At 45.5% G+C, this 72,089-nt stretch overlaps 3 protein-coding genes across 3 annotated transcripts; 1 reads left to right on the top strand and 2 right to left on the bottom strand.

Moving 5' to 3' along the window:
• Window positions 1-29,587: 29,587 nt before the first annotated feature.
• On the top strand, window positions 29,588-33,038 carry LOC109757892 (dolichol-phosphate mannose synthase subunit 2). The gene is made up of 3 exons (XM_020316739.4): window positions 29,588-29,748; window positions 32,432-32,575; window positions 32,666-33,038. The coding sequence occupies exons 2-3, from the start codon at window positions 32,486-32,488 to the stop codon at window positions 32,819-32,821; spliced, it is 246 nt and encodes an 81-aa protein (XP_020172328.1). The 5' UTR covers window positions 29,588-29,748; window positions 32,432-32,485; the 3' UTR covers window positions 32,822-33,038.
• Window positions 33,039-33,569: 531 nt separating this feature from the next.
• LOC109757901 (uncharacterized) lies at window positions 33,570-37,571 on the bottom strand. The gene is made up of 7 exons (XM_020316749.4): window positions 36,993-37,571; window positions 36,825-36,894; window positions 36,638-36,743; window positions 36,073-36,139; window positions 35,378-35,453; window positions 34,211-34,500; window positions 33,570-34,009 (listed from the first exon to the last, which is right to left on the bottom strand). Exons 1-7 carry the CDS (start codon window positions 37,209-37,211, stop codon window positions 33,917-33,919), a joined length of 921 nt encoding a protein of 306 aa, XP_020172338.1. The 5' UTR covers window positions 37,212-37,571; the 3' UTR covers window positions 33,570-33,916.
• A 949-nt stretch (window positions 37,572-38,520) lies between these two features.
• On the bottom strand, window positions 38,521-52,269 carry LOC109757866 (probable pre-mRNA-splicing factor ATP-dependent RNA helicase DEAH4). The gene is made up of 16 exons (XM_040387832.3): window positions 51,932-52,269; window positions 51,498-51,590; window positions 51,308-51,412; window positions 49,618-49,835; window positions 47,990-48,042; window positions 47,111-47,227; window positions 45,900-45,991; window positions 45,090-45,176; window positions 44,726-44,940; window positions 44,113-44,205; window positions 42,897-43,020; window positions 42,671-42,812; window positions 41,345-41,414; window positions 39,964-40,121; window positions 39,092-39,267; window positions 38,521-39,002 (listed from the first exon to the last, which is right to left on the bottom strand). Exons 1-16 carry the CDS (start codon window positions 52,153-52,155, stop codon window positions 38,852-38,854), a joined length of 2,118 nt encoding a protein of 705 aa, XP_040243766.2. The 5' UTR covers window positions 52,156-52,269; the 3' UTR covers window positions 38,521-38,851.
• Between the last annotated feature and the right edge of the window lie 19,820 nt (window positions 52,270-72,089).

Raw genomic sequence — 72,089 nt, 5'->3', positions numbered from 1 at the left:
ACTAGGATTATGGTACCCCAAGGGCTCGGCTTTTGATCTCGTTGGATATTCTGACTCTGACTATGCTGGTGATCGTGTGGATCGCAAGTCAACATCTGGTACATGTCATTTCCTCGGACGATTTTTGGTCTGTTGGTCCTCGAAGAAACAGAATTGCGTATCACTGTCTACTGCTGAAGCTGAGTACATTGCTGCTGGTTCTTGCTGTGCTCAATTGCTATGGATGAAGCAAACTCTCAAGGACTACGGCATCAACGTGAAGAATGTGCCTCTCTACTGTGACAATGAGAGTGCCATCAAGATTGCCCACAACCCAGTTCAGCACTCAAAGACAAAGCACATTCAGATTCGTCATCATTTTCTTCGCGATCATGTGTTGAAGAGCGACATTTCCATTGAGCATGTGAAGACTGAAGAACAGCTAGCCGATATCTTCACAAAGCCCTTGGATGAGAAGAGATTTAGCAAGTTGCGGTGTGAGCTAAATATCTTAGAATCTTCGAATGTTCTTTGAAAAGCACACTCATCCTAACACTTATGCAAAATTGATGACTTAGATGTGCAACACATGAAGAAACGTTTTTCTTCAATCAATGAAGAATAACACTCTAAGTGTGAAGAAATTAATGAAGAATTTGATTCTCAGAACCCTACGACAATTGTACGCGGTGTCTGAAATCATCATTCTTATACGGTGGGTCACGCCACCACAAAAGTTGAAAATCTTCAATTTGAGTTTTTCCTCAGTTTTGAAATTCCTCAGTTGTTCATATTCTTCAACTTTGCAAAATCTTCACTGTTTCCGTCATTTCTCTTCATTGGCTAATATATATATATATATATATATATATATATATATATATATATATATATATATATATATATATGAGTTTATGTCCTCTACAGCATTCACTTATGGCTAATTCTTCAAGTTGGTTTTTCTGCTAAGTGAATGTGATCGGACCCTTCCCCCTCTATGCTATACTCAACCCAATCTATTCACAAATTCTTCATGTGCGTTCTATTTGAAACTCATTCAAAATCTTCACTGCGTCCTTGTCAGCTGAAGAATTTGCGAACGGAACTTTTAACTTATCTTATCCAAATTTTCAGCTTTGCCGCTCAAACCATTCCGCTTCGCACGATATACTTATCTATTCACCCACGATCTAACACGATCTCCACTTCTCAGTACGTGGGTGACACATGTCATGCGAATGAGAAGGGTCAGGGGCACGTTCGTCCAATTTCTTCGGGCGAACCGTTTTTCACCGTGGCTATAAATACCCCCTCTCCCCTGCCTCACTTCTTTTACTCCGCTCGACCTCTCTCCAAGCTCGAGCTTCTCAAACCCTAGCGCCGCCACTACATCATCGTCAACGGTGAGGAAGAGCTTCACTGCCTCGACCTCGTCGCCGCCGTACTCACGCCGGCCGCGGAAATCTTCACTCCGCCGCCGCCGTAGCCGTCTTCCTCTGCCAAGTTAGGGCGTGGAAGATCTGCACAGACGAGCTTCACTTCTCCACATCCCAGTTCGTCGTATTCTTCGTTCAGGGTAATTAAAAGTTAGTTTTACTGCCCACTTTGATTCAAATGTTAACTACAAAATCTTCAAAGGTGTTTTTTTTCTTCAAATCCTCACACACTAAATACATCACATGTCATCTGCTCTTGATTCGTTTCTCTAAGCATCACTTTACTTCAAGATTCCTCAATTGTGTGGATCTTCGATCTATACAACTCTGGAACCTAAGACAAAGAACGCTTAGTGAAATTACTCAAGACTCATCTGGTCAAATTTCTCAAACTTGTTCTTATTGAAAAACCTTCTGAGAACGCATATGACCTCTCCAAATTCCTCGCAGCTATACTCTGTTCACAGGTACTCATGTCCGCTGCTGAATCACTAGGTTCTCATCAACTTAACTCATTTGCAGCATTCCCTGAAGAAAAGTTGCATACTTCTTCAGAGAGTTCAATTGTTCAAATTCCTCAACTAAAGAAAATGGCTAATGAAAAGAGGCCACAGAAAGGAGGAAAGAAGCCTGAGGTCAATACTGCCTTTGAAATCCTTGAGGACATTTATGCTGGGTACTGCACACCCCCTGAGGAAGATAAAAATCAGCGCAAGGTGCACATTCAGAGGATAGAAAGGAGATGGGCAAAAGAGTGGAGGGAGTACAGGTATGTGACTCCAAAATACATGAAGAAATTCGCTGTTACTCCTCCATGCTCAAGACCTTCATTGGCACCTGGCCAAGAGGCAGATCCCACTAGCATCAAGCGCGGTGAGGATTTTCCTGAAGAATGGGCCAAGCGCTAGGCCAAGTTGGCCAAACAGGCAAAAGATGCAGTGAGGAAATTCAACGAAGATTCCACGCTGCTGCTGCTGAGGCCTCTGTAAGGCCGAAGAAATCCATGGCAAAGAAGCCTGCGCACAAGCCAAGTGCCTCTTCTTCAATGCCCCCATGGCCAATTTCCTTAGCTAAGCCCTCACGGCCAATTCCTCAAGCCGCTCCTGCTCCTCCAAAGTCCTCAGCTGCTCCGACAAAATCCTCAGCACCTGTGCATCTTGCCACATGCCAAAGGACTACAGGCATCTCCATTGCCTCAGGAGCTTCAGCTAGTTCCTCAGTTGCACCATATTCTTCAACAGGACCCTCTCTGCTGAAGACTAAGACCACTGCAGGACGAGGCTCTCGCCCAAGTCCTCAGAAGAAGCAGGTCGCCTTCCAAGTACCGTCTAAAGATGATGAAGCAGATGATGAAGAACTTGCTAATATCATCAGACACAGGCAAGTCAGGGCCGCTAGAGCCAAGGGCACAGAAGTGCCACTGCTTTTGGATCCAAAGCTGATCCTCGACTATATTGATCTCTGGCACAAGGACCCAAACACTCCTATGCCTGATTTCAAGTTGAAACCTGGCCAAAGTCACATGCTGACCCATCAGTAAAGAAAAATGGAAATATGAGAAGGCCAGGCAACTCAAGAAAGCACAGTACAGGAAGGAGAAGTTTCTGAAGAACAACGTTGTCTCTATGACAACTGATGAACTCGTAAAGCTTCAGTCTGAAATCAAAGTCCTCGGCGATGATTTCAATGCTTAGTATGCTGATTGGAAAGGAGCCAAGGTCAGGTTCGTCAATCTGATGAAGACACTCACTTCAAGTGTCGCTGCCCCTGTGCATATTGAAGTCACTCCGGCTGAAGCATCAGCTCAACAAACTGAAGAACATGCCAGCACCGCTGATGACAATCAGGCTGCTGAAGATAATGTGAGTTCCAGGGCTGATGACTGCATTCCAGCCACTGATGAAATTCCCGGGGCACCCACTTGTGGTGCGCCTGAAGAAAATGAAGAGGTCAGGGCAACTGCATCAGTTGTGCCTGAAGAAATTGCACCAAATTCCTCTGCTCCACCTGCGCTTACTCCAACTCCAATCCTTCCATGTGCATCAGATGTGAAGAAGACCAAGGCTGCAGAGCGTGCAGCAATGAAGAAAAGGAAAGCATCAGCTTCTTCAGATTCTTCTGCTCCGAAGAAAATGAAGCCTATGACCAGCTCTTTTGCAAACCCGATTGATGTTGTTCCAATCTCAACCATGCCATCAAAGGACCTTGTTCCTTTTGGTGAAGAATATGTGATCCCTAGCGGATCTGATGAAGAAACTCCTTCTGCTGTTACGTCAGAGCAGATGGATGTGAAGTGGATGAAATCCCTTCAACCCCAGTTGTTTCCTCGCCTGTGCCTCAGTTTACTGCTGAAGAGGCCGGCATTGAAGAAATTGAAGATGAAGATGTGGACATTGGCTGTACCACACCTGTGATGAATGATGACTTTTGGGAAAGTCAGCACCCCAATTCTCCACTCTTCACTCCACTGCAGCAAATTCCTCAGTCCCCAGTCACTACAGTTCAAATAGGATCTAATGAAGCTCATGAAGACATTCCAGCCGCTAGTGCTGAAGAAACTGAAAATGAAGAATTCAAGAACCAGGCTGCCACTAAAGAGGAACCAGAAATTCCTCAGCCTGAAGAACCTGAGATTGTGATTCCTGAGGTTGTGATGCAACTCACTGACACTCCTCTGCCCAAACCAAAGGATCCATTCTCCAGGAAGCAAAAATTCAAGACTGATGCCTTCTTTGGCGAGCATGTATTCTTCACTGATTACAACCCTTATGACTCTGCTCGCATAAGGAAGAGGCGTTTCTGGACTGCCAGGCAGGCAAATTTCTATTCCTCAGTGCTGTTCGACAAGGACAAAGTCTTCGATCATGAGCACATTCCTCACGTGGACATGGAATCTCTGTCGTGCTTCGTGCCAGTCCTCAGTGTTCTTCACGATGCTGGACTGTTAAATTTTTGCACTGACATCTGTGATTGGAATGAAGAACTTATTCTTCAATTCTATGCAACGCTGCACATCACCGGAAATTCTGAAGATGTGAATTCATGGGTGCTGGACTGGATGTCTGAAAACACACACTACAAGGCACCAGCTACTGAATTGCTTCGTGCCTTACCTCTCAGTCCGCCCCTTGAAGGTGCTTGTTGCGTCTACAATGAACCTGAGCTTACTGATCACTATATGCAAGTGCTGATGAAGCCTTTGAAGTCAGATCAGACCTCAAGAACAAAATTCCTTGTGAAGGAATTGCTATATGTGCCTCGGACTGTCTATCGCATTCTGACGAAGACATTGAGTCCAATCAAGGGCCATGACTCCAATGAAGAAGAAGCCGTTGGCATCATGAAGAATCTGCTTTTCAAAATCATTCATGGCATTCCCATCAACTTCCATGATTTCTTCATGAGGACTCTGGCTAATGTCGCCATGTCACCATTTGAGTTGAAGCCTTATGCACCTTGGATTATGAGATTCATCAGGACAGGGTCTTCACTCAACTATAAAGCTGATACACTGAACCATTGCAGCTACTTGCCCCAATTGAAGTCCTCAAACGGACATTTTCCTCAGCTGATGAAAAGGGCAAGGCTACTGCTGTAATTGATGAAGGCATTCGTCCATTGGATGGACAATTTCGCAAGGCTGCATCCTACTCCACCAATGATGACTCTGCCACCCATGACTCTGCCGCCAACGCACCCAAGCAAAATCCTCAAGGCACAGCACCCAGGGTGATGACTGACCGTGAGCTTCTCCTCAGTCTTCACCAGAAGGTTGATCGCAATCATAAATGGGTCAAGCGTCAGTTTGGTTCAATTCTTCACAACATGACTGCTACCCACAATGCAGTGAAGAAAAACCACTACTACCTTCATGAAATCCTCAACCGCACCTGGGTTGTTCTGTCTCAAGTCTATAGTGAAGAAGATCTGAAGACAATGGGTCTCAAGGATGATCTTGACTGGGTTGCACCTCCTCCGAAGAAGTACAAGAAGGTCAAGGTTCCTTCCTTGGTGGCCAGCTCCTATTCTTCATCACGTGACACTGATGAACATGAAGATTTGGACGACACTGCGACAGGCCCTACTCCAACAACCGACCCCAACAACACTGACGCTCCTTCATCACCTTGATATTCTTCAGGGGCGTTAGTCCTCATTTTCGACCCTTTTGGTCATTTGATGACAAAGGGGGAGAAATTTGAGTTAGTCTTCAAGTGGGTCTATCTTAAATGGGCGTTTTTTTAAGTTGCAACTCTCGTTCTTTTGAAGACTTTGCTGGATCGAGTTGTAAACTTAAACTCTATGGTGACCTGATACTTTTGCTGTTTCTTCTGCATTCCTCGTTAATGTTATTGCACGCATGCTGAATTACATCAGTCACCATATTTCATCATGCATTTCAAATTCTTCATATATTATGTCAAATGCGTGTATGAATTACAAGATATAGGGGGAGATCTCCATGATTCAACTCTTCAAGTGTGCATTTCTTCAAAAGCAAATTCCTCACTATGCACATCTTCAGGGGGAGTTCCTCTATATCTTTCAATCAAATTCCTCAATATCAGTATTTACACTTCATATGTTTATCCCCGTTGAAAACTTAACCTATATTGTCATCAATCACCAAAAAGGGGGAGATTGTAAGTGCATCTAGTGCCCCTTAGTGATTTTGCTGTATTGAAGACTTATAGGTTAAGGGACTAATGCGTTTGTGAGTGTACACATATCTATAAGTCTATGAGGAGTTTGATAATTACAGAGAAAGTCGACCCCTAAAAATGAAGTTCTTCGACTGAAGACTTTGGATTTCTGAAGACTTTCTGAAGACTTTGAAGGTGAAGAAATTTGTGTGACCTTGAAGATTTGGTATTCATTTGAGGAATATGAAGCGTGAAGACTTTTGTTTTCGTAGTTTCATTTTCTCTTTCTTGAGTCATAGGAAACACCGTACTGTTAAAGGGGTCGAGGAAATACTAAGGAAAAATTTCCATGTGATGCTCAACTCAAAATCCTACACCTACCAATCCCTTCGAGTGAAGCCATTGGAAATCTCATACAGTTCAGTCATATTCTTCAGTGACAGAGACGAAGTTCTTCTGGTCTCTGAGGAATTTGTTCTGACTGAGGAGTTAGGAATTCGCTAGTGCGGATTGCCTACACAGTGAGGAACATGATAGCCCTGAGGAATTTGAACCTTAAATTTCCGACCGTTGCTGTGCTATGCGCCAGCTGTCCCAAAATATCTACCCACCTAACGGTCATATCATTGAAGGGCATTTATGTCTTATCATGCGGGCTGCTCCCTAGGCTATAAATAGCCGCCCCCTACAACCACTAGCTGGTTGGCTGCTCCGAGAGAAACTGACACTTGTCATTTGAGAGCATCCCATCCTCCGAGGACTTTGAGCGAAAATCATCAAGTGAGCAAAAAACCCAAACCCAAACACCTACAAACCCAAAGTGATTGAGCATCACTGAAGAGATTGATCCTGCGTGGATCCGACGCTTGTTACCTTTGAAGGCTGTGCTTCTTCCAGACGGTTACGCGTCATGGTCTAGAGCATCCAAGAGGAAATTGTGGATCGCCGAGTGACCGAGTTTGTGAAGGTTCGGAAGTCACCTGAAGACTTACCACGAGTGATTGGACGAGATTTGTGTGACCTTAGTTCAACGAGAATACGGTGAGGACTGTGTGTCCGAGACTGGGTGTCCTCAGGTTTAAATACCTAGCCGCTCCAACCAGACGTACAACTGAGACAGCAGTTGGAACTGGTCTCCCAAATCATTGTCTTCACCGAGCTTACTGGTTCTATTTCCTCAACTCTTTCATTTCCTCATAACTGTGTTGTGCACTTGTTCATATCTGTGTTTGAAGACTTTGACTGAAGACTTCCTCAATTTCCTCAGTTCAATTTCCTCAGTCTGTTTGTCTTCATCCTGTGTTATCCTGTGTTTACGCTTTCTGTACTCTGTGCTTGTTTTCATTTCATCATGATGACAATGCTTGTGTTCTGCTATGCATACTTTTGAGTACTTATTCCGCTGCAAGTAGTTCTTCGCTAAGGAATTTCCTCACCCACAAATTCCTCAGTGAAGAATTTATAAATATCGCCTATTCACCCCCCCTCTAGTCGATATAACGCACTTTCAACGACGACCACCACCAGGACGAGGGGGCTGGGGGCTTTCAGGAGCCGCGTGCGATCGCCTGCATCTTGGGCGGTGCCCAGGCCCCAGCCTCTCAGCGCATCTTCAAACAGTTCGCTCGCTAGGTGAACGCGGTGCTCCCCAAGCTCGAGGCCACGCGCCCGCTCAGGTGGTCCCAATGTGCCATCACCTTCAACTCGGCAGACCAGCTCAAGTGTGCAGCCACCGCTGGCGCCCTCCCTATGCTGTGCTCCCCAGTCATCAGCAATGTGCAAGTCACCAAGACTCTCATCAACGGTGGCGCAGGGCTCAACGTCCTATCCATCGACACGTTCGACAACCTCCAAGTGCCATATGAGCATCTCCAGCCAACCAAGCCTTTCTCAGGAGTGACCGACGGCTCCACCACACCGATAGGGCGGGTCCGCCTGCCTGTCACCTTCGGGGAGCGCAAGAACTATCGCACCGAGCTCATCGACTTCGACGTCGCGCACATCCGCCTGCCGTATAATGCCATCCTTGGGTATCCAGCCCTGGCCAAGTTCATGGCAGTCACTCATCACGGCTACAACGTTCTCAAGATGCCAGGAAGCGGAGGAATCATCACGGTCCCGTGTGAGGAGAGGGATGCGGTATGCTCCCTTGAGCGCGCCTTTCAAGCCGCAGCAATCGACGACCCCGACAGCAGAAGTGAAGGCCCTCCGGAGACCATCCCCAAGAAGAAGTTGCTGCACCGCACAGGACCCCAAGAAGATGGCGTCGCGGCAGGAGCCTCGTCAGGATCAGCGCCCGCTCCAGGGGCGCCTCCCTCCACCGCATAGGAAAGCGCGCCCGCGCCCTCCTCAGGCAGGGCTTGGGGGCTCTCTTCTGGAGGGCCTCAGACCTTGCCAACCTCACGAGGGAGGCGCTTGGGCACCACTTGGAAGCGTGCCTCACGGCACACCTTCCTCAGGAGAGCACAGGGCAAGGAGTGCCCACCACCCAGGAGTTCATCACCAAGACCACCCAGGAACTGCAAGAAGCAAGAGCCATGTGTGGCCACAGCCGCTCACAAGGCGCAGCTCCCCATCCAGGCGAGGATGCCGGGCTGCGTGTCTGTGTCGACGTCCCAGGGCTCAACAGGGCCGCATCTCAGGAGCGCTTCTGGCCATCGCGTGTGGGCCGCTGCGAGGGCCCACCACACAGCTACGTTCGCATGCCCTTCGGCTTGCCGAGTGTGGCGTCGGCCTATCAGCGCAACATGCGGCAAGTCCTAGCGGCTCAGGAGGCCAGGTTCCACGCCGTCCTGGAGGAGATGGAGACGGTCTTCAGGGAACCTCCTGAACCCCCAGAGCCTCCCAAGGCTCAGGGTCCCGGTGGCTCATGAGGAGCCATTCCTTCAGCGCGCGACTTCAGCTGCACCAACTCTACTTTGTCTACAGAACCAGGTGACATCTTCCAAGTTCGTTTAAGCTGGGAGCGCCCCTCGGGCTGCATTATTCCCAGGCCACATGGGTCCGTCCCTGTGGCATGTATCTCTTTTGCTTAAGTCTTTAGCTTGCCTTTCTAGGGGCGCCCCTCAGGCTGCATCATCCCCAAGCCGCTCGGGCCAGACCCAGTGGCATGTATCGTCCTGCATTTATCCAAGTTGATCTGCTTAACCTGCCAACGGCTATCGCCTGCTCGATTGCCGCCCGCCGCGGGTCTGTTTACCCCATGCAATCCGCTTGCACGTTAAAAGGGGGGCTCCTGAGCATCGCGACTCAGGAGCTCTTACTGGCTCTCCAGCCCTCACCCCCTGGCCTTGACCACGGCATCGCGACCTGGCATACCAGCGGCGGCTGAGCTCGCTCGAGGGCCGGGACCTGAGGACGTAGAGTGCTTGCATCTAACTGCCTCGCAGGAACACACAGTCACCAAGACTCAAGACCAGGCGCAACCCGCCTTGAGGTAGGGCCTCGTGAGTCCCGCGCTGGCTCACGAGTGCCCAGATACACCTCGCAGCCCTATCGTGCAAGCCACGTGTCAGGGCGGGGCTGTACACGCCCCGGGGGCTCCTCCCGGAGGGGGGCCCCCATCCCACGCCCAAGTGGAAGCACCATGCTTCGCGCTGGCTGACGACACTGCCGAGGAGCGGCTATGCCCGTGCACAAGCGGAAGCACTATGCTTCGCGCTGGTGATAAACAACTGAGGGCGACCCCACGGTCATGCCAACCTCAGGGAGCCCGGAGCTCAGCGCCCAGCCTTACCGCAACGCCTCCCCTCGGGAGAGCCGCGCATGGGGGCTAGGCATGGGGGCTGCGTTCGGGTCACGCCCAAGCGCACGCCACCCAACCAGGTCCCGCGGACCTGGGCATCGCGCGCCCCTCCCGAGGCCTCGGCGAGGGCAGGTATGGAAATTGTTTGCACGTCAAGGGGGACTCCTGAGCATCGCAACTCAGGAGCCTAACTGGTCACGTAGCCCCTCACTCCTTGGTCCGTCCTGGTCTCCGGTCGGCCCAATGGCAGTTGAGGTATGCGCGGGGCCGGGCTCTGCCGACGTAGAACATTAATCTATCCCCACGAACTCTCCCTATATGCTGTTTGCGCGTCAAGGGGGACTCCTGAGCATCGCGACTAAGGAGCCTAACTGGTCACGTAGCCCCTCACTCCTTGGTCCGTCCTGGTCTCCGGTCGGCCCAATGGCGGTTGAGGTATGCGCGGGGCCGGGCTCTGCCGACGCAGAACGCAAAGCAAATAGGAAGGAAGTCACGAAATCTCGAAGCAAATATTACAAGCATATTGTCCTCACAATACCAAATAAAAGTCTAAACGCCTCCACGAGGCATGTCGCATGTCGCAAGAACGGAACGGGAAGAATGGCCGCGGGTCACCTCTAGACGTCGCCGTCGTCTGCGGAAGGCGCTCCCTCGTGAGCGGTTTTGTCTTCACCACCAGCCACAAGGTCGACGACGCCGGACAGAGGAGCGGAGACAAAGCCACGGAACCTCCGCAGCAAGGCCCCCACCTGATCCTGCACGGCCGCGGCAGCCGCCTCGTACTGATCTTCAGCTACAGGCTCCAGCAGCTCGTCAAGGCAAGCGTTGGGGTCGCGAAGGTGCAGGTGGCTAAAGACGCGAGTCAGCGCGGCTGAAGACAGGACGCGAGCTTCTGCCTCCGCCATGGGACCGAGACCATCAACAACCTCCTCAAGCGCCTTCACCACGAGAGGAAGTAGCTGGGCAGGGCCGTCCTCGTCGGTGTCCAGAGGCTTCTCCAGGCCATGCTCGTAGAGCGTCTTCAGCGCCTTGCGAGACCTCTCCTCGAGGTCGGCAAAGGCCACGCGGTCTTCTGCCAGGACTCGCGCCTTGGCGTCAAGATCGGCCTCCCTCGACCTCATCTTCCGCTCCAACTCTTCCAACCGGTTGCGCTCGGCGGCCTGCTTCTTCCCCAGCTCCGCCAAATCTGCATCACGGTTCTTGACGACTTCCTCCCGGGCCTTCATCTCCTCCTCCTTCGCTTGGCGGCAGCACACCTCTTCGGCGTGCTTGTCGCGCAGGCTCTGCAGCTCGCCCTCCAGCACTTGGCAGTGGTCGCGGGCGGCCTTAGCGTCCTTTAGCGCCACCTCGCGATCGCCTGAAGTGTTGGCGGCTTGTTGCTTCTCCTTCTCGGAAGCCGCAGCAGCCTGGCCCAGCGCCGCGCGAACCGCCAGGTCGGAGTGAAGCCAGCCAGAGGCCAGCTCCAGACGCCCGGCCACCAGGCGCGGGTCCGCTCTCGGGACATCCGCCTGCAGCTGGGTCATCTCCGCAAGGGCACGCTCCAAGACGGCAGCCGGGGCAGAAGGACCAGGGAGAGGAGATGCAGCAGTGGGAGGAAGCGACATCATCACCAGGGCTTGGGAGACCACGGGTTCCGGAGCAGCTGGGACCACGTCAGCCGCGCCAAGTACCGGCACCTCCGGAGCGAGCGGGGCCATGGGGGATGACTCCACGCGGCGATGCTCCTCTTGGCCTCGCGAGGACGATCGGGCCGGGGAGATGCGGGCGTTGTTGCCTCCTTTCCCCGCGGAGGGCACGGCCGCTGCGTCTTCTTTCCTCTTCTTCGCTGAAGATGTCGTCCTGATCAACCAAGGGAGAATATCAGGAAACGACGAGTACAAGCAAGGGCAAGGCGAAGCTTAAGACACTTACCGATCCACTGCGACATATTCCACTGACCCCTTGAGAGGCTTGAAGCCTGACAGCTTCAGGACCTGAGGAGCAGGCGTTCGGGCTCCGGCGGCACCAGGCGGAGCAGAGGCAGAGCCGGAGCCAGCCCCAGGAGGTGCCAGGGCGGAGGCGGCACCACGGGCCACCAGCGACGACCTACCCTTTGTCGGGATGAGGGGTTGCTCTCCCTCCCCTTGGAAGGCTTCGGCCTCGGCATCATCAGGAAGGGCGCGGAGAATCTCGGCCTTGCTCACGGGGGGAGTCTCCCCCACCTCTTCCAGGGTCTTCTCCGAGTCCTCCTCCTCTTCTCCCTCTCCGCGGGACTCACCAGAAGACACCTCCACCGGGCTCTGCGCCATAGGAGCTTCCGGAAGCGCCGGCGGCACCAGCCCGCGCGCATCAAAAGTCGGCCTGGAGGCGACAAATTCCTCCTGGTCCCTGCGTTTGAACAGGGGAAGGAAGGCGCTAGGCTGGTACTCCTGGTTGTCCCCGACTATAAGGCGCAGGACGGCGTCCAATTCATCGCCAGGCAGGTCCCCCGGCCTCAGGCGGGTCTTGTTCTCCTCTTCGTCAAGCTCCCAGAGGGGGGCGCGCGCCTGGAGTGGGGCAACCCGCAGCATCAAGAACTCCCTAAGGAGCATCGCCCCTGTTATCTTGGCCGCCCTCGCGTTGCCCGGCCTCAGGTCGGTCATCATCTGCCCCAACACCAGCGATGCCCGCTCGTCGACAAGCTCCGCCTTGGGCCACCCCTCGTTAGGAGGGGGCGCCGCTGTTGGCAACGCCAGACGCGGGTCGGCGCGTTGAGCATCCATCATGACCCATTTGGATCGGATGTTGTCGGCCCTCTTCCCGGTGCTCGAGATCGAGTTGGCCTTGCCGCACGCAATGAAATTAGCACACCCGGAGGTGTGCTCGCCGCTGACGCGGAGGAAGAAGAAATGACGCCCAGGTACGCCTCACAGTAGTAGGCGAAGATGGACAGGAGGAGGACAGAGTTGGGATGGAGATGCAACGCCTGCAGCCCGTAGTGGTCGAGGACTTCATAAAAGAAATCAGAGAAGGGAGGAACCAACCCGACGGCGATGCTGCTCGAGAAGAAGGGGAAGAAGGTGCTCCCCTCGGGCTCTGGCTCGTCGGACGCGAGCCGGAGCTCCGTCTTCCCCCACTCATTGCCCTCGCCCGCTGTCAGCAGGCGCACGGAGGCGAGGCTCTTCTCCGTGACGGTGGGCGCCTCGAGGGCCGGCTCATACCAAGCCGTTGTTGAGGAAGTCTTGACCTTGCGCGGCTCCATGGGCGGCAGATGCAGAGCGAGGATGGAGCAGATGTGGAGCAGCGGCGGCAAAGAGTGAGAAAGGGGATCTGGAGCGAGGCAAAGAAGAAGCAATGAAGGAAAGACCTGCCCGCGCCAGCCTTTGTCAGGGCAAGCAGTTGCCGAGGCAGCGTGGGGAAGCGGAGACGCCCACGTCCAATCAACCGCCACGCGTCGACCGAGGCCGCAGGCTTTTGGGGCTTGCGGTGCTCCGAACTTGACCCTTGGCTTCGCCGCGAAGACAAGCCCGAGTGCACCTTGGGCCCGGGGGGTACTGTCGGCGTTCTGGGAACGGGGGTCCCCAGACTTGCCTGCCTGCGGCCCACAGCGTGGCTAAGCAGCAGGCCGTACGGCCCATCTTCGTCAACAAGGCACCCAAGACCCTCGCGAGGGTCCAAGCCTCGCGAGGAGGACGACGCAAGACCTCCTCTGGAGTGGCCTAGCCAGGCAGGCTCACGAGGAGCGGAGATATCAAGGCGAGGCAAACCTCACGAGGCTCTCGTGACGTGAGCCATGACGAACGGCACCAGGCGGGTGCCAGGCGGGCGCCAGTGCGCGCAGCGTCTCTATTTCCTCTTTGGTGCTAAGGTGGCCAGCGCAGGCGAAGAGTACCGAGGCATCAGGCAAAGGTTGCCATATTGGTGCAACGAGACCAAGACCGGAGGACGGCAAGGCGGAGGTCATCGTGGAGCCCAAGACGGCGTCACCCCAGAGCTTTTCGCAAGCGAAGACCGCTTTTGTCAGGATAGCTTGTACTAGCTGTCCCCCTTCAAATTTGCCCGCTGTTGTTGGCTCCCTTCCCGCTCGATATTTGGGAAGAGGACCAGGGCCTATATAAGTAGAGCTAGCCACCACAGTAGAGGCAGGGAATTCCCACGCCACAAGTTCACAAGCACAAGAACACCTCAACCTCAGGAGGTTGTTCTTCCCTTGTATTGTTCATCATCAGCCCAAGAGGCAATCCACCACCACCGCACTGGAGTAGGGTATTACACCACAACGGTGGCCCGAACCAGTATAAACCTCGTGTCTTTCTGTGTTGCGAGTTCGTCGAGTTTGTCCGGAAGATCTTAGCAAGCTAGAGCGTAGATCGGTAGGAGGGAAAGACTTCACGCGCACCCAAGTGTCCGAACCTTAAGGGTTTGCCGGAGCCCCACATCCGACACTCTCCTCTCCTACTCCTACTTGGAAGGGGAGAGTCCTACTCCCGGTGGGAGTAGGACTCCTCATGGGGCGCGCCATAGGGGGCCGGCCTCTCCCCCTCCTCCACTCCTTTATATACGGGGAGGGAGGCACCCCTTGGAGACACAACAGTTGATCATTGGTCTTTTAGCCATGTGCGGTGCCCCCCTCCACCATAATCCACCTCGGTAATATCATAGAGGTGCTTAGGCGAAGCCCTGCGTCGGTAGCATCATCATCACCGTCATCACGCCGTCGTGCTGATGGAACTCTCCCGCGAGGCTCTGCTGGATCGGAGTTCGTGGGACGTCATCGAGATGAATGTGTGCTGAACTCGGAGGTGCCGTGCGTTCGGTACTTAGATCGGTCGTATCGAGAAGACGCACGACTACATCAACCGCGTTGTTCTAACGCTTCCGCTTTCGGTCTACGAGGGTACGTGGACAACACTCTCCCCTCTCATTGCTATACATCACCATGATCTTGCATGTGCGTAGGAAATATTTTGAAATTACTACGTTCCCCAACAGTGGCATCCGAGCCAGGTTTATGCGTAGATGTTATATGCACGAGTAGAACACAAGTGAGTTGTGGGCGATACAAGTCATACTGCTTACCAGCATGTCACACTTTGGTCCGGCGGTATTGTTGGATGAAGCGGCCCGGACCGACATTACGCGTACGCTTACGCGAGACTGGTTCTACCGACGTGCTTTGCACACAGGTGGCTGGCGGGTGTCAGTTTCTCCAACTTTAGTTGAACCGAGTGTGACTACGCCCGGTCCTTGAGAAGGTTAAAACAGCACTAACTTGACGAAATATCATTGTGGTTTTGATGCGTAGGTAAGAACGGTTCTTGCTCAGCCCGTAGCAGCCACGTAAAACTTGCAACAACAAAGTAGAGGACGTCTAACTTGTTTTTGCAGGGCATGTTGTGATGTGATATGGTCAAGACATGATGCTAAATTTTACTGTATGAGATGATCATGTTTTGTAACTGAGTTATCGGCAACTGGCAGGAGCCATATGGTTGTCGCTTTATTATAGGAAATGCAATCGCCATGTAATTGCTTTACTTTATCACTAAGCGGTAGCGATAGTCGTAGAAGCAATAGTTGGCGAGATGACAACGATGCTACGATAGAGATCAAGGTGTCGCGCCGGTGACGATGGTGATCATGATGGTGCTTTGGAGATGGAGATCAAAGGCACAAGATGATGATGGCCATATCATATCACTTATATTGATTGCATGTGATGTTTATCTTTTATGCATCTTATTTTGCTTAGTTCGACGGTAGCATTATAAGATGATCTCTCACTAAATTTCAATGTATAAGTGTTCTCCCTGAGTATGCACCGTTGTGAAAGTTCGTCGTGCCGAGACACCACGTGATGATCGGGTGTGATAAGCTCTACATTCACATACAACGGGTGCAAGTCAGTTTTGCACACGCAGAATACTCAGGTTAAACTTGACGAACCTAGCATATGCAGATATGGCCTCGGAACACTGGAGACCGAAAGGTCGAGTGTGAATCATATAGTAGATATGATCAACATAGTGATGTTCACCATTGAAAACTACTCCATCTCACGTGATGATCGGACATGGTTTAGTTGATTTGGATCACGTGATCATTCAGATGACTAGAGAGATGTCTATCTAAGTGGGAGTTCTTAAGTAATTTGATTAATTGAACTTTAATTTATCATGAACTTAGTACATGATAGTATTTTGCATGTCTATGTTGTTGTAGATAGATGGCCCGTGTTGTTGTTCTGTTGAATTTTAATGCGTTCCTTGAGAAAGCAAAGTTGAAAGATGATGGTAGCAATTACACGGACTGGGTCCGTAACTTGAGGATTATCCTCATTGCTGCACAGAAGAATTACGTCCTGGAAGCACCGCTAGGTGCCAGACCTGCTGCAGGAGCAACGCCAAATGTTATGAACGTCTGGCAGAGCAAAGCTGATGACTACTCGATAGTTCAGTGTGCCATGCTTTACGGCATAGAACCGGGACTTCAACGACGTTTTGAACGTCATGGAGCATATGAGATGTTCCAGGAGTTGAAGTTAATATTTCAAGCAAATGCCCGGATTGAGAGATATGAAGTCTCCAATAAGTTCTACAGCTGCAAGATGGAGGAGAATAGTTCTGTCAATGAGCATATACTCAAAATTTCTGGGTATAACAATCACTTGATTCAACTGGGAGTTAATCTTCCGGATGATAGTGTCATTGACAGAATTCTTCAATCACTGCCACCAAGCTACAAGAGCTTCGTGATGAACTATAATATGCAAGGGATGGATAAGACAATTCCCGAGCTCTTCGCAATGCTAAAGGCTGCGGAGGTAGAAATCAAGAAGGAGCATCAAGTGTTGATGGTCAACAAGACAACCAGTTTCAAGAAAAAGGGTAAAGGGAAGAAGAAGGGGAACTTCAAGAAGAACGGCAAACAAGTTGCTGCTCAAGAGAAGAAACCCAAGTCTGGACCTAAGCCTGAGACTGAGTGCTTCTACTGCAAAAGAACTGGTCACTGGAAGCGGAACTGCCCCAAGTATTTGGGGGAAAAGAAGGATGGCAAGGTGAACAAAGGTATATGTGATATACATGTTATTGATGTGTACCTTACTAATTATCGCAGTAGTGGGGTATTTGATACTGGTTCTGTTGCTAATATTTGCAACTCGAAACAGGGACTACGGATTAAGCAAAGATTGGCTAAGGACGAGGTGACGATGCGTGTGGGAAATGGTTCCAAAGTCGATATGATCGCGGTCGACACGCTACCTCTACATCTACCTTCGGGATTAGTTTTAGACCTGAATAATTGTTATTTGGTGCCAGCGTTGAGCATGAACATTATATCTGGATCTTGTTTGATGCGAGACGGTTATTCATTTAAATCAGAGAATAATGGTTGTTCTATTTATATGAGTAATATCTTTTATGGTCATGCACCCTTGAAGACTGGTCTATCTATATTGAATCTCGATAGTAGTGATACACATATTCATAATATTGAAGCCAAAAGATGCAGAGTTGATAATGATAGTGCAAATTATTTGTGGCACTGCCGTTTAGGTCATATTGGTGTAAAGCGCATGAAGAAACTCCATTCTGATGGACTTTTGGAATCACTTGATTATGAATCACTTGGTACTTGTGAACCATGCCTCATGGGCAAGATGACTAAAACGCCGTTCTCCGGAACAATGGAGCGAGCAACAGATTTGTTGGAAATCATACATACTGATGTATGTGGTCCAATGAATGTTGAGGCTCGCAACGGATATCGTTATTTTCTCACCTTCACAGATGATTTGAGCAGATATGGGTATATCTACTTAATGAAACATAAGTCTGAAACATTTGAAAAGTTCAAAGAATTTCAGAGTGAAGTGGAAAATCATCGTAACAAGAAAATAAAGTTTCTACGATCTGATCGTGGAGGAGAATATTTGAGTTACGAGTTTGGTCTTCATTTGAAAAAATGTGGAATAGTTTCGCAACTCACGCCACCCGGAACACCACAGCGTAATGGTGTGTCCGAACGTCGTAATCGTACTTTACTAGATATGGTGCGATCTATGATGTCTCTTACTGATTTACCGCTATCGTTTTGGGGTTATGCTTTAGAGACGGCTGCATTCACGTTAAATAGGGCACCATCTAAATCCGTTGAGACGACGCCTTATGAACTATGGTTTGGCAAGAAACCAAAGTTGTCGTTTCTTAAAATTTGGGGCTGCGATGCTTATGTGAAAAATATTCAACCTGATAAGCTCGAATACAAATCGGAGAAATGTGTCTTCATAGGATACCCAAAGGAGACTGTTGAGTACACCTTCTATCACAGATCTGAAGGCAAGACATTCGTTGCTAAGAATGGATCCTTTCTAGAGAAGGAGTTTCTCTCGAAAGTAGTGAGTGGGAGGAAAGTAGAACTTGATGAGGTAACTGTACCTACTCCCTTATTGGAAAGTAGTTCATCACAGAAATCTGTTCCTGTGACTTCTACACCAATTAGTGAGGAAGCTAATGATGATGGTCATGTAACTTCGGATCAAGTTACTACCGAACCTCGTAGGTTAACCAGAGTAAGATCCGCACCAGAGTGGTACGGCAATCCTGTTCTGGAGGTTATGTTACTTGACCATGACGAACCTACGAACTATGAGGAAGCGATGATGAGCCCAGATTCCGCAAAATGGCTTGAGGCCATGAAATCTGAGATGGGATCCATGTATGAGAACAAAGTGTGGACTTTGGATGACTTGCCCGATGATCGGCAAGCCATCGAGAATAAATGGATCTTCAAGAAGAAGACTGACGCTGACGGTAATGTTACTGTCTACAAAGCTCGACTTGTTGCAAAAGGTTTTTGACAAGTTCAAGGAGTTGACTACGATGAGACTTTCTCACCCATAGTGATGCTTAAGTCCGTCCGAACCATGTTAGCAATTGCCGCATTTTATGATTATGAAATTTGGCAAATGGATGTAAAGACTGCATTCCTGAATGGATTTCTGGAAGAGGAGTTGTATATGATGCAACCTGAAGGTTTTGTCGATCCAAAGGATGCTAAAAAGTGTGTAAGCTCCAGCGATCCATCTATGGACTGGTGCAAGCATCTCGGAGTTGGAATAAACGTTTTGATAGTGTGATCAAAGCATATGGTTTTATACAGACTTTTGGAGAAGCCTGTATTTACAAGAAAGTGAGTGGGAGCTCTGTAGCATTTCTAATATTATATGTGGATGACATATTGTTGATTGGAAATGATATAGAATTTCTGGATAGCATAAAAGGATACTTGAATAAGAGTTTTTCAATGAAAGACCTCGGTGAAGCTGCTTATATATTAGGCATCAAGATCAATAGAGATAGATCAAGACGCTTAATTGGACTTTCACAAAGCACATACCTTGGTAAAGCTTTGAAGAAGTTCAAAATGGATCAAGCAAAGAAAGGGTTCTTGCCTATGTTACAAGGTGTGAAGTTGAGTCAGACTCAATGCTCGACCACTGCAGAAGATAGAGAGAAGATGAAAGATGTTCCCTATGCTTCGGCCATAGGCTCTATCATGTATGCAATGCTGTGTACCAGACCTGATGTGTGCCTTGCTATTAGCTTAGCAGGGAGGTACCAAAGTAATCCAGGAGTGGATCACTGGATAGCGGTCAAGAACATCCTGAAATACCTGAAAAGGACTAAGGATGTGTTTCTCGTTTATGGAGGTGACAAAGAGCTCGTCATAAATGGTTATGTCGATGCAAGCTTTGACACTGATCCAGATGACTCTAAGTCACAAACCGGATACGTATTTATATTGAACGGTGGAGCTGTCGGTTGGTGCAGTTCTAAGCAAAGCGTCGTGGCGGGATCTACATGTGAAGTGGAGTACATAGCTGCTTCGGAAGCAGCAAATGAAGGAGTCTGGATAAAGGAGTTCATATCCGGTCTAGGTGTCATACCTAGTGCATCGGGTCCAATGAAAATCTTTTGTGACAATACTGGTGCAATTGCCTTGGCAAAGGAATCCAGATTTCACAAGAGAACCAAGCACATCAAGAGACGCTTCAATTCCATCCGCGACCAAGTCAAGGAGGGAGACATAGAGATTTGCAAGATACATACTGATCTGAATGTTGCAGACCCATTGACTAAGCCTCTCTCCCGAGCAAAACATGATCAGCACCAACACTCCATGGGTGTTAGAACCATTACTGTGTAATCTAGATTATTGACTTTAGTGCAAGTGGGAGACTGAAGGAAATATGCCCTAGAGGCAATAATAAAGTTGTTATTTATATTTCCTTATATCATGATAAATGTTTATTATTCAGGCTAGAATTGTATTAACCGGAAACTTAGTACATGTGTGAATACATAGACAAACAGAGTGTCACTAGTATGCCTCTACTTAACTAGCTCGTTGAATCAAAGATGGTTAAGTTTCCTAGCCATAGACATGAGTTGTCATTTGATTAATGGGATCACATCATTAGAGAATGATGTGATTGACTTGATCCATTCCGTTGGCTTAGCATTCGATCGTTTAGTACATTGCTATTGCTTTCTTCATGACTTATACATGTTCCTATGACTATGAGATTATGCAACTCCCGAATACTGGAAGAACACTTTGTGTGCTACCAAACGTCACAAGTAACTGGGTGATTATAAAGGTGCTCTGCAGGTGTCTCCGATGGTACTTTTTGAGTTGGCATAGATCAAGATTAGGATTTGTCACTCCGATTGTCGGAGAGGTATCTCTGGGCCCTCTCGGTAATGCACATCACTGTAAGCCTTGCAAGCAATGCAACTAATGAGTTAGTTGCGGGATGATGTATTACGGGACGAGTAAAGAGACTTGCCGGTAACGAGATTGAACTAGGTATTGAGATACCGACGATCGAATCTCGGGCAAGTAACATTCCGATGAAAAAGGGAACAACGGATGTTGTTATGCGGTTTGACCGATAAAGATCTTCATAGAATATGTAGGAACCAATATGAGCATCCAGGTTCCGCTATTGGTTATTGACCGGAGACGTGTCTCGGTCATGTCTACATAGTTCTCGAACCCGTAGGGTTCGCACGCTTAACGTTCGGTGACGATCAGTATTATGAGTTTATGTGTTTTGATGTACCGAAGGTAGTTCGGAGTCCCGGATGTGATCACGGACATGACAAGGAGTCTCGAAATGGTTGAGACGTAAAGATCGATATATTGGATGACTATGTTCGGCACCGGAAGCTGGAGTACCGGAGGGTTACCGGAACCCCCCGGGGAGTTTATTGGGCCTATTGGGCCCTAGTGGGAGAAGAGGAGGGGCGGCCAGGGCAGCCGCGCGCCTCCTCCCCCTCTAGTCCAAATTGGACAAGGAGGGGGGCGGCGCCCCCCTTTCCTTCTCTTCCTCTCTCCCTTCCCTCTCCTCTCCTACTCCTACTTGGAAGGGGGGAGTCCTACTCCCGGTGGAGTAGGACTCCTCATGGGGCGCGCCATAGGGGGCCGGCCTCTCCCATCCTCCACTCCTTTATATACGGGGAGGGAGGCACCCCTTGGAGACACAACAAGTGATCATTGATCTTTTAGCCGTGTGCGGTGCCCCCCTCCACCATAATCCACCTTGGTAATATCGTAGCGGTGCTTAGGCGAAGCCCTGCGTCGGTAGCATCATCATCACCGTCATCACGCCGTCGTGCTGACAGAACTCTCCCGCGAGGCTCTGCTGGATCGGAGTTCGTGGGACATCATCGAGCTGAACGTGTGTTGAACTCGGAGGTGTCGTGTGTTCGGTACTTGGATCGGTCGGATCGTGAAGACGTACTACTACATCAACCGCGTTGTTCTAATGCTTCCACTTTCGGTCTACGAGGGTACGTGGACAACACTCTCCCCTCTCGTTGCTATACATCACCATGATCTTGCGTGTGCGTAGGAAAGTTTTTTAAATTACTACGTTCCCCAACACAAGACCCATCCGTTAGCTTAGCATAATGATCCTTTAGTTTTATTGCTATTGCTTTCTTCATGACTTATACATGTTCCTCTGACTATGATATTATGCAACTCCCGAATACCAGAGGAACACCTTGTGTGCTATCAAATGTCACAACGTAACTGGGTGATTATACAGATGCTCTACAGGTGTCTCCGAAGGTGTTTGTTGAGTTGGCATAGATCGAGATTAGGATTTGTCACTCAGTGTATCGGAGAGGTATCTCTGGGCCCTCTCGGTAATGCACATCACTATAAGCCTTGCAAGCAATGTGACTAATGAGTTAGTTGCGGGATGATGCATTATGGAACGAGTAAAGAGACTTGCGGGTAACGAGATTGAACTAGGTATGATGATACTGACGATCGAATCTCGGGCAAGTAACATACCGATGACAAAGGGAACAACGTATGTTGTTATGCGGTTTGACCGATAAAGATCTTCGTAGAATATGTAGGAGCCAATATGAGCATCCAGGTTCCGTTATTGGTTATTGACCGGAGATGTGTCTCGGTCATGCCTACATAGTTCTCGAACCCGTAGGGTCCGCACGGTTAACGTTCGATGACGATTTGTATTATGAGTTATGTGTTTTGGTGACCGAAGTTTGTTCGGAGTCCCGGATGAGATCATGGACATGATGAGGAGTCTCGAAATGGTCGAGAGGTAAAGAATTATATATTGGACGAAGGTATTCGGACACCGGAAAGGTTTCGGGACGTTTTGGATATTTATCAGGGAACCGAGGGGTTACCGAAACCCCCCAGGGAAGTTATGGGCCTTAATGGGCCATAAGGGAGTAGGAGAGGGTAGGCCACAGGGTGGCGCGTGCCCCCCCACCCCCAAGGGCAGTCCGAATTGGACTAGGGGGAGGGGGCGCGGCCCCCTCTTTCCTCTCCCTCTCCCTCTCCTTCCCTCCTTTCCCCTCTTGGAATAGAAAGGGAGTCCAACTAGGATTAGGAATCCTAGTTGGGCACCCCCTTGGCGCACCCCCTCATGGCCGCCGGCCTCCTCCCTCTCCTTTATATACCTGGCCAGGGGCACCGCAAAGAGACAACAGTTGTTTCTTAGCCTTGTGCGGTGCCCCCCTCCACAGTTTACCACCTCAGTCATATTGTCGTAGTGCTTAGGCGAAGCCCTGCGCGGATCACATCACCAACACCGTCGCCACGCCGTCGTGCTGACGAAACTATCCCTCGACCCTCTACTGGATCAAGAGCTCAAGGGACTTCATCGTGCTGAACGTGTGCTAAACACGGAGGTGTCGTACGTTCGGTACTTGGATCGGTTGTATCATGAAGACGTTCGACTACATCAACCGCGTTAACTAACGCTTCCTCTTTCGGTCTACGAGGGTACGTGGACACACTCTCCCCGCTCGTTGCTATGCTTCTCCTAGATAGATCTTGCGTGATCGTAGGAAATTTTTTGAATTACTACGTTCCCCAACAATGTTGCCTAAAGGGGGGCTGAATAGGCGCTTTAAAACAATTACGGTTTAGGCTAGAACAAATGTGGAATAAAACTAGAGTTTAGTTATCAAGCACAAAACCTAAATCAACTAGGCTCAACTATGTGCACCAACAACTTATGCTAAGCAATATAAACAACTAAGTGATAGCAAGATATATAACATGAACACTTTGGCTATCACAAAGTAAGGTGCATAAGTAAGGGGCTCGGGTAAGATATAACCGAGGCACGCGGAGACGGCGATGTATCCCAAAGTTCACACCCTTGAGGATGTTAATCTCCGATAGAGAGGTGTGGAGGCACAATGATCCCCAAAATGCCACTAGGGCCACCGTAATCTCCTCACGCCCTCACACAATGCAAGGTGTTGTGATTCCACTAAGGGACCCTTGAGGGCGGTCACCGAACCCGTATAGTTGGCAACCCTTGGGGGCGGTCACCGAACCCGTACAAATTGCCCGGGGCAATCTATACAACTTAATTGGAGGCTCTCGAAGCTTGTCCGAAGCTTTATAGCACAATGATTGAGCTTCAACAACACCAGCCGCCTAGGGCACCAAAGCACCCAAGAGAAACAAGCTCTAGGGTGCCCAAACACCCAAGAGTAATAAGCTTCTCAACTTTTACTTCCACGAATAACCATGGAGAACTCAAACCTATGCATCAAATGCAATGGCAAGAGCACACGAAGTGCTTAAGTCCTTCTCTCTCAAATCCCACCATAAGAACTAATGCTATGGAGGAATATGAGAGGAAGAACAAAGGAGGAGAACACTAAAGAACTCCAAGATCTAGATCCAAAGTGTTCCCCTCACTTAGAGGAGAGATGGATTGGTGGAAATGTAGATCTAGATCTCCTCTCTCTTTTCCCTCAAATAGAAGCAAGAATCATGGAGGGAATAGAGAGAAAGCAAGCTCCGAGAGGTTAACAATGATGGAGGAAAACTTGCTCAAGAACCTTGGGGTGTTGGGGAAGAAGACCCCCTTTTATAGGCCCCATGAATCTGCCCATTATGCTACGGAAATACATAGGACCGATACAACTGGTCCAAGGAGCGGTGCAACTGCTTTTTTGCAGGTTTCCCCATTTTAGGGCACTAGGCGGTACAACCAGAGGTGACACTGATAGTAATGCCAAGTCGAGCTCAGCGGGAACAACCGGACAAAAATCGCCAGTTACCGCTCCAATAACCTAAGCAGAATCACCCGCAAGCGGTACTAGAACTGGTACATGGTCTGGTACAATTACCACCAGACCAACGCACTCGTGCTGGCTAAGTCTGGAGCGGTACAACCGCTCCAAGACCACTAGTAATACCGATTTGCCAAAGCCATATGGGAACTATCGGGCCACCACCGCCTACTACCACCCATAGCACCAAGAGGAATCACCCTCGAGCGGTACTAAAGCCAGTAGCAGGTCCGGTACCACCACCTCGTAGTGCTCCTGTAGTGGCTAAGTTCCAAGTGGTACAACTGCTCGTGGAACGGCGGTAGAACCGCCTTGCCACTACTTGGAGCCCTACTACCCGAGGGAATCACCCCTCAGGCGGTGGTTTCACAGGAAGCACCGGCCCGGCTCGTACAACCGCCTACACCAGCGGTACAACCGCTGGAGCAGGTAAAACCAGAGTTATCATAAATTCTGCAAATGAACTCTGATAAATCACGACTGGAAATCTTCATAAGTGGCAAGAGAAATATGCCAATGATATAGAGGTGTAAAACCTCCATGAGTGAAGAACAAACAAAAACTTCAACATCGAAAACACAAAGGAAGATGCAAAGGAAATATGTTTTCGATGAACCTGAGCTTATCATGAAGATAAGTACAAGCTTTAAAACTCACATAGAGAAAAGGACAAACAAGAACCAAGAAAGATGATGCCAAGGATGCAAAGGTTTGAGCTCTCTACGCACAATACGAACAAGCTACTCACTCGAGAGCCCCCCCCCCCCGATAGTACGGCTATCGATCCTATAACCTGGATGATGATGATATTGTCCACCTCAAGTTGGACCACCTTTCTTGATTGCGCTGGCTCGATGAATACTAGTAGATTGCTCCCCCATACTCAACTATGGGCGAGCCACTCTTTAGCAAATATTCATGAGTCCATTGTCACCACAATAGACGGCAAGCTTCAAGCATGTGATCTCTTCGTGATGCTCCACTTAAACTTGCGCAACACAACCTTGATGTCAATCACCACTTGATGTCAACCTCCATGGGTTATATGAGATCTTCATCTTGATGCAAGCCCATGGAAAAATACTTAACCCCACAAAGAACCCTCACATAGATCATGGGTTAGTACTAAAAGCCTAATGAAGAATGCTTACCATACCATGAGATCATTTGATCCCACTCGGTACATCTTATACACTTTGTGTATTGATCAACTTGAATCACTCTTTGACTTAGTCGATCAACCTTGTAACTTATCTTCTCTTTATATAGATGATGTCTTGAAGGTAAACATGAATGTTCACACAATCTTCTTCAAGACATGCTTGCAATAGGCTCAACTCTCACATGACCAATCTTTGGGTAATTCCTTGAATAACACCTCGGTCAACACATAATCTTCTTCTTATACCCTTGAAACCAAGAAATGGTCTTCAAGCAATGCCTATGGACAAACCATTAGTCCATAGGGATTGTCATCAATTACCAAAACCAAACATGGAGGCACCATGCTCTTTCACCATTAGTCCATAGGGATTGTCATCAATTACCAAAACCAAACACGTCCAAAAAAATCTTTGCGTCATCCCCTCCCATTTCACGCGGGTGATGATATCCACAGAGACTCAGTTCGATCTGCGCACACTCTCCATCAAGGAGCTCACGGGGCAGCTGTGTGAGTGATCGAGGACCGGCTAGATGATGGTCGGGAGAGCGCTAGCGACGGACGTCTGCTTCTGACATAAGGGGACTATGAGGCCAGAAATAAACAACAACAACGGGGAATCAATGCCTCGGGTAATGCTGGCAGTTGTGGACGCAGAGGCGGTGGCAACCGCGGGTGCAAATCGAGGCAATCTTCACAGCCGGGAGTGCCGACACGTGGTCCTGACAACAAAGACGACTGGGAAAATGCTGGTATTGTGATAAGGCCTCTTCCAATGCATTGGTGCTAAGGTGGGGTGCTAAATGCATTAAAAGCTTAGCAACTACTCTCCCCAATGCATGGGTGCTTAACTTTTGTAGCTAAGCCTCACTCATTTAATGTTTTAACACCAAAACACCTTCATGCATTGGTTGATAGTCATTTTGCATAGGTCCACGCACTTAGCATCGTTTCCTCCTGGGGTCACCATTATGCTCTCTCTCCTCTTTAATTGATCTGCCACATCACTTTTTTGCCTATGTGGCACCCTTAGCACCGGTACACCTTGGAGCACTGGAAAGGGCCTAAGAAAGCGGCATAACGAGTTTGTGGCCTTGGCAGCAATCCTCGTCTTGGCTGAGAAGGGCGAGGGTTACGGCTCACGATGGCGCAGATCGAGGATGTGCATGAGAGCATGGTGCCTCTAGACGCTCGTGCTTCGGCCATGGCATTGGCGGAGATTGACCCGCCAACACGCACGCGGGGGCACACATTCCTTAACGAGGAGAGGTCGGTGATCACGCTAACGCACGATGATGACAAGTGTGGTAAGGTCTGGTTCCTTGACATGGGCACAAGAACTACATGGCTGGATCAGCCGAGGCGTTCGACGAGCTGGACTGCTCCATCTTCGGCAAGGTACGATTCGTGGACATCTCGATCATCGACATCCACGGCCACGGGTGACGGGACCGTCGTCTTTGCCATTGACCACCTCTCTCTCTCTCTAGAAAAATTCCCTCTGACGTGAGGCTACTTCACATCTAGTACTCCGGTAGGCTTTCATTCTGGAAGGTGAAGCCCAGATGGATCAGTGATCTCGTACGCATGACAGAGAGATCATTTCTTTGATCCTAGATTAGGAGGAGAAAAATTCACGTGGTTGGGAGGTTTGACTCGTGCGAGGAATAAGATGACCTAGCCCCTAGTGGGCTGAGTCTGCTATAGTGTTTGGCCTCCAGGTAAAAACCTTTCTATTTTTTTCATTTTCTATTAGTTGCCACATATTTGAATTTAAAAGGGGACTCAAATCAATGCCAAATCTCTCTCTCTCTAAGGGAAAAATTACCTCCACCGTAAGGCTGCTCCACCATACATCTAATACTCCGATAGGCTTTGGTTATGGATGGCGAAGCCCAGTTGGATCTGTGATCTCGTACGCGTGGATACCGACAAAGGATCATCTCTTTGATCCTATATCAAAAGGAGAAAAATTATCACGGTTGGGAGGTTTAATCCTAGCTGCAGGAATCAGCATCAACAGGTTCTAGGGGGGATGGCGCACAGCGAGCACGCTCCTCGTCCGACTGGTACGAGGAAGAAGACAACCTAGCCTCTGGTAGGCTATGCTTGCTACAGTGTTGGGCCGCCAGGTAAAAACCTTTCTACTTTTCTTTTATGTTTTCTTTTAATTGACACTGATTTGAATTTAAAAGGGGACCCAAATCAATGCCAAATCTCTCTCTCTCTGGAAAAACTCCCTCCGCCGTAAGGCTGCTCCACCATAGGCTTTCGTTCTGGATGTCGAAGTCCAGCCGGATCTGATCTCATACGCGTGGATACCGAAAAAGGAATCATCTCTTTGATCCTAGATCAAGAGGAGAAAAATTATCGCGGTTGGGAGGTTAAATCCTAGCTACAGGAACCGTCATCAACTTCGCCACCAACCTCTAATCTTCGTTGCGTTCATTGGTAAAGATTAGATCAACCTATTTGTGTCTTCATAGTGATCCTTTGGCAGATTTTTTTTCTTTTATACTACGTTTCCCAACAGGTTCGAGGGGATGTGGCGCGCGGCGAACACGCTACTCGTCTGACTAGTGCGAGGAAGAAGAAGACCTAGCCCCTGATGGGGTGGGCCTGCTACAGTGCTGGGCCATGGGGTAAAAACCTTTCTATTTTTATTTTTTGTTTTCTATTAATGGCCACTGATTTGAATTTAAAAGGGGACCAAATTAATGCCAAATCTTCTGAAATTTTAAGTGTAGTTTCGCTGGACCTTTCCGACGCTATGCAAAAAGGTTCAGAATTTTTGGGGTTTATCTTTCTTTTATAGCTGAATGTAAGCCCAAAATCAAATACAATATCTATTTAATTCAAAGTCCACAATAAACCCTTGTATTCATTAAAAAATTTGGGATAGGTTCAAATAATTAAGATGAGCTCTTGCCAAAATCCCTAGGGTTTATAAGCGCATTTTGGGTTCGTTGAAGAAATTTTGGGGTTTTAACCCTTTTAATTAAATTAGGAGGCTTTGAAAATCCCTCGGTTTCAAATTCATTTGAATTTAAACATGATGCATGCTATGCTTAGCTACTCTAGAACATTACCAACAACTAGGGTTGTGACACTGGCCTTTTTCTTCTTCCAATTATACACTATCCACCGAAGATTGAAATTGCACTAAACCAACGGTAAGGAAAAGGGACACCTGCAAACTCTCTCATTATCCTAGGCTTTAAACACCGCAATAGTCAATCATCTCTTGCATCGGCTAAAGCATCATCCAACGCAATACGGGCTTGCAATCCATCACCACCGGTTCAGAGAGCTGGAGAAACGAAACAATGCTGCGGAACAACATGGAAAGAGATATCCAAGTCGTCGTATTAACAGCCAATCAATTGAGAGCAAACAAATCTGGTGACACAAACTCTTAAAGGCCCTTCGTCGACACTAGATCCGTCTGTTGCGCATCGGGAAGATGAAGTTGGCTGGAATTTTTATTTTTATTTTACACTGAATTTTTTAGGGGCTTATTTTACGATGGGTTGATAGTATAGGTGGCCAAACAGGCCGGGATAGCTGGGCCGGCCCGGTAGCACGGCCGGCACGGCACGACACGTGCTAAACGGGCCAGGCCCGACACGCGGCACGCCAGGGGCCGTGCCTGGGCCTGAAGGCCGAGCACGCGGGCCGGCACGGCACGGCCCGATTTTTTTTTATTTTTTTAGTATCCTAATGTGGCCCAACAGGTAAAAATAGGCTAAAAGACGTCCAGTGCGCAAAATAGGAGGCAGATTAGCGGGCCTAGCGTGCCGGTGGGCTGGCCCGATTAGCATATGGGTCGTGCCTAGGCTGCAGGCTGCAGCATGCAGGCTGGCACGGCACGGCCGGTATAATAATCGTGCCTCGGCGGGCCGGGCAGTGCCAGGCACGATTAAGATGGGCCGGGCCGGGCCGGCCCGTTTGGCCAGCTATAGTTGATAGACGGAGGACTTGTATGGTTGACAAGTTGGCCAAACAGATGCAGGATCCGGCTCCGTCGGATTATCTACGGACGTTCGTGATCGGACTCCAGGCAAAGTTTGCCTGTTTGGTTTCTCTCCATCCCTCGTTCTTCCCTGTCCCGTGCGGCGTCGGCTAGATCGTGGCGCTCCGGCGACGGCGGTTGAAGGGCGACGGCTGCGGCAGGGCGTAGGTGCGTGTCCCCTCTGTCCCTTTTCCCCTCTCTCCTCACCTCTCTCGCCTCTGCTGGAACGGCGCTGCGGGGGCGGCGTAAGGGCGATTCGGGCGGGCTAGGTGAGGCTCGGGGCGGCGTCCCGATGCGCGCGACCGGGCGGCGTTTTGATGTGCGTGGCTTGGCCCTGAGCACGAGGCAGAGCATGAGCTGGCTGTGTGCGCTCGCGGCGGCGGTGGCTTGAGCCAGAGCACGAGGCTCTTCTCTGATTGCAGGGGCCAATTGGGAGCAAGGCGAGTACCTGATCTGCTTGGGATTAGTTAATTTCTGTGACAACGGACATAAGGCTGTTCATCCGACTTCGTGATTGAAAAAATCAATTCCAATCGTCTTTGCTTTTTACAAAATGTAGAAACTAGCAACTCAGATAGCGAACACTCTCCTATCAAAGAAATAGTAGAATTCAGTTTGTTGCCAGTTAATTTCTGTTCTGCTTTATTTACCACATATTGTTTCTCTTGTCTTGAACTTGGTGCATATACTGAGGTGTGTTCAGACTTAAAAGTCAAGAGACACAGAAAGATTGAAATGTCTCCTTCCTCCGTAGTATTTGAATGCAAGAAAAAAAGTAATGCCATCTTGTATGTAAGATGTTGCTCAGGATGCATGACTGGGATATAATGCATACTTGCACATGACATACCACAAGCTTGATTATTGTGTCCATATCAAATTTGTAACATGTTCCAAAGCGTTCAGTTTGACGCGAATTTGTTTACTGGATGGTCGAGAATGAACCCATTCTCCATTCCCGTGTTAGGCCCTCTGTCTTTTTTCCAGTCTTTGGTAGCTTTTGTATGAGGACCATGAACCAAGTGTGTAGCGCATACATGACTGAAGCATTCTTAGATCTGATTAACTCTATTCCTATAATATGTGATGCGTAATTTAGACAAATTATTTGCATGTCCTCCTTGACCCCATTCACTGAGAGAGCACTTGCTTCAGTGTGTTATCTTTAGCAGGACCACTAGGTGCTTGCGGTTATGCTTGGGTTGTTAGAACAAATCAGATAAACAAGTAACTAGAATGGTGGGGTTTTTTTATATCCTCTATTTCATGCTGATGCTCTTGTTCGGTTATTATACAAGCATCCAGACAAAATATCTATCTATCATTTTATCTTGTATTTACACATACAGCCGTAGAGTACAATGTATATGATATTGAAAGAAACGTGCATCTATTTCATTTCTGATCACCTATGTTGCCAATTTGGTCACCTGTTGCCTCTGGCAGTCCATGCTTTAATCTTATTTTAAAAGACACAAAGGTAGAAACAGAAGGTCTAAATAGGAAATGATGGAAGAGATTATTCCCTTTTACCCATTAAATAGCTCGAATTTTCTCCTAAAGGTTTGACATTTATGGACGCAAGAGTTAAGTTCACTACGTAATAATACATATCACTTTTGAGTTCGCTGCTTCATTGTGGAGCCATTGGTTGATTTCACCTGCCTGCTTTTGAATTTGTTGGGGATCTCTGTATACTGTGTTCTTGCTCAGCGGTGCTTGTGTAGCTACTACTTCAGAAACGATTAGACCAAAATACAAATCGATGACAGGACGTTATTTGAACTGTAGTAACTCCATATAATTTGCGCTAATCAAAATCAAGAACCATACTTGTGGATCTACGGGTCTACCTCTTGTAATGAAGCGGAAGAACTGCAGAACCTTGTGTGTTACCATCAACAGTGAAATCTCGCATATCATTGAAATTCAACAAAGGATGAATTACCTTTTGCAGTATCTCCTAGATGCATCATGTGTAATGTGACTCCATGTCGTTAGAAAATTCTTATATTCTTGAAAAAGGGACAGCAAAATCTTAGTTATTGTAGTAGCACCACTGCCCATAACAAAGCATGATCTAGCCGATGAAAGGTGTTCTGTTAATCCATTTCAAAAGAAAGGTGTTCTGTTGGCAGCTATTTTTTGGTATACTGAATATATGTAAGCATCAAACAAGTTTCATTGTACAAGGTTTTTGTGTTCTTCATGTAAGAAGTTTGCAGGACTAGCAGTGGTCGGTGGAGATGATTTATCTGCGTACTTGTTGACTTCATGACTTTGTTGCTTCTTCACCGCCCTGAAAATAATAGCTCTGTATTTCGGTTGTCCCAAATGACATGTGACACCTTGAACTCTATTTGGTTGGTGCTTAGGAATTCAGTGAGCAAGTTTTACTTGCTGCAACATTGAAATGCAATGCTTGTTGGTTGGTTGCTTACTGAATTCAGGCTGAGTTCCCCAGTTGTCGTATTTGCAATATGAGATTTACCTAGTATTGCGTCCATTAGTCGTCAAAAGTTCAGCAAAATATGATAATGCAGAAATATTTCGCCTAAATTTAGGCCGAAAGTATAATATGGCATTGGTCATGGCACAATCGAGTTAATGCTTACACTAGATATCTGGTTGATGATTTTGCATCTAGTGTAGTTTATTGCTCTATCGGTGGAGTGGTTGCTCAGGTTTATTACATACCATGTTGCACCTCAGAGTACACCAGGACTTTTGGTATTATTATGGAGTATTTATTTATTTTGATGTAGTTTCACTATCTTGACACTCCATTTTATGAACCTTACCGTGTGAAGTTATTTGGATACTCACCATGTTTGCATTTACCTGTATGCAGGAAACCCATTTGTGTATCTCAAATCAAGAGTAGGTTCCTACAAATTCTGAAGAAATGGAAATGGGAGACAAGGCGGTCGGCCTTGTGTTGACCATGACGAGTTTATCCATCTTTACCTACTACACTTTCTGGGTCATAATCTTGGTTAGTAACTTCTGGGCATTACATGCTTCATTTCTATATGTTTCTGTGTTAATGTATCGATGGTGATTTTGTTTCTCTTTTCCCAACTAGCCATTTGTTGACGATGACCATTTTGTCCACCAATACTTTCTACCTCAAGAATACGCCATCTTCATCCCTGTGTTTGCCGGTGTGGTGCTACTTTCGTTCTTAAGTATATTCATCGGTCTTGTGATGCTGAAATCGAAGAAAAAGAAGGATGCTTGATGGATTTGGCGACTCCCCCGCTGTTCCAGTGGAATTTCTGGTTTACTTGTAGAACCTAGTAGACAGGTTTCGTGGATGATTGTATTTCATTGAGTCGCCTTCACTTGTGATCCAAGGCTTTCTCGTGACTGCGTGTTCTTGGTAGTTATCGATCGCAAGGTGTATGCCATTCCAAGAATAAACATGGATCAAATATCAAGTGTTGTTACATCGATAATTCTCGGATGATGTGTTTGATCAATGTAGTCGGCACTCAACATGTATCATGCTTCTGCTTCTGTGTAGTTCTCTTTTGGTGCGGGTACAAAAGTTTGACATAAAGCTACAGCACTGCCCGGGTACATGTATCCATCTTTTACGGCTAGGACTATTGGGGTCTCTAAACTCATTTTCGTCTCTCGGTGTCAATGTCAGCCAAAGTGCTTTCGTCAGTGAACCCGGAAGCACATGATCGCTCCAAATGGTCGAAAATGTAGAACCTAGCAGACTCTTTTCAGAACCAACCATAAATAGGGTGAACAAGGGAATAGTTATATTCTCTTAGTTATTCATGTGACATAGGAAAAACAATTACTCCCTCGATCCATATTACTTGTCGCTCAAATGAATATATATAGCACTGAAATAGATACATCTGTTTAAGCGACAAAGTAATATGAATCGGATACAGTACTAGTATTTCTGAAGCCTCGGGAGTTCTACAACAAAAGGCTAAAGTACTTTCTGACTCTAAAACATTTTCCCCATGTTTTCACTGAAATGAAGTAGATTGACATTCCTTGAGCAAAATTATTAGACTACCAATAAATCAAAACGAAAAATACAAAACCATAGATAACCACCACTGAACAATGGGTGCACACAAATACAGAAACGACGTCTAGACTCTCTAGAGGAGCTACTGGGAAAATAAATATCAAGAACGTTCTCAAACAAAAATTACGGCGCCACTAACGAAAAGTCATATGCAGGGTACAGAATGTTATATCTTCGCGTTCATCACTAGAAAAATAGCACCCACAGTTAAAAGCAACAAAATTTCTATGTCACTACCAGTGGCAGTACAACCACTGAATTAGAACTATTTGCACAGACTTATTCAGCTTGGTCGACTTCCATTGCTTCAACGGAGTCCGTGAGTATTTCCTTCAACTTTTGTCCTCTTTCTTTTGCCAAGCCAATGCACGCCTGCGCAAATAAAAGGTCATTAGCTCTTCCATTACATCCACTGTGAACCTTCCATCCATTAAGTTATCGTGATAAAATAAAACCAATACCAATCAGCTAAAATTGTTGTCATACTTGGATGGATACTAAATTACTAATACATCAGGAAATAAACCATATTTTCATTTTTATATATATGGGGAAAGGGATTGGAAATCAAACCTTAATTGTTGCCATGGACGTCACTCCACCTCCAGGTTTCTGTATTGACACTAAGCGTCCGGAAGAATCTAGAACAACTGTCACAGAGGTCTCTATTATTGATTCCTCTTCAGCAGTTGGGTCCGCTAGAATACTATCCTTGTGAAGTGCACATGTGAGAGGAAATGGGATGTCACCAAGAGTAAGCTTCCTCTTTTCTCTGTTTACCAATTCATATTTGGTTTTGCCTTCATTGCCTCCAACAGTAAACACTCTACCATCATCACCAACAGATACTAGGGGAATTTCCACTGTGAATGCAACATAGTATTAATAATGAGAAGTAACAAAAATTAAGCAAGATTTTCATGTAGTGAGAATAAAAATCAAATATCGTCAGTTAACAACAAGTCCTTTGAAGGAAAGTAACTAAGTAATACAGTATTGTTTCCTCTGACAGGTTCATTTGTATCGTAGAATTGTGTACACAACTTCAGGCCGGTGCTCTCAAGAAATGAAATGTATTCTCATATTCAAAACCCAGCATAAGCTTAATGCAGTAGAAACAAATTATCATAATTCACCCAGATCCTCAATTCAAAACTGAACTACCAAGATCGAGAAAATCAAGTTACGAGATTATTCACATTCATTTGAAAATTCCACATAAAAATATACCAAACCAAGGAGCAAAAAGATACTTATTCCAAACATAAAATAAAATCACCTCACTATTCCGTATGAGGAGGTTATTTAGACTCAGTGTCAGTTTAGTTTAAAAAACAAAGTCAATCATGAGTCATGCCATTGTAACTTACTCGCATTAGAACATAAACTCGGCACACACAATATGATGGACACACTGTTTTTTATATGGTTCTTGTTGTTTGACATTTCAAAAGGTTACATAAATTCCGTAACTCATAAACCAAACCATATGAAGTACAAACAACCAACAATATGATGGTCAGGTATGATTAAAATCTGAGCATGTATACAAACTTCCTCAGTTAACTACAAGAGGCGATTGCAATATACAAAATATGGGAAGAGAAGACTGAATCATTACAGTTCATACGTTATTAAGTGAACACCAGCAGAATACCAATACTAATGTTTCCAATTATAGGTCAAACAAATATTTGAAGGATATCAAATCAATTAAGAGTGAAAGTAAATTAAACATACAATGTGTAAATGCAGCCACCACTGAGATCAGTGCAGCATCAAACAGAGATCCATCAGCATTCAAACAATAGACATCCTGCAAAATAGAGGTGTCAAGAAACGAAAGAAGCACATATCTCTTTGGCGAACTTATTAACAGACGGCTATCTCAAACTTGTGTTTCATCATTGGGTTTGTACAATGAATAAGCACACATCACACATGCTTGCCCAGTGCAGCAATCTAGAGAAACAACATATATGGTGCTACCATATGAATATGCGAGGCATGAACACAAAATTACACAAGCAATTCTCGTAATGTAGAGGTAGGTGCTAAAATTAACCACCATCATCAAATTCTAACTACATCAGCACAGTAACAAAGAGACAGAGGTATTACGCATAAGCTCTTTCTTTCTTTACTTTGTGCTGTGTTTTGTTTATCATTTTTAACTGTTGTGCAGAGTTCTGTTTATCTTGTTTGTTGCTGCGCAGAGCTGATCATACTCCACTGAGGAGCGCTACTGTAAGCGTCAATCCTCAGTGAAACTTGGAAGTTTGGATAGGCACTAAGGGTGGAGGCCTTTCTCATTCTTATTCAACTCACTATCACATGAATTTTGTCCTGATGACTTCTAAAGATGACTGGTCAGGGATATACTTTGATTCTATGAATAATTGAATACCGGCGATCACAACATCAAAATCTATTACCAGATATGCTACCCACGAAGCCTTCCCACTGATCAAACAGAGCTCCTTCAAATTTAACATCCCAGAGCTACAAAATAGGATACAATAAATTAATTTCAGTGCCATATATGAGAAAAGACAGGTTACAGCACCGTAGGTAGAAAATTTGTGTGATCATCTATCAACCAAACTTAAATCTCCCAGAGCAGCAAGCACACTAATACCTATCCTATAACTTCCATTTGAAACAATCAAATAATCAATTGAATTTAATGCAGTGAAAGAAATGTAAAATCACACCCCTGAGATTTCAATTCACAGAAATAATCTGTGGTACTGGTAAATATATCTGAAACGACCCATTTACATCTGTGGTAAAAGAGAATCATATGAATATTTCAAACAGTGCTCTTGTAGGTGTGACATCCTTATTTCATGTGAAAGAATGAACCAACATAAGTAGTCATATCCCACTATCTAAAAGTACACCATAACAATTTGCTGAAAGCAGAATATACAGTAAAACATTCATCCCTTGTATCAGCGAGGTGAAGATACGCAAAAAATGGCAAGCCACAACAAAAACCTCATGAGGACATCCTCCAGGGCCTTGGAGATGACCGGCGCAGCCTCTGCTGGCCGTCCTGGTCTTACAAGCGGGGAGCAGATAGGCGGCATGTGAAACTCCACAGCTGTGGAAACACAGTGAAGTTAGCCAAACTGTAAAACTAGAGCACCAGCAGCGACTAAAGGAAGAGCAAGGCCACACGAACCGACTGATCCTTGGTCCGGGGTCTCGGCAGGGGGCGACATCACCTCGAGCTTGATCGACGCGAGCATGGCCTGCGGCAACGGAAGGCATTTCGTCAAACAGGTGGCGCGCAACGCCAATATGGCAATGGGACCCGGAGATAGGTTGTGAGAGAGAAAGGGAAGCTTACGGTGTCACCGAGGCGGACGAGGGCAGAGCCGTGCGCGGAGGAGACGGCGCCGAGCGCGACGGTGGTGGGGCGGGCTTCGGCGAGGCGGCGGGCATCAGGCCGGACGGACTCGCGGAGGTGACGCTCGAGGAACGCGAGGGGGAAGAGGCGGCGGTACGCCTCGACCTCCATCTCCCCCGCGAGCCCGCCGGCCGCCGTCTCGTCGGTCTCCGCGCTCATTCTCGTGGTCGGCGGGTCGCGGCGTGCTCTGTCGGGTGAGAGAGGGAAGAGCCGCGGGCTTCCTAGGGTTTATGCCTCTCCCGGCCTCCTGGGTATCTTTGGCGGTCTTGTTGGGCTGTACAGTCGGACACCGGCTAATCAGCGCCGGCTGCTTCGCGTGGCCACCCTCGCCGGCGGCGGTGCGTGGGGTCGGGGAGGTCCTGGTGGTGGAGGGAGTACGATTTGAGGAGGGGTGGGGCGGGAGGTCGCCGGGGAGATGAGCTTGGTGGGGTTCCCTCGGCGGCGGCGCTGGGGAGATGAGCTCGGTGGGTTTAGGGTTCCTGCCAAATGAGAGCGTCGGGGGCGAGCGAATTTGGAATTGTAATTGCAAAAGGAAAAAAGACTTATGAAATGTGTTGGTGTCGGGATTCGCAATTGAATTCCGCGAATTCCGATCCAAATATGGGTGCCAAATGAGCAGCTTAAGAAAACTGCATTTTGAAGTTTTTCAAATAAAATAAAATATATATCATGGAAATTTACTCTTACAGAAAATAAGTACAAGACTATATTACTTGTACCTAAATTACGTATAGGCCAGTCTGTCTTAGTTATATGTGAAGTATGCATTTCATCAGTCGAAAATTAATTTCTAATGTTCTCCATTTTTAACCAAGTTAAGGCACCTTGTTTTCTTATTTTCAGGGTTGTGATAGGTTTTAGCTTGCTAGTTATTATTCATGTGTGTAGCGACGGCGTTGTGGCAAGGCAAGCACGTTCTGAAAGGGTCAAAACTATGATAAATTGCACTGATACGGTCAAGCGAAAGAGGTAGAAACCATGATAAACTAACCTCCTAGTTAAGCGGGAGTGGTCCAAATAATGTAGAATCGTCTCCCTAATGGATTGGATCTCAGAGGACAAGCATAATAAACAAAGACAACGATAACATGTATGTGGTAATACCAGTTGTATTTCTTTAGTGATTTTTTCAACTGAGCCCTGGCTTGTTGTATCGTCTGAATTTCTTATATCCGGATGTGAAAAGAGCCTACAATTTCAGGGTGAGCCCGCTTCTCCCTAATTTTCAATAAAAACAAAAATGATAATTGGTGAATGCGGTGAACGTTTGCTCAAAGGGGATGGCAAGCAAACGTTTTTAATGGCAACTTCATGCAGTAGGAGATGGCAAATCCTGCCTTTTTTGCCGCATATTTTTCCTTCTTTCCAAAAATTGCCACCCCAATACAACTAAAATTGCCATGTAAAATATTCACAATTGCCACCATCCCCAGCGAACTCGTTCGCTAGCTACTGGGGTCCATAAAAATAGCCCACATCAGCTTGTAAGTTGGTACTTTCTGTAAAGAAAATCTAGGAGTCTTAGATGCACATTTCGGCGACCTAGTGCACCAGTACATCGACAAGTGTTAGTGCACTCTAATGTTCACAATAGCAGGTGCTGCAGATATGGAATTATAAACATCTGGAATAACCGGAGGTAATTTTGGGGCTTTAAGCTCCATATCTAGAGCAAACTGAGCAAGGTACATCACTCTACGAGCTCAGTTCCGAATGTGTTTACTCTTTTCGTGTTCATGCGCTCTATGCATCCTTCGCTCTCTTCAAAATAATCATACTACTGGAAGATCACTAATATGTCACTTCTTGCCTTTCCGCGCAAGGTAGCGCTCTCGGGCCGCCTGGATTTTACTATCCACGTCAGATTGCTTAGCAGCTGCAGCTTTTGTCGGCGAGCCTGGTTGCTTCTCCTCTAGAGGTCCGGAATCTGTCAACGCACTTGAACCGCCGCTGCAACAAGACACTCAAGGTTACTTGTCTAGCTAGCATTGTATTATGACACCAGAATGATCACCATTTCAGATACATGGCTTTCATACCTTAATTTGTTTATGTTCAGTTTCTCAAGCTTCTTCAAAATTGGTTTAACCCAAGTCTGCTCGACCCCACAAACATTTCTCATGAAAGGGCGGGTAGTATTTATTAGTTCGTGGTAGACGACATACACAGGCAGCTTCCCGTATTCATCACCTTCCAGTACAGAAGATGGATGCACCTGCAAAAATGGTGTACTTAGAAAGGTGCCAGTGGAGTTGCACAATTAAAGTAGCAGACTACACGATGTGATAAAACAACACAAAGGCACAGTTCCACAAGAGGAGGTTAAATATGTCAATGAATTAGAATTCTTGTGGCATGACACAACTGTTCTTCACAAGTAATATTCGGCATGTCATAACTACGGTCTCCAAATGGCACAAACAACAAACTCTATGTCCCCTATAATAAACATATTAAGCATCTCTGAGAAATAACTATGAACTTCAAGTAGCAACTGGCAGCTTCACTAATTCCATAGGAAAGTCAAGACAGGCACAAATGAGACATACTAATTATTACCTTTGATTCCACTATCTCTAAATTTTAATTGTGCAGGACGATTTCAGTGGTGGTGGATTTAAATGGTCGAAAGGAGTTAAATGGTAGTCCCTCCGTCCCATAATATAAGAGCGTTTTTGATACTACACTAGTATCAAAAACACTCTTATATTATGGGACGGAAGGAGTAGATCACAGCTTTAGAAAAACCGCTTGCGGTTTGCTGATTTTACATATTAATCTCTGCAAGTATAAAGGATTTGAACAGAGGTGTTAGTTTCTGCATGGACTGCCGGTTTCAGTCTTCCTTACTTTGTAATCCCTAGCATTGCAAAACTAACTGAATCTAACAGACAGACTACCACGGTTATACCTGCACAAGTTGTGTCCTGTATCCAACTGTATGGTAACCATTATGATGAATCATCCTCTCAGCTAACTGGTTGCCATATCCTACACAAAGTGCTCTCCTCAATTTTCTGTAGTCAGGGTCACTCTTCCGTCCTCTCCTTGCTTGCAAATCTGTTGGACCTGAATTTTACAAAGCAAGTTTGCTTACAAAATGCAGTCAAAACTGGATGGGAAATACTCCAATCAGTTTCCAGCATCTCAGGGAGAGCAATCTACACGATATTTCAACTGATATAGACAACATGGTGTAGCTGTCATAATATCTCCTTTTGGTGCATAAAATATGATTATTTGACGTGTTGTGCTGAAATTTCAATAGGAGACAGCATATACATTAATAACTTCACATGTCTGCTCACATTTCAACAATAGGAAGCCCTAATTCAAGGACAAAAAATATAGTGCCATTAGGCAACAAAGACTAATTATGTACATGCACGGACAAAATCTGCTGTGCTATTTTAACAAACAAAATTTGCTGTTCTGTTTAGTTGCTATCTCATTATATTTAACTTCAAAATAAAATTAGACAAAATACAGCCTACAAATACTCTATAAAGAAGAATTTTGACAACACAATCTGAACGGATTATTCAAATTACAGAGAGCATCAAGCATCTATTGACTGGAATTTTATGCTCTTAAGATCATATGCACCCGCAATTTGCTTTAGTACTTGTACACTTGGGGGAAAAATACATGTCAAACATGTATACATTTTTCTTTTGAGGGGCGAACATGTGCAATTTTTGTTGGCAAGAATATCACAATAAGTGCAGTGCCAAGAAAAAAAGAAGATAGAAGGATTGAACCCATCTTCTGTAATACTTATTTTTCACAAATTCTGCAAAGGCATATGTTGAGACATGTTAGGTGCGCCCATTGGTGTTATCGACTGCTTGTGTGCAAATGAGTTCCCAAGTCATTGGAGTTTGGGACAAGATACAATCTACATGTAGATATAACTTTAATCTATGTCTTCACTAATTGTCCTGCCACCTCAGCTCAGACCCAACGTTGCATGGTTTAGAGCTGATGGTGGAAGAGCATTGGGAATGCCCTTGTACAGGCGTGGATTTTTTGGAACACAAGTTTCGAAGCCAATAATGGGTGCATGTGATCCTGAAGGCAAAAAATCCTAAGAGCATATAACAGTAGTCTTCACTCTTCAGCTTTGTCTTACAATTTGAATGTAATTCTTAGGAATCAAAACTGAAGCAATACATGTTCTTTATATAAAAAGCAGCTCTACCAGAGAGACATGTCTCGGTATAGGAGAAACAGGGGAGCAGTTTTCGTCATGAATTTTGAGAAACAAAACATATAACAAGTAGAAAACTGACCTTTAGCAATTTTTTGAATAATCTGACTTAATTGATTTCTCACATCTTTGCTGAATTTCATGCCCCGTACCTGCAAAGATAGTCTGGTGGTCAACATAAAGAACGAAACCTTTTGTTTTGTACAAAACAAAGTGCGACTGCAAAGTCTTTCAAAGATAATATATAGATGCACGTCAACTTAATCATACTTCTATTGTCATGTATGTAGCTGTAAATAGTAAACTATTCCCTCCGGCTTATAATATAAGATGTTATTACAACCAATACATATTGGTTGTAATAACATCTTATATTATGTAACGGAGGGAGTACAAGTTTAGGTAAAATGCCCAACAAATGAAGGACAAAGAACAGTTGGGCCAAACGTTGAGCGGTGAATTACAGGCTTAGGCATTGCCACACTCACAAAATGGTATTGTTTATGAAGAGATAATTCCCTAGCTTTCAAGTAACTCACTCAATTTAAAATACTAGACGATCCTTACATTTAAACAAAGCATCAGAATCAAACCATATACTGTCAGCGTCCTCAGTTCTGTTGAACATCATTTCCCTTTGTCCTCTTGACAAACTCAAATAGAAGTTGTGGGCATAATTTGAATCATGAGACTTTGAGTCTTTGACAACAAAGTCAAGTCAAGTCAATGAAAGTCCAAGCAACTAGCACGAGTCAACAAGTCCTAAGAGAGGAGAACATAAAAAGAAGAAGTCAAGGAAGGCCCAAGATGAGAGAAGCCCGCAACGGTGGAGGGATGAGAGGATCTGGTCCACCATAAGCTATGGACTCCCTCTCTCCCTAGTTCACCATGGACTAGTCGACCAACTTTCACCAATGTACACCTCCTACCTACCACCACCAAGTGTGGCCTTGGTCTTGTCAAGGACCCCTAGCCTATATAAGCCCCCCATGGGCATGTACCCTCACTGACTCTCACTTGAATACAAACAAAGGGAGGGCACTAGAGCTCCAAAAATCACTCAGGGACCCTAGGATCAAGTCTGGGAGTCTCAAATGACTCAGGGAGCCTAGGTCGCGACCGAACCTATTATAAAAAACATCAAAGTGTCAAGTTTGTCGGCGTACGACGACCTTCGGTATAAGGTCGCCGTACAACCCCCTACGAATCATTGTTGTGATTACGTTACTAATGATACTACCCTCTAATCTCCTGTTGTTATAACAATGACAACAGTTCTTGATACAGCTTGACTGTTCCAAGAAGGTCCGATATGATTGCATGTATGTTCACAAACTTAAGCGATTAAGGGCTCACTCATCCAAATTTTCTTCTCATCATATTTGAATCACAGTTTATTTTCATTCACCTGTAGATCATGATCTGAGCACCATCTTGGATCATAGTCTGCTTGATCCCAGCTTTCAAATATTTGAAGCAATTGTACATGGTCACCCCAGCCAGAACCATCAGGGAGCTGTTGCCGTTTTCTCTTTCCTTCCATCTCCTTGCTGTACATAAGAAGTAACAAGTTCATTACAATTGGCTAATGGGACCATTCTACATGAAATACATTAAAAAAAACAAATGGTCACCTTCTAGTTTGCCGCAGTGTGATTTCAGCAGACAAGACTGCAGCAACAGTTAATGCCTGAGACAGACATCCCAGTTCATTAGCTTCAATCAATGTCCTTGAAAGCGAAGGGTCAAGAGGGAGCTCTGTAAAAAAAATCACAGCATGCAACTTAGACAACCAAATCAGATTATTTAAAATTTACCAGAACAAAATAAACTTATCCTACAAAAACCTTTTAATAACACAGCGAAAATTATGAAATAGTAACTTTTTATTAACTACTCCCTCCGTTTTTATTTACTCCGCATATTAGAGTTGACTAAAGTCAAACTTTGTAAAGTTTGACCAAATTTATAGAAAAGAATATAAATATTTAGCATAACAAATCTATATGATGTGGAAGTACATTCAACAACGAATCTAATGGTACTGATTTGTTATTGTATATGTTAATATTTTTGTCTATAAACTTTGTCAAAGTTTGTAAAGCTTGACTTTGACCAAAACTAATATGCGGAGTAAATAAAAACGGAGGGAGTACTTCACAGAAATCCTCCATGCTCATTACTAATATCAACTCTACCAGCAGACTGGTCCCCTCCTGACTATAAAATCTTTGCGTGGTTATTATGGTGATATCCATGCAGGATACTGTTACAGTATGCTATAATTCACTTCAGCATACTAAGTGCATAGGAACAATTTACCTAAGAGTACCACATATAGTTCGATAATTATGTGATACAATACCTGGACAGTAAGATTTACAGCAAAGAGGACAATTTATTATCTAGCACTTAAAACTAGTGATAGGGCATCATAGCAGGTGTGTAGTTCAATCCATGCATATAGGTGTACCACACAAAAGGGTGGATTCGGGGGAATACAAGAGCATTCCTCAACAAAATGTCAACACATGGAGGACTGCTGCACGAAGAATTCATGAGCAACAGTAGTACAGTACCCATGCGTACTGTTCACATGAACAGCTCGTGTCGATCTCAAAAGGTGCTTTACAATGAGTATTCATTTGCCTGATCTCAATTCTGTAGGTGATTTTTTGGTAATGCCCCAGCTTCAAATGGGCATAGGTGTAACTCCACCCCACCCCCGCACACACACACACAAAACCCAGCCACCCAGAGCTGCTTGCGGTTTGGTATAATAGCAATTTTCCTACAGACATCATTCAAGATAGGTTTGAATAACAATTGATTTCACGCTCAAACTTATACCTGCCATAAGGCGTCCAACATCTGTTATTTGCCCACTTTCATCAATTGCATCAATGAGGTATAACTGCCTCAAAGCATCTTCTAATGATTCACCTGCAGGTCATAAGCATTGGTCCATTAATAGGGAGACAGAAGATAATCCTAAATTTTATCCACCTGGATCACTACGGACAAAAATAATTGGGGTTTCCATGAGGGTCTTTGGAGTCACAGATTCCTGACAAGTGACACCAAGCAGCTAATGACAGTGGTAGGCAATTTCAGGAAATACAATATGATAAACTCACGAAGAAAATGGTAAGTGCAAACAGCATCTAACTGACCTATGCACAATTACTTTTTTAAGAACTTTTATATCGGCGTTCCTGTTAGGCTCGTGCACCACAAAACTAGTGTCATTGGGCTGACCAAACATGATGCGGCACACTAAATTCTATAGTCAAGGCTGGACCCAGCAGCACAAGAAAGGTGACTAAGTTATGACATGCCTGAACAAAGACTAGCCCGCAGCTGCTTAGGTTACCACACATAGTACTTAATTAGATGAAAATTAGCTTTACAAAGTGAGCGCAGAAGGATTACTATGAATAAAAGATTCTGAATCTTATCTTACGTGATGGTGGGTCAAGGAAATCAAACTTTAGAATGTCGATATCAGGAAGATTTAATGATTTCAGATACAGAACACTTCCAGCAAGGGAGGTTCGTTGAATTTCAGGAATTGTAGCCTCGAGAAACTCCTTTTGGTAGATGGAACTTGGGTATAATCTATAACACTTGCCAGGCCGAGTTCTTCCAGCTCGTCCAGCTCGCTGGTCAGCTTGCACTCTAGTAATTCATGAAAAAAATCAGTGATTCATATTGTGTGTATTAAAGCTAGACAAAAAACTTGAGACAGTAGCTAGACATCTGTGAACGAAAGTAGTCTGGATAAGATGCAGACAGACAACCAGAGTGCATATCCCATTACTATTTACCTGCTAATCTCAACTACATCAAGTGAATACATTCCAGTTGACGGATTATACTGACGTTGCTTTACATAACCACAATCAACCACAAACCTGGTGAAATAAGATATAGCACTATTAATAAAATGCCTCTCCGGGAACATAAAAATTGCAGGACATTTGAGTACTCAGCTAGATACAGAAAATATTGCAAATTTTAATAGTCCGGTTTCAGTTGGGTAGTTGCTGCTGCATCAGCATTTTAGCATGAGAGAAAAAAAAACAAATCAAAAGCATCTCATTCATCCAAAGTAACACCATGATTATAATACAGATAATTCGTTATTGATATAATCATTAAAATATACTGAAGTTGATAACTGGATCTCATCAGTTCTTAACAATTGATAAGACAGTTTTAATGTTTATCTTGGTGATATATATAATCTATTAACCATAGCACTAACACCTCAGGATGCAATACAATGCATGAATCATGAATTCACATGTGTAACTAGCGCTGTCAAATGAAAGTTGTGCAAGTTAGATGGAAATTCATGGCATAACAGGCAAAAGTATGCCATCTACATTTTACAAATCAATCTTCTACAGAATTCAAGTAAGCTAGTGTCGGAGATAAACAGGATGCAGTGATACACTAGTCCGTAAAATAATGGTATTTGATTGATTATATTTTCTACAAAACCGCGAAGTCGATATAGATTCCCTAATTTAGAAACACAACATTTCGGTAATCAAAACTAAATATAAAAACAAGAGTATGGAGATGGAAACTGGACGTATGTGCACTTTAATTGATAATGTTTACTTGCTTACACAACACCATCTACAGTTAACGAAGTTTCAGCTACATTTGTTGCAACAATGAACCGTCGACAATTTGGAGGTGCTGGAGAGAACACCCGAACCTATAAATAAAACTCAACAGATCAGCAAGAATTCTATAGGTATCAAATGCTTACGACCAAAGTGAAATCAAACCAAACATACATAAAACAAATGGATGCTGCTAAGCAAAGAGGTAAGAGAGCAAGATCATGTGCATAGTTAACACAAAACCTTAAATAGGTAATATTGTAGCAATATGATAGCTCAAAGATAACAACAGAAAGGTTCACAAAACAAAATACACTATCAAGTAGCAATAATTGATCGCTAAGAAACAATTGCAAAGCAAGGCAATGCAATGCAACATTCTAAAAGCATATGATCATGAGTGAAAGATGAATCAGCTTCTCATAGTCAAATAAAAGAGTATATACAATTTTTATAAGCAAACTAGGAAAACTTTACGAAATAAATCAAACTTATGCCAAATTGTCAGTTTTAAAGTACTTCGTACAGACCCCAAAACAAAGTCAAACTTAAGTTCCAGGAACTTATAGCTAAATTCTACAAAAAGAACATATCATGATATATTCCTCTTAGTTGAAAGGTCTTTATGTGATTTGGAGTGATAGATGTGCTCGGAAAAAAAAATCTTCAGAAGGCCTTACTACAGGACCATATGGTTTTGAGATGGATTGACATTATATGTTCCAGTAAGGTATTCAGGAGGCTTGTAACTGACACATACCAGTGAGTTTTATTGAAATGCTACAAATAGTAAAACTTGATGTAAATTATAAGATTCAACTATTCATGCAGAAAACCAGCTGCTCATCCTCAACTAGAAAAAGCACAGGCTAATTTGCAAAGCAAAGAGAGAATTTATGCAATAAATATTGCTTCATTTCAGCTTATGCGAGTGCACTGTGAATTTCAAAGTACTTCAAGTAGACCGCAAACAAAGTCAAAACTTGAATTCTATGAACCTAATTGTTAAATTTAAAAACATACCATGAAATTTTTGTAATTGGGACCTTTTTAAAGTGATTTGTAGTTGCACATGTGCTGGGAAAAAAGCACACCCTAAGATTTCGAAATAAAACTGAGAGCAAGCTAGCATTCATGAGATGGATATGTGAAAAAAATTGGGGTAAAAGAATTAAGGAAGAAAAATATGCAATGGGAGATTAACTGATTGCCTGCTGTTCAGGTGGCAAAGAACCATGGAGTGGTAGGACAAGAGCATCCATACAAGATCCTTCCTCGAGATTTTGAATTCTTTCCTCCAATTTTGACACCATCTTGTCGATGTCATCCTGAAAAAGGTACCAACAAGTTTGTATAACTATGACAAAACAATAGTGAGGGTTCTGCATCCAACACAAAGCCCCTTCATGAACAAAGTTATGCAAAATACTTCCAGACATTTTAAAACCATATCAATGACAACATATGAAAGTTCTAAAGCTATTCCAAAATTAAAATTATCAGTCACTGTAGACAGGAGGAATAAAATACAGTATCAAAATTAAAAAAGGAATCAGTTAAGATAATCAAGAGAAAATATTTTATTCTCTTATAAGAATAATTTGTAATTTGGTCACAAATTAGGGCCAAGTGGTATTAGGCATTAAAACCATCTCAAGTAATTGTTTTGACCTTAAGGACAAACTGGGACTCTCTGTATTACCAAAAACACAGGGAATATTTTATTCTCTTATAAGAATAATTTGTAATTTGGTCATAAATTAGGGCCAAGTGGTATTAGGCATTAAAACCATCTCAAGTAATTGTTTTGACCTTAAGGACAAACTGGGATTCTCTGTATTACCAAAAACACAAGGACTTTTTTGCAAAATTATTGAGGCGGACGGGCAGAAGCACTAATGACATTATTAGTAGGTATAGATAGATATAGATACACTAACAATGCAAGAAAAGAGGACAAACTAATATAAACTCTGCAATTAAATCTGCTAAGAAACAAGTCAAGGTCTTTCCTTAGTGTCAAAGACCACATAATGTCCTTCAAAGTTGCATATAAGAGCATAAACAGTGGCCAATTTTGAGATACTGACCTTTCCTGTCATAAATATTAATACATCCCCAGGAGCTTCCTTAACATGTATATCTGTTGGAGAAAAGTCTATGGGCATTATTACTGAAAATAAGATCTCCCATAATTATATAAATCATCAGGGCCAAAACTTTAAACAAAGCCTAGAGACATAATTATATGACTTCCCTATAATCTATGTTAGTTTCCACCAATAATTAGTCATACAATATAAACATTACTCTCTGATCGTATTTATGCATGCATCAAATAATTTCCATGCCACCAAAAGGCATGCAGGCTGTTAGCTGGCAAACCTGTAGTTTGTATACGCCTTCCTGTCAATGCCCTTCAAAATTATAGTGTCAAATGGATAAGAGCCGAGGGAATGGCCCAGCAACCAGTAGTACATGACCCTCCCAAGGCTGCTCTTTTTGACATAGCAGCTCACACCACCACAACCCCACACTTGCACCACCTCCCTTTTCATCAAAGACAGTGACAGCCACACGATGGCAACAAGACGACAAGGGAGGCAAATTGCAGCCAGTACGGTGGCAGAATCAACAGCGGGGAGGGGATATGTCAGTGGTCTGGGATATGTGGGTATCCTAGTGTTTGGTGGGGTGTACAGGACCTACTCATCAGGGACAAAGTGCTACTACTTAAGGGAATATTCTCATCAGATGTTGAACCAATCACCAATGGATATGTCAAAATCAGACGAACAACTATGAAAGGGATGGAGTCATCCTAGATGATCAAATCCTCATGAGAGCAAACATTTTATTTTCTTTACCTTTTCCAAATAACAAGAGCACTTTGTTGGATAGTATATTATATAAAAACACATGAAATGATGTACGATATACCATACATTAATGGCTCAAATGGATATTCTTGATAAACAATGTGACTTCATTCATCGACTTATAAGTGGTTAAAGTTAAGCCAGTTTGCAGGGATAAACCATCAGTAGAAACAGCCAAAGTGAAAAAATGGTCTATTTTAGAGAACATGCAAAAGCTTTGCACATCTTATCTTTAAGAAGAGAGCACTGAGTCCATACAAGACAGCAGCCACTGCAGACTGGAAACGAAAAGGAAAACACACACCAATCTCACAGTGGTATCTACCTAGCAACAGAGAACACGAATGGAGATAAGCCTACTCTCACTGAGGTTTCTAGCAACCTAAACAACAGAAGTTTGTTAGGTGCACTTGGATTCAGTTGGATTTGCAAATTGTGCTTTTCTGTTAGAATGATAGAGTTAACTGCATTTTTGTATTACGACCAAGTGCCTTGAAGTCTTAAAATAATAAAAGGAAATGGCTCTGCCCCTACACTTTTTCGTCTCTACCAGCCAATTTGACCAACGCAGTATCCAACAGCAGCTCAAGGGGTACTGACCTGTTACCCTCATACCACTATAAATCCAAATGCCCTCTCGTTGGCACATATGAAACCATTCATGACATTAGATAAAAATCTTAGGTCTGCTGACAATGAATCAATTTCTGATTGATGTAATAGAAAAGTGATAAATACATATAGCTATTTGTCTACTTAGGAAGCACCAGAAACATATTGGCATTCTATTGTAGAAGTTTATAACTGCAGTAGTTACACAAACAAAAAATTATCCGTACCTATAGCTGTTCTGAGAGAAGATTCAATATAATTTGTTGGACGATCTGTGCTGTAAAACTTCTCCACAGGGAATATAGTTCCAGGGATGTTCAACACAGGACATCCTGAGAAGAAATTTGACACTTTCAAACCATCAAGAGTCGCCGAAGTGATGAGAACTTTCAAATCTGAAGCTCGATGTTTGATCAATCTTTTCATTAAACCTAAAAGGATATCACTGTAACAAAAAAATCAAAATGAGCCACTACAGATAAGTTCACAATCAACGCCACTCTAAAACGAAGGAAGAAAATACTATCATTTCAAGACTATGGTAGCTAGATTACATCCACAGGTTCCCACAACCAGTTAGCTGGTCCTGATGAGTATGTTATCGGAAGTTTGAATCCATTTTCTTATTCTCTCATGTAACCTTTGAATCTGTTTAGCTACGCTGCAGAAAGTCTGGGTAAAGATAGAATAGTATCAACTCATGCAGAACAACGAGTGTGAATATGTGATTATCAGCATTGACCATTAAGTATTTAAGTGTGACTCTTCCAGTTGCTATCCTAATCCATGTGTTCCCTCTTTCAGTTGTTATCCTAATGTTTAAATTGTCAGTCTTCCCGATTACCTTCTACGTATTAACAAACCAGCAATAGCATGCCAGTGGCAAACTTTCCCTAAAGCCTCTCACACCTAGAACCCAAGTAACTCTACTTCGGTACAACATCAACATATGCATCCAAGAGCTAGAAGTTACTTTATGTTTGCAGTCAGAGGCCATCTCATCTAAAGAGTAACCAAGCAAGCATGTACTACTAGAGAAAATTACAATTTAGGTAATGTGTTATATATTACTTCCTCCGTCCCATATTAATTTGCGCTCAAACGGATGTATCTAGCACTGAAATATGTCTAGATACATCCGTTTGAGCATCAATTAGTATAGGACGGAGGAGTATTTGAAAACATATATTAGTGAGTGGTTAATTAATTATTTGGTATGTATTGTGCACTAAATTCCTACTAGTAAAGAAAGAAGGCATCAAATAGGATAGTACAAAGTTCATTTTAACCCAAGTTCACAACTCAGATTATAAATTGGACAGAGAAGTCAAATTGCTGGTATAGGTTACATATGTTCAAACTCGATACACAATATGATAAGAGATGCCAAAATAACAGTATTTGGTCATCCTACTAGTTTGATAGCTTCAAAGTTCTTACTCTATTGTGCTATGCATTTATGCTAGAGCTTGGCGAACTGTAGTTCAATAAAATATAAGTTGTGCTGGGTAGTGATGGCTATCACTTAAAAAATTGGATGGCCACAGAAAAGTACAACACTCATATAATGAATCTTAGATAAAACTATGCTGTCAACAGAGATTATAGACTATTGAATAATGCATGCCTTCATGGCATATTTTTTACGATAAGCTTACGCTTTTTAACTTGAGAGATTATATTATAGTAATAAGGCCTCTATAGTACTTCCTCTGTCTCAAAATGTAAGATGTTTTTTGACACTATCATAGTGTCAAAAGAGGTCTTACATTTTGAGACAGAGGGGGTAATAAATAAGAAATGCTAGAATTAAGGTTTAGGAACATGCTGCAGAAGTATATGTCAAAACTTGATTAAAAACACTCTAAATTTTGATAAAGATTCCTGTAAATCTGTGTAACATAAAGATGACCATACGTGTTCAAGCTACGTTCATGAGCTTCGTCCAAGATAATTACTGAGTATTGCTTCAACTCAGGATTTGACAGGCTTTCACGCAGAAGAACACCATCTGTGAGGTACCTACGAATTGATTCAAAATATTCAATCCAAGAACTCAGGACATAATACATAAGTTACTAGAGAATTGAAGCTTTCTGAAGCTCACTTGATCTTAGTCTTTTCTGAAGTTCGGTCTTCAAACCGAATAGCATAACCAACTTCTTCCCCAATTGAGACACCGAGCTCTTGTGCCACCCTCCTGAAAATAACTGAAGTTAGTCTCTCATTTCAGGTATCATACAGGGCAGTTCCTTCTAGGTGTTTATGCTCTTAGTGTATTTTCTATGCAACAAAACAATACTCCAATCGAGCATTATGTTCCTTCGTAATTTGTAACATATCAGAGTTTGGTATCTCCGCAATCCAGCCAATTGATCTAACTGCGCCCTCGCAGCCCACAAGGAAGACAAATATGGTAGCATGATACATCAGGAAGTAGAACCATATGCTCCCTACCTCCCTGGCGCCTACTTCCCACGCAACTAACCCACACTCTAGCAAATTTAACTATGCGCGCACGCTTGGGAGAGAGGGGAGCACCTGGAGACGGAGACGGCCGCGACACGGCGGGGCTGGGTGACCGCAATAGCACCGCGGCGGGTGTAACCTCGACGGTGGAGGATCTGGGAGAGCTGGGTGCTCTTGCCGGAGCCGGTCTCGCCGATAACCACGATCACCGGGTTCGCCTCCACGGCGGCCACGATTTCGTCCTCGTGCTCCGAGATTGGCAGCACCGGCGGCCCCGACGGCGACGGCGACGGCATCTCCGAAGGAACCGGGGTGCTAGGGTTTATTTTTTTTATTTTTTTTTGAGCTACTGGGCTGCGCAGAGGGCAGGCAGATGGTCGACGGCTTTCAAAGTTCAAGCGTGCGTGGTTCGGGCGCGTCTATTCCTCGCCCAGTCGTTCTATTCCCCACTCACAGGAGCTAACGCGCGCCTTGCTCGTATGTGGGCTGGGCCCATTCCCGGTTTCGGCCGGTTTTTGTAGTGGGACCGCGAGAACACCATGCCCCAGTTTTTTAGCCCAGTTCTTTTTTTATGTTTTTCCAAAACTTTGTTTGTAACGTATAGCTAGCGCAAGAACGTGCTGCGGCGCGACGGACGGCCAACCGTTGATCCACCATGCAAATCGCATGCGCGCTGTGCAGATTCTGTAAGTGATGTCATCGGCGACTTGGCAACATACACGCGCGTCGCGTGTTTCCTAGTTGATATATTAAAAAGGCACAAATTTATAATAATGAACATAGAAAATGTTTAAGAAGTTTAAACTATATTCATGAATTTTAAAATATACTCTCCTTTGAAAAATATGTAAATAAATTGAAAGGATTTCATGAATTGTTTCAGAATTTTCTTTGGATTTTTTAAATGATCATAATTTTTAAAGTCTTCTTGAAATTTAAAATTTATTTTAAAAATAATAATTTAACAAATGTTCATGGGTTTTTTTTTGAAATTTTTCATAAATTTTGAAAAGAATAAAAACAAAAATCAGCAGGAAAAAAAGTTAATGAAAGAAACTAAGAACTGGTAGATTACCAACACCGAAAGTCGCGACAATGACGACGATGACAACATGGCCGAAGGAAGCAGGGTGCTTGGGTTTATCTTATTTTTACCTTTTTGTTTTGAGCTACCGAGCTACATCATATCCCATTTCAAAGTTCAAGCATATGCCCTATTGGGTTGGCTAGTCCTACAATACTAAAATGTTGCTTTGCAAACGTGCATATATTTCAAGCACGTATGTTCCAAAAAATGCTAGTCTTTGCTCGTCGTGAAGGATAGAACCTACAACGCGCAAGCAGCAGGGGTGACGGGGTGGGCCAGCCCAACTACAACAGCGGGTGCGCACAAGTTCCATAGATTCCTGATTCTTTTTTCTAACCTTGTTTTCCTCCTTCTGTTTTTTCCCTTGTATTTTCCCTTTTAACCTAGCTCTCTTCGGTTCTTTCCTTTTGTTTTTCGTTTCTTAGTTGATGAGCATTTTTCTAAATCTATAAAGAAAACATGAACAAATTTAAAACCCACACATATTTTCAAAAAGAAAATATGAATATTTTTTTGGAGTCATGATGGTTTTCCCAGCACGCAGTAACGAATCACTCTATGAGTGTGTTGGTTTTCCCATCACGAGTCATCTCGTCTCTAGCATGCTAAGAAAGAACTTATATCTATTCTAGGAAGGGACGCCAGGTGAATATCATCAATTAATCACTTCATCTGGATTATTTGTCATACCTTCCTCGAGAATGCATGTCTAGGAATTCCATCAAGCACCTAGCAGGCATAAAACTACCATAGTGAGAGAGAACATGGAAAGAAAAGAGGAATTCTTTCAATGATGATAGTTAGATTTGATTTTAAGTAGAGGAAGAATATTTGCAATGGAGTTAGAACATTAGTCCTACTTTTAGTGGTGATGAATAGCAATACCTTTGTGGACCTCTGGTTGTGGCAATCCTCTGCGGCGGTGGCATTCTTGTGGCAAGTAAACATGCTGTGGTGGACGACCCTGTCGTCCAAGCCATTGACAGAAGCAATGAAAGAGGCGGGGCGTCCTTGTGGTGAAGGGCACGGGCCATGGGCGGAGGCGGAGGCAAATGGTTTTTTAAACATGGGGAAAAGATTTTGCCTCATTTCATTCATTAAGAATGCAGTTTAGGATTACAATGCCCGCCCGAGGGTGGAAATACACATAAGGAACTACTCTCACACCATGATCGATCTCAAATGTCTACCCCCGATGATTCCCAACACGCAGCCTCCGCTTGATGTTGGCAAGGTATAAATATACCAGAATACCTAAGCATTCCTCTCATTCAAAATTTCCCACGACGTGAGCATCGCAATGGATGCCAAAGCCTTCCTGCGATAGATGTTGATGTGCATCACGATAGACCAGCACTATGAAAATTATGGAAGTTTGGACAATCATTGAAGGATAGATCATGAATGCCGAGCCAATCTCGGACCATGGTCCAGATATTAATCGAGTATCGATATCCCAAGCATAATATGCATGGTGAATTTAGGAATTATCTTACAAAGCTTGCATGTGATCCCTTACATATCCCCTCATTCTTGAGTTTGGACAACTCAATCTGAGGGGGTGATATCCTTTAGTTTTGCACCATTGAGCCATGGTGTATGCCAAAATCTGGTCTTCCTTCCATCTCCAGCAGTAATAGCAGTGCACTTCTAGAAAAGGTTCATGTCCGCGATGTTGCACTGGGTTCCCAAGCCCACTCAAGCCATAGATGGCCTCGGTCCACCCCACCCTAAGCACAACCATTGGAGCCGAAGTGCCCTTGCAATTTTGTCGAAGTTAAGAATTCCCAATCCCCCAAGTGCAGTCGGGTGGCATACTAGTTCCCACATCAGTTTGCACCCCCCCCCTCCTGGAGACCTTATCTGTCATTGCCCGGAGAAAAGATCGTTGAAGCTTGGTAATGATTTTGGTCGTCTCGTTTGGCAGGATAAGAGGAGTAAGGTGGTGAACAACTTTGAGCAACGATGACCAATTTGACCAAAGTGCCACGGTTGGCAGCGGTAATGAGTTTGCCAATGCCACCCACCATTTTTCTTGCAATCTTGTAGATTAGGAACTGCAAGCGACCCCCTCACAATCAATGAACCATGAGGGGCAACATCTGATTCCATATATGGAAGCTTGGGACCGTGGCCAGGAACCTCTCCATTGGAGGCAAGAGAAAAAGATTGGAGGAATTTAGCATGGATGTTGAGGAAGAAGGAGAAGAGACACATATTCATGACAATTGGTGGGACTATAAGAAAGCAAATGATTACAAAACTGGAGTCCCTCGGCCAAAGGGTGAAAGTTGATCAAACAGTCGCATATGGTTGAGCTATACTCCATCAAGGGTTCGAACAATTTGCATGACGCGCCTTCATCATTGTGCAACAAACATAAATAGTGGGGCTAGGTATTTAGGAATAGAGGGCACATCAGTCTATTTACATTGGAATTGTACTAAGAAAAGAGTTTGAAGCCTCAATTCCTTTGTTATTTCTTTTCAATTTTAGTGATAACTAGTCCAATCTAGATTTGCCCTTACACAAATTTCAGAGATCCGATCACTAAGTAATTTTTGGCGTGTTAATCTTCCACTGGTTGTTTTCTAGTTTTACCAATTCTTCTTCCTCCTCATGCCTTCTCTTTCATCTGATCCAATGTTGTTGCTCCTCTCTTGTTCTTCGGCTACACCATTTTCTGTTTTTTGTTGTTTACGATGAGTTCAATTCTTTACCTAGAGGTAGAGGGTCCATGTGGCTTACCTGTGCCTCCCAAGCTCGGAGGGATGTCGGAGAGCATCTTCAATCAGACTCTCTCAACCTTAGAACGGGGTCGACCTGAAGATCATCTCATAGAGCATCTCTAGCAGATCCCGCAAACCGGGGCATCCGCTAAAATAACCGTCCGTTTGCAGGGTCCATCCCGTATCGCCGGCCGAGCAGATCCGCCAAATCGGGCCGTCCCAGATTTTTTTGTGGGATCCCGCATCTGCGAGCCCATTTCCTCCATATGTGCAGGAATCCCCTCGATTTTGTTGGATCCCTTTTCAGTTGTCGCGAAGCACTTCCGCCGACTTCCATTTCCCGCCTCCCGCCCCGATGCCGCCGCCCATCCGTCCTCCGACCTCGCCGTCTGGCCTCGCCGCGCCGGAATTTAGCTGGATGGAGCCACCACCGCCGCCGGGTGCGTCATACCATGCTCCTCCGCCGCCGCCGCCGCCGCTGGTCCGTCCGCCTGGGCCTCCCATGGCTCCAACTCCTCCCGTCGCCGCCACCGCCACCCTCAAGAGGAAGGGGCAAGGGAGCCATCTCGTTCAAAGCGGTGCACCCGGCGCGGCAGTATCGAGCGTTGCCCCCGCTTCGGTTCCACGCGCCTCGCCCAAGAGGAAGAAGACCGCCTCGACCGGCCCCACCAGCGCGTGAGCGAAGCCTCCGAGGAAGAAGGCGATCGCGTCAAGGGGTCGGGCTCCTCCTCAGCCTCCGGCCGTCCTCGGCATCCATATTGATGACCAAGTCAACGACCATGCCCACAACGTGTTCCATGAAACGGTTGAGAGGTAAAAAAGTTCTCTTGATTCCTTTGCACCGATCATCTTCATTTTCAGCCTTTGGGAACACTTGATTGAGCTTTGGCCGTCGATTTTTGTAGCGAAAATGTGCCCTACACATATACGGAGATGTTGGCCGAGAGCACGATGAATTTGAGTGCCTCTCTTGGTAATTTTGATGCATCATACGTTGAGGTCGACGTGGAGGTGCATGATGAGAATGAAGATGATGATGATGTGCAAGAGAACCCAGAGCCCGACTATGATACTCAGTTCGGGAGGACCGGCAACTACACGGAGATGGAGGATGTGTGCTTAGTTAAAGCACGGGAAAGCATCTTTCTTGACTCCATCGCCGGCAAGGATCAAACTTATGGCAACTATTGGCGAAGGATCAAAGACAATGTTCATCAAATGATGCCATTCCCATCCGGCCAGAGCTTGAAGGGCCTTCGAGGCCGCTGGGACATCATCAACAAAGCTTGCTCCCGTTGGTTTGGATGCTTGGAGCAAGTGCGGAATGCACCACCAAGTGGCTCCACTATTGATGATTATGTGGGCATTTCTTCATCTTTAAGTCCCTAGCCGTGTGCATAAGAAGATTATGAGCTCACAATTGTCTAAATGATTATGTGTAGGATCGCATCGCCAATGAGTACTACAAGCAAATACCGGCCTCCAATGGCCGGTTATTCAATCTTCAACATTGTTGGAAATGGCTCCGGGATAATGAGAAGTGGAGGGTGAGGGACAAGGAATCCCCTCCAAAGAGAGGCATTAAAGTGGAGGTTGAGGATGATGATGATAGCGATGATGCACCAAGAGGAGGAAAAAACAAGGGCAAGTCGGATGGAAACAAAAAGTAGAAAGCAAGAGTCAAGAGGACTTCCGAGGCAATCACTTTGAGGGATCAAATTGGTGAGATGGCGAAGATGAAGGAGGCTATGCTAGCCAAGCATTGGGATGCAAAAGTTGCCCTGGCCGAGAAGAAAGAGAAGCACAAGGAGGAGAAATGGAAAAGGAGGTGTGCCTTCAAGGAGTGCAAGATCTTCCTAGAGGAGCAAAAGAGGAAGGACGAGAGGACCGTCGAGGAGGACCGGTTCATGATGATGAACCTGGAGGGCATGGATGCAATGGCAAGAGAATTTTGGGAGATGAAAAGAATGGAGATCATGCTCTGGAGGAAGATGGAGCTCCAAAATCTTATGGCCGGTGGTGGTGTTGGCTTTAGAGGGGGCTTTTCTTTCGGCAATGGCGGTGGTGGCTTCGGCATGGGTGGAGGAGGTGGCTTCAGCATGGTTGGTGGTGGTGGCTTCGGCATGGGTGGAGGAGGTGGCTTCAGCATGGTTGGTGGTGGTGGCTTCAACATAGGTGGCTTCAGCATGGGTGGTGGGGGCGGTGATGGTGGCTTCGGCATGGGAGGCGGTGCCTCGACAAGCCAAGTGAATGGTGGTGATGGAGGTGATGGTGGTCGTGCTCAATCTCCGGTCCAAGTGAATGATGATGATGGTGGTATGAGCTCTCCGGTTCAAGTTCATGAAGATGGTGGTGCGAGCTCCCTGATTCAAGCTCGTGAAGATGGTGGTGCGAGCTCCTGGGTTAAAGTTCGTGAAGATGGTGGTGAAGGAAATATGCCCTAGAGGCAATAATAAAGTATTATTTATTTTCTTATATCATGATAAATGTTTATTATTCATGCTAGAATTGTATTAACCGGAAACATAATACATGTGTGAATACATAGACAAACAGAGTGTCACTAGTATGCCTCTACTTGACTAGCTCGTTAATCAAAGATGGTTATGTTTCCTAGCCATAGACATGAGTTGTCATTTGATTAACGGGATCACCTCATTAGGAGAATGACGTGATTGACTTGACCCATTCCGTTAGCTTAGCACTCGATCGTTTAGTATGTTGCTATTGCTTTCTTCATGACTTATACATGTTCCTATGACTATGAGATTATGCAACTCCCGTTTACCGGAGGAACACTTTGTGTGCTACCAAATGTCACAACGTAACTGGGTGATTATAAAGGTGCTCTACAGGTGTCTCCAAAGGTACTTGTTCGGTTGGCGTATTTCGAGATTAGGATTTGTCACTCCGATTGTCGGAGAGGTATCTCTGGGCCCACTCGGTAATGCACATCACTATAAGCCTTGCAAGCATTGTAACTAATGAGTTAGTTGCGGGATGATGTATTATGGAACGAGTAAAGAGACTTGCCGGTAACGAGATTGAACTAGGTATTGAGATACCGACGATCGAATCTCGGGCAAGTAACATACCGATGACAAAGGGAACAACGTATGTTGTTATGCGGTCTGACCGATAAAGATCTTCGTAGAATATGTAGGAACCAATATGAGCATCCAGGTTCCGCTATTGGTTATTGACCGGAGAGGTGTCTCGGTCATGTCTACATAGTTCTCGAGCCCGTAGGGTCCGTACGCTTAAAGTTACGATGACAGTTATATTATGAGTTTATATGTTTTGATGTACCGAAGGTTGTTCGGAGTCCCGGATGTGATCACGGACATGACGAGAAGTCTCGAAATGGTCGAGACATAAAGATTGATATATTGGACGACTATATTCGGACACCGGAAGTGTTCCGGAGAAGTTTCGGATAAAACCGGAGTGCCGGAGGGGTTACCGGAACCCCCCGGGGAAGTATTGGGCCTTAGTGGGCCTTGAGGGGAGAGAGAGGGCAGCAGCCAGGAGGTGGCGCGCCCCCTCCCATGAGGAGTCCGAATTGGACTAGGGGAGGGGGCGCAGCCCCTCTTTCCCTCTCCCTCTCCCTCTCTTTCCTTCCCCCCCTCTCTTCCTAGTTGGACTAGGAAAGGGGAGTCCTACTCCTACTAGGAGGAGGACTCCCCCCCTCTCCTTGGCGCGCCCAAAGGCAGCCGGCCTCCCCCTTGCTCCTTTATATACGGGGGCAGGGAGGCACCTCTAGACACACTTGATATACGATATTTTAGCCGTGTGCGGTGCCCCCCTCCACCATATTACACCTCGATAATACCGTTGCGGAGCTTAGGCGAAGCCCTGCGTCGGTGGAACATCATCATCATCACCACGCCGTCATGCTGACGAAACTCTCCCTCAACACTCGGCTGGATCGGAGTTCGAGGGACGTCATCGAGCTGAACGTGTGCTGAACTCGGAGGTGCCGTGCGTTCGGTACTTGATCGGTCGGATCGTGAAGACGTACGACTACATCAACCGCGTTGTTAACGCTTCCGTTGTCGGTCTACGAGGGTACGTGGACAACACTCTCCCCTCTCGTTGCTATGCATCACCATGATCTTGCGTGTGTGTAGGAATTTTTTTGAAATTACTACGTTCCCCATCAGTGGTATCAGAGCCAGGTTTTATGCGTTGATGCTATGCATGAGTAGAACACAAGTGAGTTGTGGGCGATATAAGTCATACTGCTTACCAGCATGTCATACTTTGGTTCAGCGGTATTGTGAGATGAAGCGGCCTGGACCGACATTACGCGTACGCTTACGCGAGACTGGTTTCACCGTTGCGAGCACTCGTTGCTTAAAGGTGACTGGCGGGTGTCTGTCTCTCTCACTTTAGTTGAACCGAGTGTGGCTACGCCCGGTCCTTGCGAAGGTTAAAACAACACCAACTTGACAAACTATCGTTGTGGTTTTGATGCGTAGGTAAGAACGGTTCTTGCTAAGCCCGTAGCAGCCACGTAAAACTTGCAACAACAAAGTAGAGGACGTCTAACTTGTTTTTGCAGGGCATGTTGTGATGTGATATGGTCAAGACATGATGCTATATTTTATTGTATGAGATGATCATGTTTTGTAACCGAGTTATCGGCAACTGGCAGGAGCCATATGGTTGTCGCTTTATTGTATGCAATGCAATCGCCATGTAATTGTTTTACTTTATCACTAAGCGGTGGCGATAGTCGTAAAAGCAATAAGTTGGCGAGACGACAACGATACTACGATGGAGATCAAGGTGTCGCGCCGGTGACGATGGTGATCATGACGGTGCTTCGGAGATGGAGATCACAAGCACAAGATGATGATGGCCATATCATATCTATATTGATTGCATGTGATGTTAATCTTTTATGCATCTTATCTTGCTTTGATTGACGGTAGCATTATAAGATGATCTCTCACTAAAAAATTTCAAGATAAAAGTGTTCTCCCTGAGTATGCACCGTTGCAAAAGTTCTTCGTGCTGAGACATCATGTGATGATCGGGTGTGATAGGCTCTACGTTCAAATACAACGGGTGCAAAATAGTTGCACACGCGGAATACTCAGGTTAAACTTGACGAGCCTAGCATATGCAGATATGGCCTCGGAACACGGAGACCGAAAGGTCGAGCCTGAATCATATAGTAGATATGATCAACATAGTGATGTTCACCATTGAAACTACTCCATCTCACGTGATGATCGGACATGGTTTAGTTGATATGGATCACGTGATCACTTAGAGGATTAGAGGGATGTCTATCTAAGTGGGAGTTCTTAAGTAATATGATTAATTAAACTTGAATTTATCATGAACTTAGTCCTGATAGTATTTTGCAAATTATGTTGTAGATCAATAGCTCGCGTTGTTGCTTCCCTATGTTTATTTTTGATATGTTCCTAGAGAAAATTATGTTGAAAGATGTTAGTAGCAAAGATGCGGATTGGATCCGTGATCTGAGGATTATCCTCATTGCTGCACAGAAGAATTATGTCCTTGATGCACCGCTAGGTGACAGACCTATTGCAGGAGCAGATGCAAACGTTATGAACGTTTGGCTAGCTCAATATGATGACTACTTGATAGTTTAGTGCACCATGCTTAACGGCTTAGAATCGGGACTTCAAAGACGTTTTGAACGTTATGGACCATATGAGATGTTCCAGGAGTTGAAGTTAATATTTCAAGCAAATACCCGAGTTGAGAGATATGAAGTCTCCAACAAGTTCTATAGCTAAAAGATGGAGGAGAATAGCTCAAGCAGTGAGCATGTGCTCAGATTGTCTGGGTACTACAATCGCTTGAATCAAGTGGGAGTTAATCTTCCAGATAAAATAGTGATTGACAGAATTCTCTAGTCACCATCACCAAGTTAGTAGAACTTCGTGATGAACTATAGTATGCAAGGGATGACGAAAGTAATTCCCGAGCTCTTCGTGATGCTGAAATCGACGAAGGTAGAAATCAAGAAAAACATCAAGTGTTGATGGTTGACGAGAACACTAGTTTCAAGAAAAGGGCAAAGGGAAGAAGGGGAACTTCAAGAAGAACGGCAAGCAAGTTGCTGCTCAAGTGAAGAAGCCTAAGTCTGGTCCTAAGCCTGAGACGAAGTGCTTCTACTGCAAAGGGACTGGTCACTGGAAGCGGAACTACCCCAACTATTTGGTGGATAAGAAGGATGGCAAAGTGAACAAAGGTATATTGGATATACATGTTATTGATGTGTACTTTACTAGTGTTTATAGCAACCCCTCGGTATTTGATACTGGTTCAGTTGCTAAAGTAGTAACTCGAAACGGGAGTTGCAGAATAAACAGAGACTAGTAAAAGGCGAGGTGACAATGTGTGTTGGAAGTAGTTCCAAGATTGATATGATCATCATCGCACACTCCCTATACTTTCGGGATTAGTGTTGAAACTAAATAAGTGTTATTTGGTGTTTGCGTTGAGCATGAATATGATTTGATCATGTTTGTTGCAATACGGTTATTCATTTAAATTAGAGAATAATTGTTGTTATGTTTACATGAATAAAACCTTCTATGGTCATACACACCAACGAAAATGGTTTGTTGGATCTCGATCGTAGTGATACACATATTCATAATATTGAAGCCAAAAGATGCAAAGTTAATAATGATAGTGCAACTTATTTGTGGCACTGCCGTTTAGGTCATATTGGTGTAAAGCGCATGAAGAAACTCCATACTGATGGAATTTTGGAATCACTTGATTATGAATCACTTGATGCTTGCGAACCGTGCCTCATGGGCAAGATGACTAAAACACCGTTCTCTGGAACTATGGAGAGAGCAATAGATTTATTGGAAATCATACATACAGATGTATGTGGTCCGATGAATATTGAGGCTCGTGGCGGATATCGTTTTTTTCTCACCTTCACAGATGATTTGAGCAGATATGGGTATATCTACTTAATGAAGCATAAGTCTGAAACCTTTGAAAAGTTCAAAGAATTTCAGAGTGAAGTTGAAAATCATCGTAACAAGAAAATAAAGTTTCTACGATCAGATCGTGGAGGAGAATATTTAAGTTACGAGTTTGGCTTACATTTGAAACAATGCAGAATAGTTTCGCAACTAACGCCACCCGGAACACCACAGCGTAATGGTGTGTCCGAACATCGTAACCGTACTTTATTAGATATGGTGCGATATATGATGTCTCTTATCGATCTACCGCTATCGTTTTGGGGTTATGCTTTAGAGACGGCTGCATTCACTCTAAATAGGACACCATCGAAATCCGTTGAGACGACGCCTTATGAACTATGGTTTGGCAAGAAACCAAAGTTGTCGTATCTTAAAGTTTGGGGTTGCGATGCTTATGTGAAGAAACTTCAACTTGATAAGCTCGAACCTAAATCGAAGAAATGTGTCTTCATAGGATACCCAAAGGAGACTGTTGGGTACACCTTCTATCACAGATCTGAAGGCAAGATATTCGTTGCTAAGAATGGATCCTTTCTAGAGAAGGAGTTTCTCTCGAAAGAAGTGAGTGGGAGGAAAGTAGAACTTGATGAGGTAACTGTACCTGCTCCCTTATTGGAAAGTAGATCATCACAGAAATCAGTTTCTGCGACACCTACACCAATTAGTGAGGAAGTTAATGATGATGATCATGAAACTTCAGATCAAGTTATTACTGAACCTCGTAGGTCAACTAGATCAAGATCCGCACCAGAGTGGTACGGTAATCCTGTTCTGGAGGTCATGTTACTAGACCATGACGAACCTACGAACTATGAAGAAGCGATGGTGAGCCCAGATTCCGCAAAATGGCTTGAAGCCATGAAATCTGAGATGAGATCCATGTATGAGAACAAAGTATGGACTTTGATAGACTTGCCCAATGATCGGTGAGCCATTGGGATCTTCAAGAGGAAGACGGACGCTGATAGTAGTGTTACTATCTACAAAGCTAGAATTGTCGCAAAAGGTTTTCGACAAGTTTAAAGGTGTTGACTACGATGAGAGTTTCTCACTCGTATCTATGCTTAAGTCTGTCCGAATCATGTTAGCAATTGCCGCATTTTATGAAATCTGGCAAATGGATAAACAAAACTGCATTCCTTAATGGATTTATTAAAGAAGAGTTGTATATGATGCAACCAGAAGGTTTTGTCAATCCTAAAGGTGCAAACAAAATATGCAAGCTCCAGCGATCCATCTATGGACTGGTGCAAGCATCTCGGAGTTGGAATATACGCTTTGATAAGTTGATCAAAGGATATAGTTTTATACAGACTTGCGGTGAAGCCTGTATTTACAAAAAGTGAGTGGGAGCACTACAACATTTCTGATAAGTATATGTGAATGACATATTGTTGATCGGGAATAATGTAGAATTATTCTGCAAAGCATAAAGGAGTGTTTGAAAGGAGTTTTTCGAAGAAAGACCTCGGTGAAGCTGCTTACATATTGAGCATCAAGATCTATAGAGATAGATCAAGACGCTTGATAAGTTTTTTCAATGAGTACATACCTTAACAAGATTTTGAAGTAGTTCAAAATAGAACAGTCAAAGAAAGAGTTCTTGCCTGTGTCTGAAATTGAGTAAGACTCAAAGCCCTACCACGGCAGAAGATAGAAAGAGAATGAAAGTCATTCCCTATGCCTTAGCCATAGGTTCTATAAAGTATGCCATGCTGTGTACCAGATCTATTGTATACCCTACACTGATCTTGGCAAGGGAGTACAATAGTGATCTAGGAGTAGATCACTGGACAGCGGTCAAAATTATCCTTAGTGGAATAAAGGATATGTTTCTCGATTATGGAAGTGACAAAAGGTTCGTCGTAAAGGGTTACGTCGATGCAAGTTTTGACACTAATCTAGATGACTCTAAAGTCTCGGTCTAGATACATATTGAAAGTGGGAGCAATTAGCTAGAGTAGCTCCGTGCAGAGCATTGTAGACATAGAAATTTGCAAAATAATTACGGATCTGAATGTGACAGACCCGTTGACTAAAATTATCTCACAATCAAAACATGATCACACCTTAGTACTCTTTGGGTGTTAATCACATAGAGATGTGAACTAGATTATTGACTCTAGTAAACCCTTTGGGTGTTGGTCACATGACGATGTGAACTATGGGTGTTAATCACATGGTGATGTGAACTATTGATGTTAAATCACATGGCGATGTGAACTAGATTATTGACTCTAGTGCAAGTGGGAGACTGAAGGAAATATGCCCTAGAGGCAATAATAAAGTATTATTTTATTTCCTTATATCATGATAAATGTTTATTATTCATGCTAGAATTGTATTAACCGGAAACATAATACATGTGTGAATACATAGACAAACAGAGTGTCACTAGTATGCCTCTACTTGACTAGCTCGTTAATCAAAGATGGTTATGTTTCCTAACCATAGACATGAGTTGTCATTTGATTAACGGGATCACCTCATTAGGAGAATGACGTGATTGACTTGACCCATTCCGTTAGCTTAGCACTCGATCGTTTAGTATGTTGCTATTGCTTTCTTCATGACTTATACATGTTCCTATGACTATGAGATTATGCAACTCCCGTTTACCGGAGGAACACTTTGTGTGCTACCAAACGTCACAACGTAACTGGGTGATTATAAAGGTGCTCTACAGGTGTCTCCAAAGGTACTTGTTGGGTTGGCGTATTTCGAGATTAAGATTTGTCACTCCGATTGTCGGAGAGGTATCTCTGGGCCCACTCGGTAATGCACATCACTATAAGCCTTGCAAGCATTGTAAATAATGAGTTAGTTGCGGGATGATGTATTACGGAACGAGTAAAGAGACTTGCCGGTAACGAGATTGAACTAGGTATTGAGATACCGACGATCGAATCTCGGGCAAGTAACATACTGATGACAAAGGGAACAACGTATGTTGTTATGCGGTCTGACCGATAAAGATCTTCGTAGAATATGTAGGAACCAATATGAGCATCCAGGTTCCGCTATTGGTTATTGACCGGAGAGGTGTCTCGGTCATGTCTACATAGTTCTCGAACCCGTAGGGTCCGTACGCTTAAAGTTACGATGACAGTTATATTATGAGTTTATATGTTTTGATGTACCGAAGGTTGTTCGGAGTCCCGGATGTGATCACGGACATGACGAGGAGTCTCGAAATGGTCGAGGCATAAAGATTGATATATTGGACAACTATATTCGGACACCGGAAGTGTTCCGGAGAAGTTTCGCATAAAACCGGAGTGCCAGTGGGGTTACCGGAACCCCCCGGGGAAGTATTGGGCCTTAGTGGGCCTTGAGGGGAGAGAAAGGGCAGCAGCCAGGAGGTGGCGCGCCCCCTCCCATGAGGAGTCCGAATTGGACTAGGGGAGGGGGGCGCAGCCCCTCTTTCCCTCTCCCTCTCCCTCTCTTTCCTTCCCCCCCTCTCTTCCTAGTTGGACTAGGAAAGGGGAGTCCTACTCCTACTAGGAGGAGGACTCCCCCCCTCTCCTTGGCGCGCCCAAAGGCAGCCGGCCTCCCCCTTGCTCCTTTATATACGGGGGCAGGGGGGCACCTCTAGACACACTTGATATACGATATTTTAGCCGTGTGCGGTGCCCCCCTCCACCATATTACACCTCGATAATACCGTTGCGGAGCTTAGGCGAAGCCCTGCGTCGGTGGAACATCATCATCGTCACCACGCCGTCTGCTGACGAAACTCTCCCTCAACACTCGGTTGGATCGGAGTTCGAGGGACGTCATCGAGCTGAACGTGTGCTGAACTCGGAGGTGCCGTGCGTTCGGTACTTGATCAGTCGAATCGTGAAGACGTACGACTACATCAACCGCGTTGTTAACGCTTCCGCTGTCGGTCTACAAGGGTACGTGGACAACACTCTCCCCTCTCGTTGCTATGCATCACCATGATCTTGCGTGTGCGTAGGAATTTTTTTGAAATTACTACGTTCCCCATCAGGTGGTGCGAGCTCTCCGGTCAATTTGGATGATGGTGATGGAGGTGCTAGGGGTGGTGCTGGTGGCGACGTTCTTCGCAACATTGAGAATGTTGCTTGATTGATCTATGTCGTTTGAGCATCTTTTGCCTTGTTCTATTGTGCATTTATGAACCTAAACTTGATACCTCATTTATTGCATGATTTTGGATGTGATGAACTAATATGATGATCAACTAGTGATGTCTATATATGATGATGAACTTGTCTGGATGAACTTGTCTTGATGAATATTTGCTTATTATTGTATTTATGGGACGACCGGCCCTCCGGCGCAGAATAGATCCCGCAAACGCATCCTGTAAAACATTTGCAAGATGAATTTACGGGAACTGTTCCGCCGGAGGGCTCTCCATCCCTTAAATAGTTTTTGCGCGAGCCTCAAACAACTTTTTTGACCCAGCCGTTTGCGGGATCTGCTAGAGATGCTCTTACTTGAATGAGGACGAGATAGTTGTTCCTCCGTCGGTCCCAGGTCAAGATCCGAGCTTCGCGTTGGGGCTGCCCAGGCATGGATTCAGCAGTCAGGCGGCTTCACCGCCACTCCGGCTCGGATTCGGCAGCGGCGACATGTCTGGCGAATACTCACGGCATGTGTCCGCTTTGTCACCCCAGAAGGCGAGTGGTGGTTCGAGGTACATGCGCAGTGGCCTGAGCGGCTCCACGGCGTCCGAACCAGCCCGTTGTTGGGTGCTTGTCCAGCTGGGTTGGCCAAGTATGGCTTTTGCCAAATGACGGGGTTGTTTGGTTTTAGGCCTAGCACTGCCACACTTTGGGCGTGTTCGGTTGCCTGCATGAGGCCCAACCAGGCCCGCGCGGGAAGAAAACGGGCTGTTTGGTTGGCTGCATACACTGTTGGGCCTGCATGGCATGATATTTAAAGCACTCCTTGGCCTGGCTCCCTGGGAACGCTCGAATCGGCAGTATCTCCAGAGCCAGGCCCGAGCGGTGCACGTGGGTGGCGGCGGCTGCATGCGCGCGGCCACGCTCGAGAAGCCGCGTTGCTTCCTAAAGCGCCGGCAGTTATTGGCCTCGCCGCCCCTCACCGCTCCCTATCCCCACTCTCCCTCACTCCCCCAACTCTCACCGGCGGCGACGGATCGGAGGAGAGCAAGAAGACCACTAGACTCCATCACCGGCGAGCGGATCATCACCTGGCCCGCAGCAATGGTGATAAGCACTTTTCTGTCATGCACTACTTTTTTGCGTTCGATCCGGCGGTAGATTCGATCCACGGCGGAGAGGGGAATGGGGAATAGAGGTAGATAAGCATGGCAGTTCATACTAGTTCAGACGAGTTCATACTAGTTCATGCAAGATCGAAATAGAGGTAGATGCGGATGGAGTAGAAGGGGGATTGGGGGATTGGGGGTACACAACAGACACTGGCTAACTGCGGCGACCATTGAGGTGTGCGGAGCGGCGGGTCGAGTGGCGGGTCGATCTTCTTGTCCATCGCCGTGCGGGGCGGCGGGTCGTCGTCATCCTCGGCGGAGTCGAGGTCGATCTGCCAGGTACGACGGCCTGGCTCCGGCGCCCTCACTGGCATCTGCACCGGTTCTTCCTCCTCCTTAGGCTCCCCACCGATGACCGTCGGCGGCACGATTGCCGTCTCCCAGTACACTACGACACGACGGTCATTAGGAGCCCAGTAGTTCTTATACTTGGACCACCTCTTCCTCTGTTTAGCATCGTCAGAGACGGCCTGATTCATGGCCCATCAAATGATGTTGATTGCCATCGTGTCCTTTCGCTGGGTTAGGAATCAGCGTCTTTAACTCTTGTGCAGTGGCCCTCATGAGCACTACATCAGATTCCTTCTACATGCCAGGCATGGAGCCGAAGTTCGAGCATACCTCCATGGTGTTCTCGAACTTGGTGCGGTCACCAGCCGACCACCCGAGGAAGAAGGCCCTCCAGCCAATACCCCAAGGGAAGGGGTTGGCGTTGGAGCTGGAGCTGGAGCTCATGGCGATGGAGAGGAGGAAGGTTGATAGTGAGAGAAGAGAGGGGGTGGGTAAGTAGTGGTGGTCAGGGTGAGTAAATATAGGCGCGATGGAGAGGAGGAAGAGTGACAATCATGCCGTTTTAACTACATGGTCTTCAATAAGCCATGAACTCTGTGTTGTGCCCGACTCCATGAATTTTGTGCAGATCGAGGAGAGAAATGAGATGGGCACGGAGGTGCTCCCGGTCATTGACAAGAAGGGCAAGGAGGCGGTTCATCCAATGCCCAAGGTGGTGTTGCCGCCCATCGCCGAGGAAGAACCGAAGACGCCAACGGTTGGCGACGACGAGCGCATGGAGGAGCCCCCCAACAGCAAGCGCCGCAATTACGGCCACTACCATGAGGAGGGTGGACCGACTCACTTCTGCAAGGTCATCCTTGCACCGAAGCTTGAGTGCATCCCCATGCCCCTGGACTTAACCAAGCACTTCACCGCGATGCCGACGGAGTTCAAGCTGAGGAACAACACCGACTGCTCCTGGAGGGTGACGGTGAAGCTGATGAACGGCAGGGTGACCCTGGATCAGGGTTGGGCCACCTTCGCCGCCGTTCATCAGATCAAGATCGACTACATGGTGACGTTCAAGCTCCTGACTCCCGACACCCTAAAGGTCGTCATCTTCAATGACGATGGCATTGAGGTGGTCAACAAGTGCGGGAAGCACGACGAAGCCTTCGCCACCAGGGACTAAGGCCGGGGCACCTCCTTCCTAAGTACTATCGAGTCTGCTTTATGGTTTATGCGTTGAACTGTTTGAACTATCGTTATGATGTGTGGTACTATGTAATCTGAACTATGCTGTTAAGTAGTTGATGCTTTGTTTATGCTTTGCTCTGCTTGTGATGTGTGGTACATGGTTGTGCTGAAGTGTGCTGGTAACCTCATCAACTAGCCAAAGAGGTTACCACACACCAAGCGTTGCATACAACCAAACACCATGCCTTGGGTTTGTCCACTAACATGCAGGCAACCAAACACCAGGCAGTGTGGTTCAGCCCATTGCAGGTAAGAGGGCATGCAGGCAACCAAACAACTTGCAGATGGTGCATTTGAGGCTGCATTTGCATAGTCAGGCTGAGTTGAGAATGCCAGCTACTGTAGACTACGGCAACCAAACACGTCATTTGCTAACTTTTGCCTCTCATTTTGAAGAACTAATCTTAGTCAAGTTTGACAACATTATATGACAAAATATGGCATTGCTAGGCCTGAAACCAAACGTCCCCTTAGTCACAAACCAAACGACCCCGACCGTTCCCTAGTTTGACTTGTTGCCTGGCTGCTTCATTTGCCATCTTACCCATGAATTCTCACGTCGGCATGCCGGTGCCAGCTGTACGTGAGGAGGCCCCGTCCGCATGAATTCTCAGGTGGTCTCCCTTCTCCAATTACTCTGCCCGTCCGTCGTGCTGGATTAATTGCTCTTCAACGGAGCTGTTTGGGCACCTCTCGGTGTCCGTTTCTGGAGGCGACAGCCGCGATATATACGGTGCATCCGTGCATGCACGTGCCTGTGTTTTCTGAACAGGACGTGGCTGTGTTGAATACTCCTACTCCATGAGTATCTAGCTTATCCTTTTGGCGGGATCAGGGGTATCTAGCTTGGAACCAGACTACAGTAGGATTAATAACCATGCACGCTACTCCTACTGTAGCATATACTCTCTTTGTTTTTAAATATAAGTTTTTCTAGAGATTCTAATGTGAACTGCAGACGGAGCAAAACGAGTTGATCTACACTCTAAACTACGTCTATTTACATCCGTATGTAGTTGATATTAAAATCTCCAGAAAGACTTATATTTAAAAACAAAGGAAGTACAAATGAAGATTTTGGGGGCATCACTGAAAGAACTAGCCAATGATTTATCGTCGGGTTGGGTTTCAACTTTGCAGAGGCCGGTGCACGCAAAGCCGCTGGCATGGCCGGTGTACGCGGCACGTTGCCCCTGCCAATAATCAGCTTTGTACTGTACTCCACGGCCCGGAAAGGGAAAACTTTGTGATCCCACTAGGGAAGCGGACGATGATTGTGCTAGTATACATACGTACTGTTATATGATTGGCTGTGGGTTTTTCATGATTATAATTTCACATGCATGCAAGCCCTCCTTATTACCAAGTGTTTATGATTTGTAATTATCACAATAGCTACATGCCAATCGCCTGGCTTTCGAATTCTGGGTCAATCGGTTTTGGTTGAAGGAAGAAACAGATGCAGGAGAGGAAGAAACTCGCCGGAGGGGAGGAAGAAGCTCGCTGGGCAGACTACCCCGGTATCTATCTTACTACCTCCGTCCTGCTTTATTGGTCCTCTTCGTATTTTGTGCTAAAAGTTGACCATGGATTTAACTAATAAAATAACATGCATTAACATTTTATTAGTTAAATAGTATGTGATCAACATGTATTAACATTTTGTTAGTTAAATCCATGGTCAACTTTTAGCATAAAATACTATCATGACCAATAAAACAGGACGGAGGTAGTAGGGTTTAGGGTGGGGGCGGTGGTGGTGGACGGCGGTGGTGTGGGGCTTCGCGGGAGAAAAAACTCGACGCTGGGGAGGGGAGGGGGGCTAGAGGGATGATCGGAGGCGGCGGAAGACCGATGGTGGGGGGTGGTTCAGGGGAGGGTGGGGCGACGAGGTGGTCGCAGGCGGCGGGGGGCGGCTGTTAGGACTGGGCTGGATCAGCGGATGAGAGAGAGGAAGAAGAACTGTTTGGGGTTGAAGACGACCAACGTCCATTAGACCTTGATCGAACGGTTAATACAAAAGAAGGAGAATCGACTGACTGTTATTTGTTTTTCAGGCGATTGACCTGTAGCCGGTCCATGTAATTATAGCTTCAATCTTTTACCAAGTTCAAGTACCATCAGCCGAATGATTGGCATGACCTCTTTCCCAAAGGAGACAAGGAGGAGCTAGCACGCGAGGAGAGACATCTGTCACATGATAGCGTCCAAGAGCGAAGGAAAAGCGGGCGGGGCCTTAAAATAATGGTACACTAGAAGAAGACGTACGCATCCGATTATTACAGGGTCATACACCCGAATATACATTCACCTTTATGAACACATGCACGCATACCTATTTTTGTAAGCACCTTCGAGCGACTGAGCCGGCACATCATCTTAAGATTGACGAAGTTGCAACAGACGTTTTCGTAGTCAACGAGAACGTCTTCTCACACTGAACGCTCACCGCAGAAGGCCTGAAATAAATATAGGAAAATACAAACACCAATGTCAAGTTTGGGACTTGTAACTCTGGTGGACAAGGAAACTGTCCTCCTAACCATAAACCTCAGATTGGTTCTCAAAGGCCTTGATTTTGCCTCTTTTTTGTGCAGCTCTCAATTCAAGATATTTCAACCTAAAT

The sequence above is a fragment of the Aegilops tauschii genome, chromosome 4 (assembly GCF_002575655.3).
Source record: "Aegilops tauschii subsp. strangulata cultivar AL8/78 chromosome 4, Aet v6.0, whole genome shotgun sequence".
Lineage (NCBI taxonomy): Eukaryota > Viridiplantae > Streptophyta > Magnoliopsida > Poales > Poaceae > Aegilops > Aegilops tauschii.
This window is presented reverse-complemented; position numbering and strand designations above follow the sequence as displayed.

Bases quoted from the DNA above. Each gene is read 5' to 3' on its own strand.
- LOC109757892 (XM_020316739.4), top strand. From the start codon at position 32,486: ATGGAAATGGGAGACAAGGCGGTCGGCCTTGTGTTGACCATGACGAGT. The intron at 32,576-32,665 runs GTTAGTAACTTC...TTTCCCAACTAG, and splicing joins CTTTCTGGGTCATAATCTTG to CCATTTGTTGACGATGACCA.
- LOC109757901 (XM_020316749.4), bottom strand. From the start codon at position 37,211: ATGAGCGCGGAGACCGACGAGACGGCGGCCGGCGGGCTCGCGGGGGAG. The intron at 36,744-36,824 runs GTTCGTGTGGCC...GTGTTTCCACAG, and splicing joins CCCGGACCAAGGATCAGTCG to CTGTGGAGTTTCACATGCCG. The intron at 35,454-36,072 runs GTAATAGATTTT...TCTATTTTGCAG, and splicing joins CTTCGTGGGTAGCATATCTG to GATGTCTATTGTTTGAATGC.
- LOC109757866 (XM_040387832.3), bottom strand. From the start codon at position 52,155: ATGCCGTCGCCGTCGCCGTCGGGGCCGCCGGTGCTGCCAATCTCGGAG. The intron at 40,122-41,344 runs GTCAGTTTTCTA...TGTAAAATTCAG, and splicing joins TATTCAAAAAATTGCTAAAG to GTCCAACAGATTTGCAAGCA. The intron at 39,003-39,091 runs GTATGAAAGCCA...GTCTTGTTGCAG, and splicing joins CTGAACATAAACAAATTAAG to CGGCGGTTCAAGTGCGTTGA.